This window comes from Oreochromis niloticus, unplaced genomic scaffold, assembly GCF_001858045.2.
Source record: "Oreochromis niloticus isolate F11D_XX unplaced genomic scaffold, O_niloticus_UMD_NMBU tig00007914_pilon, whole genome shotgun sequence".
Taxonomy (NCBI): Eukaryota; Metazoa; Chordata; class Actinopteri; order Cichliformes; family Cichlidae; genus Oreochromis; species Oreochromis niloticus.
Genome location: NW_020328842.1, coordinates 276,134 through 347,708, shown reverse-complemented (window position 1 = coordinate 347,708; position 71,575 = coordinate 276,134). Strand labels below are relative to the sequence as shown.

General features: G+C 40.2%; 5 protein-coding genes across 6 annotated transcripts in view; 2 read left to right on the top strand and 3 right to left on the bottom strand.

Moving 5' to 3' along the window:
• The window catches only part of LOC109199930 (kallikrein-8), a 4,469-nt gene extending 4,280 nt beyond the window's left edge, over positions 1 to 189 (bottom strand). The window contains exon 1 of the mRNA XM_019355275.1: positions 116 to 189. Coding sequence (XP_019210820.1) covers positions 116 to 164 — 49 coding nt within the window. The 5' untranslated portion in view covers positions 165 to 189. The remainder of the gene's footprint in view (positions 1 to 115) is intronic.
• A 20,795-nt stretch (positions 190 to 20,984) lies between these two features.
• On the bottom strand, positions 20,985 to 27,289 carry LOC109199928 (85/88 kDa calcium-independent phospholipase A2-like). The gene is made up of 8 exons (XM_019355272.2): positions 27,240 to 27,289; positions 26,067 to 26,221; positions 25,834 to 25,984; positions 23,659 to 23,795; positions 22,987 to 23,141; positions 22,831 to 22,882; positions 21,495 to 21,610; positions 20,985 to 21,289 (listed from the first exon to the last, which is right to left on the bottom strand). The coding sequence occupies exons 1-8, from the start codon at positions 27,272 to 27,274 to the stop codon at positions 21,176 to 21,178; spliced, it is 915 nt and encodes a 304-aa protein (XP_019210817.1). The 5' UTR covers positions 27,275 to 27,289; the 3' UTR covers positions 20,985 to 21,175.
• Positions 27,290 to 40,693: 13,404 nt separating this feature from the next.
• On the top strand, positions 40,694 to 44,070 carry LOC112845570 (uncharacterized protein YMR317W-like). The gene is made up of 3 exons (XM_025904984.1): positions 40,694 to 41,067; positions 42,467 to 43,606; positions 43,824 to 44,070. The coding sequence occupies exons 1-2, from the start codon at positions 41,016 to 41,018 to the stop codon at positions 43,366 to 43,368; spliced, it is 954 nt and encodes a 317-aa protein (XP_025760769.1). The 5' UTR covers positions 40,694 to 41,015; the 3' UTR covers positions 43,369 to 43,606; positions 43,824 to 44,070.
• A 4,147-nt stretch (positions 44,071 to 48,217) lies between these two features.
• Positions 48,218 to 55,472, bottom strand: LOC109199932 (kallikrein-8-like). Of its 2 annotated transcripts, XM_019355278.2 has the most exons (7): positions 55,294 to 55,472; positions 51,270 to 51,450; positions 50,918 to 51,109; positions 49,353 to 49,405; positions 48,935 to 49,092; positions 48,669 to 48,835; positions 48,218 to 48,251 (listed from the first exon to the last, which is right to left on the bottom strand). In XM_019355278.2, the coding sequence occupies exons 1-6, from the start codon at positions 55,340 to 55,342 to the stop codon at positions 48,680 to 48,682; spliced, it is 789 nt and encodes a 262-aa protein (XP_019210823.1). In that variant the 5' UTR covers positions 55,343 to 55,472; the 3' UTR covers positions 48,218 to 48,251; positions 48,669 to 48,679. The 2 variants fall into 2 exon arrangements, with proteins under 2 accessions (XP_019210823.1, XP_019210822.1); XM_019355277.2 differs by lacking the exon at positions 48,218 to 48,251 and having other exon boundaries at positions 48,578 to 48,835.
• A 13,157-nt stretch (positions 55,473 to 68,629) lies between these two features.
• Positions 68,630 to 71,362, top strand: LOC109199929 (optineurin-like). The gene is made up of 2 exons (XM_019355274.2): positions 68,630 to 69,825; positions 69,916 to 71,362. The coding sequence occupies exons 1-2, from the start codon at positions 69,600 to 69,602 to the stop codon at positions 70,914 to 70,916; spliced, it is 1,227 nt and encodes a 408-aa protein (XP_019210819.1). The 5' UTR covers positions 68,630 to 69,599; the 3' UTR covers positions 70,917 to 71,362.
• Positions 71,363 to 71,575: the final 213 nt, after the last annotated feature.

Here is a 71,575-nt window from a genome sequence, read left to right as displayed (position 1 = left end):
CAGTTTCTGAGAGGTTTGGCATAACTCGATGCATTTAATCATTTTCATATTATACAGACAGAATTATGCAGTAAGAACCAGCAGTTAAATATAGAAACTGATGTTGAATACTCACTGATACACAGAGGCAAGAGAAGAGGCACCAGACACAGTGTTCCTGCCATTCACCCTCTAACAACTGCCTTTCTGTCTGAATGGTGACCATTGTATAGTCACCGTGTCATTATGAAGCCTTATCATCTGAAAAGCTGCAACGCTGCACATTTATGCAAAGTTACTCATCAGCAGTTTTTGCTTTTGCCTTTCATAAAGTGGTTGGAGGGAAATGAAGCTGAGAAATGAAACTTTTACTATTGTGTAAACCGTTGATTTATTACCCTGAATATATATAGAAGATATACAGTATGAACTGACCATAAATGTACTTTGGTCAAGACCTGAATTAAGTTTCATCCAAAGGCTTGTGGCTCAAATTTGAGCCGGGCCTGAAAGCTTCAGCAGAAAGACGCTGAGGGTCCTGTCACTGTTGTTGATGTCTCTGTCCTGAAAGATCACAGACTGCCCTGTGATTTGTGGTGTTTCTTGTGGACTCGTAAAAGGATTTATTTATATGATATAGTCTTCACAGATATCAGATCTCAGGCCAGCGTGAAAGAATTGTGTTTCATCATATAATTACAGTTCCTGATAGTTGGACCAATCAAAGCCAAATGAACTGAAGCTGTTCTGGTGATGGCCCAACATCATCATCTGTACCTCAGCAAACTGTCTCTGTTCTCTGCACATAAACTAAAAATATGACTATATTGTCATGAAAATGTACTAAAGGAATTAACAGTGCCCTATGTCTCCATGTGACTATTATGTTATTTTACTATATTATTATATTATTTCAATGTCATTTTTATTTATACAGAAAAAGAATCACAACAACAGTTGTCTCAAGGCGCTTTATAAGGTAGACCTACAATAATACATACAGAGAAAAACCCAACAATCATATACCCCCTATGAGCAAGCACTGTGGCGACAGTGGGAAGGAAAAACTCCCTTTTAACAGGAAGAAACCTCCAGCAGAACCAGGCTCAGGGAGGGGCGGGGCCATCTGCTGCGACCGGTTGGGGTGAGAGAAGGAAGACAGGATAAAGACATGCTGTGGAAGAGAGACAGAGATTAATAACAGATATGATTCAGTGCACAGAGGTCTATTAACACATAGTGAGTGAGAAAGGTGACTGAAGAAGAAATACTCAGTGCATCATGGGAGTCCCCCAGCAGCCCACCCCATTGCAGCATGACTAAGGGAGGATTCAGGGTCACCTGGTGCAGCTCTAATTATATGCTAAGGAAAGTTTTAAGCCTAATCTTAAAAGTAGAGATAGTGTCTGTCTCCTGAATCCAAACTGGAAGCTGGTTCAATAGAAGAGGGGCCTGAAAATTGAAGGCTCTGCCTCCCATTCTACTTTTAAATACTCTAGGAACAGCAAGTAAGCCTGCAGTGCGAGAGCGAAGTGCTCTAATAGGGTGATATGGTACTACAAGGTCATTAAGATAAGATGGGGCCTGATTATTTAAGACCTTGTATGTGAGGAGCAGGATTTTGAATTCAATTCTGGATTTAACAGGAGCCAATGAAGGGAAGCCAAAACAGGAGAAATATGCTCTCTCTTTCTAGTCCCTGTCAGTACTCTTGCTGCAGCATTTTGGATTAACTGAAGGCTTTTCAGGGACTTTTTAGGACATCCTGATAATAATGAATTACAGTAGTCCAGCCTGGAAGTAATAAATGCAGCGTCACTCTGAGACGGGATATTTCTAATTTTAGAGATGTTGCTCAAATGGAAGAAAGCAGTCTTACATATTGGTTTAATATGTGCATTGAAGGACATATTCTGGTCAAAAATCACAGCGTTACTGGAGGCCAAGGTAATGCCATCCAGATTAAGAATCTGGTTAGACACCATATTTCTAAGATTTTCAGAGCCGAGTACAATACCTCAGTTTTATCTGAATTTAAAAGCAGAAATTAGAGGTCATCCAGGTGTTTATGGCTTTAAGACATTCATGTAGTTTAACTAATTGGTGTGTGTTATCTGGCTTAGCTAAGCTAAGGTAGCAAATTCCTAAAAATACAGTGAGTGAAAGAGAGTGTGCTTCAGATGAAGCAAGTGAAGATTAAACTATGAAATAAGAAGTTATCTATAAGTTTTTAATTATTTTGGCTATCCAGATAAGCTACACAAAAACACAACCATGTGTTGGAACAGGAAGTGATAGGAAGTGAGAACAATGACCTTAGGACAGGTGAGATTGGTCAATGGTAGAGCTATTTTCCTGAAATTACGCATGTTACGGTTGCCAACGTGCGTGTGCGTGCACGTGATAGAACTATATGAATGGAGGCCAGCGCAGCTTAATTTACAGTTAATTTATGATCATTTATAGTTACTGCCTTTGTCACCCTTTATGTGGGATGTATAATAACCATGTAGGCATGTAGGTATATCCAGAAATAAACATCGATATTAGAAAGCAGCAAGTCAGTAACTGAGATGTTTGCTTGAGTGAATAACATTAGCATATAGCTCATGCTAATATTACATCTTCACATTTTTCTTTTCAAAGGTAACAATAGCTTAGCGTTCTTGCTACTCACCATGCTGTAACACAGGTATATGTTAGCAATGAAAACGTTTAGCAAATGTTTTTTAATAAAGGCTATCGTGCTAATTAGCCTTAGGATTGGAGGTTGAGCTCTAGTGGTCTAAGTGAGCTTAGGTCTGTGCAAGCCTTTGGCACGAAAATCAGTCTTGTAAATCTCACTTTTTCCAGGTGAGCCTATAGCACATTTGTTAACTGTCAGTCCTGACTGTACAGCTTCTAATCAGAAATAATTACATTTTGTTCCTGTTTTTTTTTCTTTTGTTTGTTTTGTTTTTTGCTTGTTAATCTTTTCTGTCAACAGGATAGCTGGAAAAGTTTTAAATGACTCCTGTTAAAATGTTGTAGGGCTGTAGAGTGGGGTCATGTTAACAATCCATTAAAATTTGTGGTCTTCAAGGTCAACTTTATGATTTATTGGGTGAAAATTGACAAAAAGCTTTAGAACTTAGAAACTATATTCCTACAACTGTGCTGTGTATATGGCATAACATATAGCAGGAACCTATAAAGGTAACTGACCTTTGACCTCTCCTTCAAGAAGGTATTTGTAATGTCTACAGTGATTAGACATGCTTAATAAAAACAGTGTGGGGCACAGAATATTTTTGTGGGCCAGTGTTGAACATGTCAGTAACACTGAGGGTTACACACACTTTGCCAGGTACACCTGTTCACCTGCTCGTTAAACACAAATATCTAGTGAACCAATCAGATGTCAGCAAATTGAAGTATTTAAGCATACAGACATGTTCATGATGACCTGCTGAAGGTCAAACCAAGTATCAGAATGGGGGAAAGAGAACGCGTGGTTGTTGGTGCCAGATGGGTCTGAGTATTTCAGAAACTGTTCATCCAATGAGCTCACAACATTACCTCTACAGTTTACAGACTGTAGTGGCAATCCAACCAGCAAAAGGCCACCTGAGGGAAACTGAAGTATTTCCAACTCATCCTGGTGATGAGGTCAAATACGGCCACTACTTTTAACACTTTTTGTGGTAACTTGTTTTTAATTTTGCTGCATACAAGCTGAATGTAACTAAATCACATGACCTTTTATCGTCCTTGAACTTATTTCTAGTACAACATTTAATATAAACACTGTATTTTTATTTAAAAAATAATTATTAAAAAACTCCTTTTAATGTGTTAAAATCAGCCCAACTGTTATTTTAAAATGTAAATAACAGTTGGGTGTGCAACCATTATAACCTACAACACAGAACATCAATGTACTTCTCATACAACTAAAATAAACTACTGCATATAGTACTTATTTATAAAACATATAGTCATTTAAAAACACCATCTACTACTACAGTTGAAACCAGATGTTTACACTTAAAAAAACCCAAAACATTTTTTTCTTTACCGTCAAACATCAGATAAGAGTAAACTTTTTTTTTTTAGATTAATCAATGTCAACATATTCTTTGTATTCATGAATTATCAGATAAAGAGTGAAAACTATGTATTTCTTTTATTACTTTCATCAAAGTCAGAAGTATACATACACTAAGTTTACTGTGTCTTTAAACAAAAGGAAACTCAGATATTTCTATTTTTAGCTTAAAATGGTTCGATAGGTTAATTAAGTCCATTTGAGTTCATTTGTGCACACCTGTGGATGCATTGAAAACCACACCCCAAACACAGAGCCTCCTTCTTTGACATCATAGCAAATCGCGAGAAATCAACCAAGACATCAGGAACTTAATTGTAGACTCCACAAGTGTGGCTCATCGTTAGGTGCAATTTCCAGATGCCTGAAGGTCCACATTCATCCATTCAGACAATAATAGGTGAGATAAAAAGTACAGGAATGTACAACCATCATACCGCTCAGGAAGGAGACCTTCAAACCTGACCCAGTTACACCAGTTCTGTCAAGAGGAGTGGGCCAAGATTCCAGCAAACTATTGCAGAAAGCTTGTGGAAGGACACCTGAAGCGTTTGGCCCAAGTGGAACAGTTTCGGGGCAATTTTACCAGATAATAAGGACGTGTATGCATACTTCTGTCTTTGATGAAAGTTGAAAGAAACATAAAACAAACAAACAAAGTTCTCTCTCTTTATTTTGAATGTGTAAACAGATTCTCAAAAGATGTAAACACAAATCATCCAAGCAAAATAGTCAGTTCCTTTGGGCATGTCATGTTCTAGTAGGAAGATTACACTATGAATAACAAGTTATCTATAAGGTTATAATTAAACTGCTGCACAGATAAGCTACACAAAACACCACTATGTGTTGGAACAGGAAGTGATACTCTACCGCAGAGAGAGCGAACACCAACTGGATGGCGCTGTAGTCTGCACTATAGCTTTTATTATTTATTCACTATGAAAAGCACACATATTGCAGCTCTTCCTTTTTGCTTACTGGATCTAGAACACCATTTAGATCATAACAGCTCCTGATCAGGATGAATTTCATTTTCAAATCAATTTCATGTCCCAGTTTCACAATTTTGTAACATAATATTTCAAAGCTTGCTTATGGGCTTGTTTTGGAGCAGACCAATAGTCAGGCTCGTCTTCACCCTTACTGTCAGACTCTGAATTGATGGTTCTGCTATATCTCACCTGGCTGAGTGGGGACACAGAGTTCCCACTGCAGGAGCTTGGGTTTGAGTCTGCCCTCGACCATTTCCTGTGTGCCATACCGCTTCACTCTCTCCCACCTTCCTGTCTGCTGTCTGGCAAAAGGCCTCATGTTCTGAAATCTCTTCCTCTCCATCATCTTCCAAATCTCTTTGAGTTTCTTTGAGCAGAGATTCTTTTGCAGCTGTGACAAAATATAGAACGGTTTCTGCAACCAGGGGAGTAAAATGTGCTGCAGTGTGAGGGCGCACAGGTGTAGGTGCTGGAAAAGTAACAATGTTGGAACCGTGTGCAGGAATGACAGACGACAGAAGAACACACACATGCAGGCACACCTTCAGAGTACTCTCTAAGGAGACTCAAACTACTTATGCACCACTCAGCATACAGCTTTTAGTCTTTCTGAGAAAAAATCTCACTCTGTGAACATGACATTTGCTTCAGCCATGTTCATGAAGCCCATTCTCACCGTGACTCGGGTTGAACTGCATTTTCTGTCTTAGTTATTGCTAAGGAGGAAGGTGAAATGCACTGGCTGACGGTCGTAAAGTGACTGCCTCATTCAGTTAAAAAGTCTGGTCTGAACATGGACTGTTAATCAGTGGCCCTCCATTTTTACTTACAGCTATTCACAGAGGCAGAAAGATGAGAGAGCAAAGCAAAGAGCCTGCTGTGTTTGTATGAATTTCTGTTTTTGAACACTTTGTTTGCATTTCTGAATCAGAATTAAATGTCTAAAGAAACACAGCTTTTTAAAATAGCTTTGTGCAAAATATAACAAATTTCCAACTACATTGCCCATTGTGTTATTAAAACAGACACTGTGATAGCACTATCCCTGTACTTTGTTATACAGTACTTCTTACCACCAATTTGTCTTGAGGACTCAAATTTAAGTGCACAAAAGTAAAAAAAAGAACCTATGGTAATGGCACTTATTTAAAGTGATGGTTTTCCAAAGCTGCTGCTATGAGTAATGGCTCCAGAGATTCAGGTGCTTAGCTGTTTGTTAATTTGTGCACTCCCCGCAAAGGTATTAACAACTGATTAGTGTAATGGGAAATTTTAAGACTCTTTGTGAAGCTGACCTGACTCAGTGAAAGGCTCCATATTTTGTCATGTTTTGTCATTCTGTCTTCATGCACTCAGAAAATATTTATGCTGAATGCTGATTTTAATTTAATTCGTGTCAACTTTCTGTGTCTTTGTTTTTTTCAGTAAGTCCCGCGTAAAACATGAAGTTTAATGGAATCTGGCCAAATGAAATGTACTTGATTGGTATGTATTCACTTTATTCTGAGCATATCTTCCTAATAATTTGAATAAATAAACAGATTTTATTTATTTCAGTTGCATTAAAGTATTGTTTTGTGTTATGATGGCAAAGAATAATCTTTCAGGTATACCCCACGATCATGCATCAGTTATCTTTCGCACACAGTGTTCTGACCGTATTCTGTGATCGTGGCAGTGACGTGTAAATATTGGAGGTTAGCGTCCCGCTTTGTAAAAAAGTCCGTGGACCTGCTGGTAATTTGAACCAATGCAAAGTCAAATAAAAGTCACAGAGAAAACCTGATTTATTTCAGATTTCCACAACATTCGCTGCTCAGCTACGAGAGAGGATAATACAGGATGTGATTAAGCCGAGCATAACCATTATAATATAATGTATATATAAACATCTAAAATTGTTTCTGGAACTAGGGTTGGGGTTTGTATTGGTTAAGAGAGTTGCTAATACGTCGTGTCTGCAGGGTCCTCGAAATTCCGACAAAAACAGAAGGAAAAAAAAGAAACACGGGCGCGTGTGTGCGCGCGCGTGGGTATTGTAGGTGGAGGCTGTTCTTACAAACCCCCTCAGCTCACAGAGCTCTGAGACAGTCTCCGCTGTGCACGGCTCCGAGTGAGTCTGTTCTCAGCTGAAGTGCAGACCGGTGAAAAACAGTGAGCGGATAGTTGTAAGTATTTTTTTCCCTTCGTCATGTCTTTACTCTCTGTTTAAAGTGTGCAGGACAGCCTTTTTAATCCACGCTGCCGCTAACACGAGCCTGTGAAAATGAAGCGTCGTTAAGTTTGTCTTACTTAATAACATAAACTTGATGCCTTGTCCAAACAAAAGCAGCCATTGCCGTCAGCTGGCTGCATTTTCATTTGCATAATTCACCTGTGATAGCGGACAGCACACAGTCATAAACTCGTGCTTACATGTAAATACATCAGGTGAAGGTGGCTGGTGTCCGTGTTTAGGTTCACTTTAGCAGTCTGTGCTTTGTGTGTTGCTTCTGTTTTGTCCTAGTTGTTGCTGCGTATTGGTGGGATTTATTTTAATCTCTAATACTGTTTATTAATGTGAGATATATTTCGCGTCGTGTCTCTGGAGGTGCAGCAAGCCGAAAACATTATCAGTCATGGTGCTCATCTGTCTGCTGCTGATACAGAACTCCTGGAATTACTGTAAAAATTAGGATTTTTGTGTATGTGGCTTTTAAAAATGATACAGGTGGAAGTGGAGGCCTCGATTTGCTCTAAAGGGTCACACATACAAAAAAAGACACTGGAATAGAAACTGGATAAAGAAATTGAACTCAAACTAAAAACGAAAAATGCAGAATTAAGAGGAATAGGAGTCACAAGAGAAGAAATGAGGAGAGAGTGAGATGAAGAAGGGTGACATGCGGTGTAGGGGATAGAAGAGGAGATGAGGGGAAAACAACAACAGGGTAGAGAGGAAATAAAGATGAGGAAAGAAGAGGAAGGAATATGAAATCTGCTCCACTATCACTGATAAGGTTTAGAACACTGTTATTGAAGCCCTGCTGCTTGAATTAATGGACTGCCGTGAAACAGGTAAAAAAATAATTAACCTCTACGTGACCCTTTGTTTTCTCTTTCTTTCACTGTCCGAGGAAACAGAGCTTTTAATTTAATTGGTCACCCACTCTTTAGCTTTTAAAGCTTTTCATTCTTGTCTGTTCACCTGTGGTACGTTTTTTTTTTTTCATAAACTGCATGTGTCCTGCACGCTGTGTAGGAAGAGGATAAAAGTGTTGCTGATATTGGTTTCAGCAGAACTGTGGCAATGCACGTAAGCATTAATGCACCCCCCAAAAAATCCTGTATACCTTCCTAAAAATCTACCCTCCACAAGCAGTGTGACACTGTGGGTGCTGCACAGTCTCCTGTGTTTTTAACTTCAGTCACTCCCTTAGGGCCAAATGACTCATGTCTGCACACGAACACCTCCCTGTGTGTTTATCTATCCATAGATAAGTCCATCCATATGTGTCGACCATAACCGTTCTGTGACCATGTTTGCATTTGCAGATCTTTGATCCACATGACATGCTTGTAAGAGTATTGATCAGACTCTGTGCAATCTGTGAGCACTTGTCAGCTTTGTAATAAAAAGTGTGGAGGCAGGCAGCGGTGTGGAGGTGGCTGGGATGCAGATTGGATCCAGTCCAAATCTGTTAATTAGACAGCAACAGAGGAAGTAGATTCCTGAGGGAGTAGGACTAACGGATAGCCAATTAGCTGATGGTGTATCTCTGCTCAATCTATGCTCTCCTGCTTCGAGTGAAATTGCTTTAAAAAAAGAAAAGAACATTACTGTGTATTATTATTGTATGTCATAAACAGTGTACACACATCATAAACCCACTATTTTCCCAAAGAAATATCACAGATGAATGTTTATAGTGCAAATGTTTGCCTTGCTGAAAGCATATATGTGTTTTTGTGAAAATACAAGCTTAGGATCTTTGTACTTTGGGCTAAAGTAACTTACAAATGTTTACTGGTCTGTCTTGCAAAGATGGGGCTATTTTTAGTAACTGTAGATATTGAATAGGCTAAATTTAGTAAACCAAAAGTACAGTATTTCACACTGATAATATGATCACTATTTTAAACATTACCTAAAGTCAAACACTGTACATAAAATTTGGACCCAATCACAACAAGAGCACACACTCTTTTGTGGACTACTGCTTTGACGCTTCAAGGTTGGCATTTTGGCTGTCACCATGTTATTTCTTTGGGAGTAAACAATGGCCATATTTGGATGAGAGGATGTAGTATTAGCAGCTAGTTAGCAGCTAATGTGGTTTATCTTGATTAGCAACTTGCATACATAGACTGAAGCATATTCATACAGTATTACAATTTAAGTCACAGAGCTTTTTGTGACAGAAGACATATAATTTGCCAGATAAACCTGTTAAAATGGTCCGAAAGAGCACAAACATGTTCAGTGATTTTTAACTAGCTGAGGCGTTACGTAGCATTGCTAGCAGCTTTAGCTACCCTAACCCTGGAGACTGCTGCCAACCTAGAATGAACTAACTTTGGTAAGCTTTTTTAAAATGTTTGTGCCATTAGCATTATTGTTGTATTTTATTGGCATATAATGCAAATTCACAGATGCAGGAGTGTGTTTCAAGCTCCAGTCTCTAAATGTTTTGTCTACACGAAGTGTACATATACTTAGGTGTGTGCATGTCCAAGCTGAAAGCGTCGCAGCAAGGAATTCAAGTGGTGATTTGTGCAGCATCACCATCGTGTGATGATCAGTTGTATCCACAATTAGAACTAACATTATAAATCATATGAAATAAATGGACAGATGCACATAAATGTATACAATTTATGCTGCAATTCCTTGGCACCTTCTTAATGATGGCATGATAAGCAGGGCTCGCAAAATTTCAAAATCCCTGGTAGCCCTTCAGGCAGGGACTCTTCAGTTTTTGGTAGCCCAAAATAAATTTAAGTAGCCCGAATAAAAAATAGGGCAATTTTTTTATTGATGTTTTCTTTCCTGTTTTTTTTTCCTTTACAATATTATACATTAAAGTATAATATTGTAACGCAAACAAAACATGAATCAAAAAATTGTTGAAACACAAATTACAACATTGTATAAAAATTACAATCATCAACTCAAATACTTGGTTCTAATTGAACAGAAATTTCTATGAACTTGTAAAACTGTGTAGACCATGAATCAGTCTGTGTCAGGTCCTGAATTGAAATTTCCACTGAAGTCACGGGTAAGGGGTAAGTGGAACCAAGATCTAGGACATCTTTTTTTTTTGAAGTTTGCAAAGACTGCTAAATTTTGCCAATGGTAGGTCACTCTTTGCAACATAGTACGCTGTTCTAAACAGATGTTTCAGGTTTATTTTTAGTATGTTCTTTGGTGTTTGTTCTGGGAAAGATATTGCAGACTGAGCAATAATGCATTTCTTGCATTTCTCATGGGTTCTAATGGGGGTCTTTCTTAAAATTACTGGTCCCAGTAACAAAGGCGCTTGTCGACTCAGAAATCGAGGGAAAACCAACAACACACCCGGCAGAACATTATGTTATTTACAGGGTGCACATAAGTGGTCCGCAGGTGCGCATTCGCTGTCAAAATAAAAGACGCGCACCAGATAAGAAGTTGCAGCGCGTGTTTGCATACATATAAAAGGCACTGTTTTTGTCCGCTAGAGTGGGATTTTCACGGCATATTCTGCACCACATTTCTGTGCGTTCATCATTTGTTTGAAGCCAGCTCACCTCCTGCAACCACTTTTCCGAGAATACAAGCTTCTTTTGCGATTCGGACTCCTTCTGACGTTTCTTTGGAGGTGGAGGAACACCAAAGTAATTGCTTAAAGGAGCTTGCTTCGACATCTTTTAGAGTTCTAAACAAATGTCTGACCTCCTCCAGAAAATCTTATGTACGCAAATACGCGTGTTGCACATTCTTATCTGCTGCGCGTCTTTTATTTTGACAGCGAATGCGCACCTGCGGACCACTTATGTGCACCCCTGGTTATTTAGCTTGTCATATTCCAGCCACAGAAATTCTTTTGTCCATGAAACCATAAAGCTGCACTTTCTTTTTCCCCTCATAGTCTGATTTGTCATAAGTTTTCCGTTTTGTGGTCGGCTTTTCTTTGGCTGTCACTTCTTCACCCTGACCTGTCTTATTTGGCTCAGCAGAACTAAAATATATATCCTGCTGCTTTTACACACGCACTCACATAACGGTCAGCGATTCTCTGCGCAATCAACCTCTCACATGTTTAAGCTTGCTGTGGGAAATTTCACTTGTCACATTTGAATAGTAAGCTAATGAGTGATAAGACGATGCCAGAGGAATTGGTGCGCAATTAATCGTCACTCACCAATCAGTACTGCCGCTCTCTATACACAGTTCGCGCGATCGCAAAGTGAAAGCAAAAAACAGCAAATTCAAACGCGATTTCAATATGTCACATATTGACAGTAGCTCATCGATGCCAATGACATAATTACCCAGCTACATTTTCAAAAGAATGCAAAAGCATTGACATATATTTTCCCTTCCTATGATAGCCCGACGGGCAGGGCTGAGATAGATTCTGGTAGCCCGACTGGAAAAATCGCTAGCCCCGGGACGTCGGGCTAGCGATTTTGCGAGCCCTGATAAGTAAGGCTTTGAAATCTATTTGTGCAGTGAGTGATGGTTACTCTTCCCCATTTCCCATGACCCTTTATGACCCTTTATGACCCTCTGCAGCCTGATGGCCACACCACCAACAGTCTTTGCTTTTTCCTGTCCTATTTTTTATATGCTGGGAATAAGGGCGGCAAAAAAAGAAAAGACCAGACTGACATTAAAAGAAACAATAGAAATGCCCTAAAATGCACTTAGTGAATGTAACAATAATGAGCGGCCCTTTGGGCAATCAGCAGGCATTCACTTCCCCAACGAAGCAGTTGCCAGACAGGCGTTTGTGTTAATGGGGACCTTGTGGCCTCTAGATTGCATCAGCAGGTTGTTTGTTCCAAGCTGTGGATTGAACAATTACAAGGTATTACGCAGGCATCAACAGAGTTTTCAGTGAGGAGGAAACATGTATTTACCACCAGTATCAACCATGTAATCATCACCAGGCCTCTTATAAAGAGAGTCACCATTAATGTTAGTATAAATGCTTTCCAAAAATTCAACTATTGAAAGGACATCTCTTTGCCATCTCTTATGCGCTCTTTTGTCTTTATGAGAGGTTAATCACACCAGAAATATGAGAGGTTAAAGACAAATTGATGGTTGTACAAAACGTAATGGTGATGGGAAAAAAACCAAAACATAAAAAAACCAAACATGGAAACTGATGTTAAAAGTGTTTATTAAAGCATCGTGCACCAAACTGCTGTGAGCATGAATGTGGATTTTTGAAAGTTTTCAGCTTGTTCCTAAGACACAACAGCTGAAGCTCACAGCAGGTGCAAGCTATTTTCATTAGCAGAAACCATAACAATAGTATCCAGGGTTTTTATGTGCCAGGCAATTGTCGCTTCACCAGCTAATCTCTAAGTACAATACTGCTAGTGTCGCTTTGCAGTTACGAGCAAGCATCATTATGGAAATAACTGAATTTAGGATTCAGTGATGTTGTGGATGAACAGCTGGAATGATCGATATGGGAGTGTAGAAGTGTGTTGTCCTGCAGTGTCTGCCATGGCGTCCAGTTATGAGTACACACACCTTCAGTGAATTCCATCGAGGAACAATAACTGCTGAGGTGGTGCATGACTCAGTATAATAGTCTTTCCTCTGGAAAAGGCTCTCTGAAAATCTCAAGATGACATCTTGGCTTCAGCTAATTCAAAGGCTAACTGTAAAGCCTATGCTAAACTACACTGAGGCTTCAGTGAAAGTGGATTTTATTTTCTACTGATTCATGAGGAACAAAGTGACATGCATATGTTGGTAATCACAAACTGAGTTTGCAGCATTGAGTTTAGTCAGAGTTGTATTAGAGCAGTGAGAAAGTCTCTGACGTGAAAGCCTAAAGGTGTTCAAGCCAGCACAGGAAAACATCGGACTGATGAGATTAAGAAAAAATACATTGAACTGTAATGTGGTTAAAGTGTGTAGTGAAAAAGTGGATAGAAAGGACTGCTGCTTAGACCACCGACAGTTTGAAAGCGTTGCATAATTTCTGTAGGTTATGAACTGCTGCCTCAAATTATACTGTACAAATGGTAAATGGACTGATTCTTATATAGTGCTTTTCTACTCTCCCGGAGTACTCAAAGCACTCTATACAACATGCCACAATCACTGTCTCCAAGTGCTTTCTATTGACATTCACACTCTGATGGATGCATCAGAGAGCAAACTGGGTTAGTATCTTGCTCAAGGATACTTGACATGCAGACTGGAGGAGCCAGGGATCGAACCACCAACCTTCCGATCAGTAGGTGACCTGCTCTACCTCCGGAGCTACAGCCACCCCACCCGGGACTCTCATTGTACTGCCTCAGCAAATAGGTACAATTTCACCAGTTCATTTGTAAACCCTGTGCTGTCTCACTTAAACAGGGTTTTTTTCTAGACTTTTTTCAGTTTTTTAAATATATTTACATTCAATTTATTAACTTTAAAAAATAAAAAACTGTAAATTAAGATTTTAACTTTTTCATTCTGTCACTTTGAAAATTAATATATATTATATTTTTTTTATTCAGTCTCATATGTGGCATATGGCATTCACTTATTATTAATAGTTAAATTACTGTAAATCACAACCAGTAAGTTACCATTAAAGTTTAATGATCAGGCAAAATACATATTTCAGTTGCACATGAGATTTCTTTCTACATTTATTTTTTCAGCACAGCTTCAACGTCATTTAAGTTTTTTCCTGCTCGCACAGAACGATAAGGTTACAAAACCACAGAAGATTACCGTTTCACTCCCTCAATCCAGTCTTGAGTCTTTTCCAAATGGGTTTGATATTCAAATTTGTATGCTTGGCATTTGCTTTTCCCTGCTGCAGCCACCAAATGAGGTAAAAAGTGGGGAAAGTGAACCAGAACACTGAATTAGTAAGCCATATGACTGTATAACCTTGTTGCCAGAATGATAGAGTAATCCTTGAGACGTGAAATAATAAAAAAGTAAGTACCTTCCTATTTTTAACAAACTTTCAAGCTTCTGTTTCTCCGTGTGTCTGTATTAGGAGAGATCAGACTATGCAAAATTTGCCAAAAGCAGTAGCTCAATGTTATTTTGTGTTGAGCCAATTATTTTAAGATTTGCTTTGAACATATTCCATTCTATGCCACAAATGGCACATAAATATAGATATGTATAGCAAACAAGTGAACATTTAGAATTGTAATCATCACTTCAGCTAGCATCAGACTTTAAATAACATTATTTCCTTTTAAACTTGAAGCTTTGAAAATCTTTCTTTTTGCATTGGGACAGAAATTATTGTGACAAAGACTCTTTTAAAGATACATAGATACAAGATCATGTTATTCATCTGAAGAAACAGACAGACAGAATGAGTTTGATAAACGACAGTGTGTTGTTACACTGGTAATGCCAGGAGAGGCAGTATCGGTTCTGTAAGAAAGTGGAAGAAGAGAGCGTCCTGCAGGAGGCAGTGAACGGACACTGATGTTATGAACATGTGGCTAAGAGAAGGTTCAGAAAACAAGTAGCAACAATATTCCTGTGTGAGGCTCAGTCATTTCATTTTATTTTTGAAGATGCAACATCCTAAAGGTGTATATAGAAAACATGTTGATCCTGAAGCATTGATTGAAGCTTCTCGGGTAGATTTGGCCTTTCCATTGGGAATTTAACATCTCATACAAAGTTAAAGACTTTTATTTGAGTTTGGTAGAATTCTATTTCAAAGAAAAACAAGACTCTCTGCTAAGTGGATGACATCATGCTCCATTTGCACTCCATGACATCAAACTCCAGATCAAAGGATCAAAAGGAAATTGAGCAATAACATTCTCTCAAAAGTCCTTAAGTAGGACACCAGCATGCACTCAGTATGTCTCAGAACTGTGCAACTGTATAGGAACACACCACGAGCCATCCTCTAGACAAAGATTTGACACATTCAGTGTATGCAACAAAACACAAACCCAAACCCCGATCGAATAGAAAAAAATATCATTCGACACTGTAAGACCGAAGACAAGAGAAATGCAACATATGCAGCAAAATCTTGATCCCCAGGAAGGGACCTCGTCGGCCGCTGTTCACCCTAAGCAGCAAAACACAAACCAAAGAGGGAAAAACAAGGCACCAAATGAGGGGACTCCATCTGATGCTGCCAAACAAAAGGGTGCAAACAAGAAGAAGATGCAGAAAAATGCAAACCCAAACCCCAGAGCCAAAAACCCTGGACCCAATCGAGGGCCTTGGCCACATCAGCCCAGTGCCCACTTTAAACCCAATAATGGGCCTGGGCAACATTGGCAAAATCCACGGTTTTTGCCAAAACAAGGGCGTGTGCCACATCAGCCCCATCCTGACCATAACACCAACAATGGGCCATCTCAGCCACAGCCTCACTTAACACCAAATGATGGCAGTCGTCCATACAATGAGACTGATGAACTGGGTGCGCTGAGATTCCACCTGCAGGAGGCTCAGAACATGTGCAAAACCAATCTTTATAAAATGACAGCTGCAAACCACAAAGCTGCTGCAGCTAAAACTCAGAAAGATTGGCTTCGCTTTCAGCTACAGTGCTGCAGAGGAAACGCTCAAAAAACCATCCTTGAGCTCCAAACACAGCTGGAAGAGTCTCGTAGAAAGACACCCGAGGAGAACTTCACCCCTGAGGTGAGTGAGGCTCCTGTTGAAGACAGCAACACAGCTGTCACAGCTGCAGAGCTGAGTGTGGATGCTTCAACACAAACTGCAGAAGCTCCACACACAGACTCTACAGATGTGAAAACCGATCGAGAAGCTGAGTTGGAGATCCAGTGCAAAAAACAGCAAGAAGAGATCGAACAACTCCGTGAGCAGCTCCTCAAAACTCAAAAGACTCTAGAAGAGGAAGTTGCAAAGCGTGAAGATCAGGAACAAAGAGCCAACTGTGAGCTCGCTGAGCTGAAAGACAAACTCAGCACCAGTGAGGCTCTTTGTGAAAAAAATGATTTGAAGGCACAAAACTTAAAAGAAGAGCTGGAGAAAACCAAAGCTTCCCACCTGGAAATCGTGGAGAAGCAAAACCTGGGGGACACAACAATCTGCAACCAACTCGGGCAAACAGAAGAAGAAAAGATCTCACTTCTGGAGTTTTTGCAGTATCTGCAAGAGACAACCAAACCAGAAAGTCCAGAGGCCCGAGAAGACAAAGTGCCAAAAGAAAAACCAAAAAAGAAAACGAAGCGCAACTGGTTTTTGAGACTATTCACTTAAGTGACTTCCACTCCGTCTCCTATAAAATCACAGTAATATACAACTAAATATTAACAGTCACTTCCAGTGCCTAAACATCCATTTAAAAGCATATTTGCTTTAATATTTAGTTGTGTATAACTTTGTCATCGGTTCCACCATCCCCAACCGGTCGCGGCAGATGGCCGCCCCTCCCTGAGCCTGGTTCTGCCGGAGGTTTCTACCTTTTGAAAGGTAGTTTTTCCTCCCCACTGTCGCCAAGTGCTTGCTCATAGGGGATTGTTGGGTTTTTTCTTTAGTTCAGTTCAATTCAATTCATTGTATGTAAATACTGTTGGATTGAATTGAACTGAACTAAAGAAGATTTTTAGGAGACGGAGTAGTCACTGAGTGAACCAGGGTATTATAACATCTTACCCATAAAAAACTACAACCAATCAAATAAACAACTGGATTTAACAAAACATCTGAAGTGTGAACATTTTGTCTCATTTAAAACATGTGAAAATGTCCAATTATAACAACCTAACAGCAGAAATAAAAACGTTTACATCCTGGTTGAAAACATTGTTCTGTGAATGATATCCACTGTGTCTGTGTTGTTGATGCCTTTTGAAAAAAAAAGTCTAAAGTATTGTAGTTGAGTACAGCTCCAGGTTTTGTACAGAGTACTTTCCATTTGCTCTAACTTTACTCTGCTATCTCATCAATAAAAGGGAAGAGGTATACCTAGCTGTATGGTGCCCTGACAAAAATCTGCTCCTGAATACCTGAATAATATAGAATAGTCATTTGTCTGTGGAAAGAGATTTCTTTAAAGCTCTGGACCTGCACTCAACAATATTTATCAAAGTCTTGCAACTCTAGAAAGTGAGCAGAAAGACGTTGATCAAGTGGTAAGTATTAGTATATTAGTAATCTTTGGCATCATTTTGTTACGGTCCTAGCAGGGCCTCCTCCTGAAGTCGCCTGTGTAGGCATGTCCTACCGTCTCTCCTGCCTCAGGTGCCACCTTTTTCTTTTGTACAGCTGACTCCCATCAGCAGTTAAAGGTATTTAAGGCCAGAGAAAGGTGAGCTCTGGTGCCAGAGATCCATGTTGGTGGTTGCAGCTAGTGAGCTGTTTTTGTTTGGAGGTTGTTTACTGCTGCTCTGTGGAGTGTTTGCTGACTAAACTCTTTCTTACTTATTTTTCAGTTTACTGACCGGCGCCTAAGTTTTTTTGTTTGTTTGTTTCTTTAAATGGTAATAGCAGCTTGTCCGTCTCTTTTAGTTGAGCTATTACTAGAAACTGTAATAAAACTCTTTAATTTAAACATTTTGCCTCTGTCTCCTTTTTCTGACCCAGACACTTTTTGTTACTTCTCCTCATCCCTAGACCGTTTTAGGGGAACGTAACACATTTATATGAATCTTGCCGAAGTTTAATTCTACTTTAGACTAACCTGTTTTACTTTTCATTTGATTTGCACTTTTGCTTGGCAAAATTGTTTCTTTACTGATGTTTTCCTGTCTTCTGATCATCTGAAAGGTATATACACACCATGTAATTAAAATAAAATAACAAATTCATTTTACACAGAGAGAAGGCGTCCAGAATGAAAAGTTAATAGCTATGTTTGCATAACCCTATTTTAAAATACGCTTTCATGACATTATTGTTTGTCGGACGGTGGTCAGAGCTATCAGTGGCTGATGAGTGGGACATGAAATGTCACCTCTCGGGACACTGGGGAGGGAGCCTGAGTTAGTGTCTTGGGTTGAGAGATACTGACCTCAATAAACAGCTTGGGTATCTGCGGCTGTATGGTCTGGACACTCAGGTGAGGAGAGGAGCTGAGCTGGAGACATCTGACAGAGGCCCTGGTTCAGATCTTAAACTCCCAGTTTGAAGTGAAGACAGAGCTGAGTGTAAAAGCAAAGATCTCAATTTACTGTCTGAGCTACGCCCCTGTCTTCACCTATGGTCATAAGCTTGATTTAAAGATTGAAAGAACGAGATCACAGATACAAGCAGCAGAAATAAACTTCCCCTGTCAATCTTTTCTGTTCTGCGAGAGCAGACATTTTTTTTTAAGTAGAGCAAATATAACTGCTTTAAAGAATATGATTGTTTCCTTGCATGACACATGGAGATGAGTTCTCCGTCACAAATGGTGTGGTCACCTGCAGGTTGAAGGTCATTGCAACTCCAACCCACATCCAGTGCTACTGTACTAAGTTAGGACAACATTAAAGACTTTGTTCAGGTAATTGCATTTGGATCACCTAAATCATGCCTGGACTGACAAACAAATCATCATTATAGATGTTACAACATACCAAACTTCTGTTGTTGAATCCAGCAACCAGCAATGACACTGGAATGTCATTCCTACCGGAGAATTGCAGTCTGATTGCATTACCAGAAAGTAACCATTTCAAGCATTGAGGACAGCTATAGTACTGGTACCTTGGAATCACACAGGCAAATGGCAACCATGAAGAGGCCGCTTGGCAAGCTGCAACCACCAAACACCTGCAGAGAGTAAGGCGACTTCTGAGGAGTCAGCCAAATGGGGTGGACAAGATCCAGGGCAACATCTACACCCTGCTGTTGGTCAGATACTCTGCTGGGACAAGAAGTTGGCCAAAGGAAGCAATAGAAGCCACTGACATCAATACAAGAAAGCTCCTTATCATGCATAGAGGGTCAGTGCAGTCAGTCAGTGTGCTAAACTGACTGACTGCAGTGCAAACCTGTTATTTGGTGTTTTATGAGTTTCTAGCAGAAGTGAAACTACAGCATTTGGTCTCAGCTTCTCACGTGAGTACAGCGAAAAAGAGGAGATGCAACATAACCTCATGACCTTGTGACACTTTAGGGTCCTTTTTATCACACAACTTAACGGAAACACTGACATCAAAATTTACATGTATGAACTGATATCATATTTATAAACACAAACATCTATATATTTATAGATGCATGTCTTCCTGCCGTCCCCAAAATACAGATTCTTCCTAGATTCTTCACAGAGAAACTGAGAGAAATGAAAGACAAATGCACAAACGTGTCTGCAAATTAAAAAGCTCAAATTGTGCTGCAATGAAACTGTAAATTAGGTACATCAAGTGAAAAAAAAGGTTTCAATATTAGAACTAGAGTTTATTAAACAGTAAATTTCAGCTTTCAAAGATTAGTTTACAAGGCGATGGCACAACTCTATCTAATAGACTTCAACTTGCTTATGTAAACAGGGAGTCTTCTTCACACAATAAGGTTAAATATGGAGTTGCACAGGGTTCTCTGCAGGGACCAGTTCAATTTATATTCTACATGCTTCTCTTAGGCAGGCATATTATATATATTTCTATTGCTATTTAAATGATGTGCACCTTTATCTATCCATGAAGCTAAAAGACACAGCAGTTAGTTCCACAGTGCTTCTTTTACCTCGTCTTCCTCTCCTCACCCTCAACCACATATAGCCGCCCCTCTCCCTGAGCCTGGAGATTTCTTCCTGTTAAAAGGGAGTTTTTCTTCCCACTGTCACCAAGTTCTTGCTCATAGGGAGTCATCTGATTTGGGGGGTTTTCTCTCTCTTTCTTACTGTAAAGCAATTTACCTTATAATATAAAGTGCCTTGAGTTGGCTTGTGATTTGATGCTATATAAATAAAACTTAATTAAAACCAAACTGAACTAAAATGTCATAACTACATCCATGTAAAGTAATGTAGAATGTGACAAAACTGCAGTCATGTCATATATAGGTTGGTCATAACTGTCCTACTTCTAGATAACTGACATGCTGCAGATTTGATCACTGTGACAGTTCACATGTAATGCACGTGTGAATCATATCTATGTGGATGCAGTCATACTCCCTGTTAAAGCCAGAATCTAATTTTAAATCCTGCTCCTCACAAACGTCTTGAATAATCAGGTCCCATCTTACCTTAATGACCTCATAGACCAGTCTCACCCCATTAGAGCACTTCGCTCTCTGACTGCAGGCTTACTTGTAGCTTCTAGTGTTTAAAAGTAGAATAGGAGGCAGAGCCTTTCAGGCTCCTCTTCTGTGGAACCGGCTTCCAATTCGGACACGGGAGACAGACGCCATCTCTAGTCTTAAGATTAGGCTTAAAATGTAACTTTTTAATAAGGCATATAGTTAGGGTTGGAACAGGTGACCCTGAGTTTGCTGCCATAGGTGTAGGGTGCTGGGGGATTCCCATGATGCATTGAGTCTTTCTTCTTCAGTCACCATTTTCACCCACTATGTGTTTATACACCTCTCTGCATTTAATCAATAGTTATTAATAATCTCTGGCTCTCTTCCACAGCATGTCTTTGTCCTGTCTCGTCCACTCAGCCCCAACCGCTCACCGAAGATGGCCGCCCCTATATGAGCCCGATTCTGGTGCAGGTTTCTTCCTGCTGGCTCGCAGAGGGGTCATCTGATTGTTGGGCTTTTCTCTATTTTCTGTATTATTGTAGGGTCTTTACCTTACAATATAAAGTACCTTGAGATAACGGTTGTTGTGATTTGGCACCATTTAAATAAAACTGAATTAAATTGAAGTAAACACTCAGTCTTACAGGAACTCCTTTTAAACCACTGCAGATGAAGCGTCTGAGAATAAGAAACAACTACAAGCATTCTAAGATAAATGGATGAGAGCAAGTTGGTACAAATACAGAGAGGCTGAGAAAAGAGGATGCATTAAAAAAGAACCAAAACTAACACGTGTGTCGTTTCTGACCTGTGGTAAATGGTGTCGATCATTTCACACCACGCTCTGGCCCTGTCCACTGCACAGCCATCAGAGTCTGTACACTGTGCAGTAAGAGAGACATTTTTATAATGAGCAAGACAAACATGCTTTAACAAATGCTTTTGTTATTAGAACACCAATACATGCACAAATGTCAAATGGAATAAACACAAATACCAGATTAAATAAAAATAAATAATCAGGGCACATTACAGCAATGGCCAGAGTTAACCACTCACAAACATAAACTGAAAAAATGATACTCACACAGTCCACCAGCATTTTGCCCAGCTCTTTTGCTCCTACAAAGGTCTTGGCCAGCTCCAGTGGGTTGGAGGGTCGGAACACATCCACAGAGCTCACCACCACCTGAGGAGGTTTACCTGGAGACACACAGGAGCACATGTACAAAATGATAAAGGGGAGGGGGACTTCAATTAGAGACACTGAACTCAAGCTAGTTATTCACAATGTGCAATATGCAAATTACTGTTTGTTTGGGGTTTTTTGTTATCATTTACACAAACTGTCGAGTTGTCAGATAGCGTCTAAATATAGATTAAATGCCAAGACAACTGATATATACACCCACTGGCCACTTAATTAAGTACACCTGTTCAACTGCATGTTAACACAAATATCTAAATCAGTCAATCACATGGCAGCAATTCAGTGCATTTAGACATGATCAAGATGAACTGCTGAAAATCAAACTGAGGATCAGAATGAGGAAGAAACTTTATTTAAGTGACACAGATGTTGGTGCCAGACAGGCTGCTGAGTATTTCAGAAGCTGTTGATCTGCTGGGATTTTCCCACACAACCGTCTCTAAGGTTTACAAGAGAATGGTCAACTAAGTATCAACTAAGGTAACTAAGAGCATCTCTGAACATAAAACATGTCAAACACATGGGATAAAGCAGCAGAAGACCACAACAGGTGTCCTTCTATCAGTTAAGAACAGCACACTGAGGCTACATGTCACCAAAAACTGACAACAGAAGATTAGAAAAACAGTACCTGGTCTGATAAGTTTCAATTTCTGCTGCAACATTTAGAGTGTTGGGTCAAAATCTGGCATGAAAAACACAAACGTCTGCACTGCTACTGGTGGTGTAATGGTGTAGAGGATACTTTCCTGGCACTCTTGGGCCCCTTAGTGCTAAATGAAATCATTTAAACACCACAGTTACCTGACTATTGTTGCTATGTCTATATTGTATGCCTATGTGGTCCTTTATGATCCCACTGTACCAATCTTTTGAAGGCTGTGTCCAGCAGGACAATGTGCCATGTCTGGTTCCTTGAACATGACATCATTTATGTGGATCCAACCAATCTGCAGCAACTCTGTGATATCACGTCAATATGGACCCAAATCTCTGAGGAATCATTTCAGCACCTTGTTGAATTTGTGCCACACAGAATTAGGGCAGGTCTAAAAGCAAAACAGAGCCCAACCCAGTACTAGCGATATGTACCTAATAAAGTGGCCAGTGTGCGTATATATCAGTTTTCTTTGCATTAATGTATATTAAAGACACAGAAGAAGAGATATCACTCACATAATTTAACAATTTGACACAAAGTTACTTGGCTCACCTGTTCCAAGAGAGACCACTATACCCAGCTTCTTTGTGTCCTTCTCACGGCCCTAAGAGAGACACGTGCAGAGAAGAAGTCATGAACAAATCCATGTGGCTTAACGTCCATTAAGTGCATAAAGGAAGGAAAGTGAATAGAGTTCCAGTTGCTTACCTCTGCTTTTAAGGCCTTATTGTACTGATGGACTTCTGTCATGGCATCTAGTGTCGGGTTATTGGCCAGCAGCCCTCCATCCAGAAAGCACCCCATTGGTCGGAAGTAGGTGGGAGCAGCGCCGCTGGAGCGAGCAGCTCGCCATACAAGTTGTTCTGATATGAACACAAGGATATAAGTAAGACAGTAATGTATAGTCAATGCAATTACACTGCTTTGAGTTCATAATTATCACTTCCTGTCTGTCTAAAATCTGTTTTGTTTTATTTTTATTTTTCACGACTTTCCAGGACTTGGTCCTGTACGCATACACACACCTTCATCTGTCACCTTCCTTATCTTTCTGGGTGGCTCTTCTGTGTATCGTACTATCAACACATCCTCATCCTCCCGGCCTGTAACAACAACATGACTGGGACTCAAACAGCAGAGGACACGACTCCTTCATGAACAGCACACACAGTCTCAGTTTCAGTGTTGTGTTCATGCACAGGCGTAGTTTTCAGGTTTTATTGCCTCAGTGAAGTGAAAGTACATAACCCTCACATTAAAATATGAGTGCTGAAAATTCCTTTGGTGCCATCCAGTGGTATGTTCACTATCCCATTTAATACATTTGACACTTGAGGGCTGGTGCTGCAGCCCAACAAACACAGGTGATATCTGATGTACCTTGTGGGATGGTGAGAGGCTTGAATGTGGCAGTGGTGGTGTATGGGGCCTCTCTGGAGACGGATGGAGGGTCATAGTTCCTGAATATATGAAGCTCGCCTGGATGTCTGTCTGCCAGAACACTGGTCACCATTACCCTGTAAAGAAAGAAAGAAGGGAAAAGTCATGATGTCATAGTAAACTTCTGCCTGTTCTCCTTAAACACCTGAAAATTTGAACAGCATCATTTCAACCAAATTACAAAAATATTTTTAAAAATCTGGCTCCTGATGTATTATTTTAGAGTTTACAGAGCCATGCTACACATATCTAAGCCAGTCAGTACTTCTTTTTTAATTCTCAGGAAGTAAAAAATTAGGTGATCAGGATAAAACCAGCTCAAAGTTTCAAAAACTGACCAATCACAGCAAAAGAGTGGGATATTTAAAGCTTTTATATGACACTGTTAGCACCAGCAGAAACTAGGGCGACTAAATTCTTAGTTGACTAAATAACGAAAATCTTTGGGCTAATTGATTAGTATAAAACCTAAGAAACACTGAGGTCTGAAGTTAAATCTGAGGACTGTTTACTAGATAATTGTCAAAAACTGGCATTTGAAACCACTAATCACAAAAAACCCACTAAAAATAAACTGATGTTAAATATGATATGAAAATTTCTACAATAGATCTTCACATATTATAAAAATGCAGCAAATTAACAAAAAAAAAAAAAATGACTACAAAGTGTGGTGCATTGTGCCGTGAATAATCAACAATGCATACTGTTCTACACTTCATGACTTCATGACATCTCACCAAAAGATAGAATCTAAAAAACAATTAAAAAAACCAAAACAATAAATCATGGATCCATCCACTTTATTCAACCTGTTTGTGAGGAAAGAAGCCAAAGCAGAAAACCCCAGACCTCCTCTCCACTATGGAGGACCACAAGAGCCACGCGCATCGAAATAAACAACTCTGTGCTTAAATAATCAATTGTAGAATCAATTCTGCATTTGTAAATTCATTTTTGAATTCCAATTTAATAACCTTCATTTCAAAAACCTTTTTCAAATTGCACTTTAATAAAGTGACAGGTTTATTTGACAGGTCAAAAATTTATGAATGAATTATAATAAAACTTTGTAGGAGTGCTTTTCTATAGCAATATAAAAGCTGCAACGCCATCTTGTGGCAGATGGCTGCATAACATTTAGAACGCAACAATTTGTCGTTTTCTCCGTAAGCGTGACAGGTCGAAAAGTTATGAATGAATTATAGTAAAACTATGTAGGAGTGTAGAGTGGGTTCATGTTAATAATCCATTTGGCTTATATCCACTAAGGTGTTCAAGGCCAACCTAATGATTTATTAGTCGAAAATAGACAAATAGCCTTATAACTTAAAAACTGTGATTCTTACAAGTGTGCCATGTAACACATCAACATATATAAAGTATCGTAAAGATTTAAAAAATAATGTCACATATGACCTCTGACCTCTCCTTCAATGTAAAACTGAAGGTTAAAGTGATAATAATGCTATTTAGAGCTATTTAAAACTGTCTTTTGCTGCCATTGTTAGTATTGACAACATATAGTTATATAGGGAATGGTATATGGGGATTGTAAATATCATGTTACTGTTGATCTTTGACGTCTTCTTCAAGGTCAGATAGGTTCAAACTTTCATAAAATGTCATTTTTAAAAAAAATGGTGTTTAAAATTCTGCTGCCTTTGTTTGTATTGGCATTAATTAGTAAATGATGCTGCTATATGGGGATTCTAAATATCACTTTATAGTTAGCATTTAAACATCATGTCACATTTGACCTCTGACCTCACTTTTACGTATCGCATCTGCCTTTGTTTCACTTTGACTCCAAAACGTGTGCTGGCTTTAAAGAAAGTATTATAACGATAAAGAATGAGCTGCTAGTTGGTTAGAAATAAACTGTGTTATAATATTATATAATAAGCTCAAGTTATTTCAGTTATTTACAAATCAATACCTATTATCTATTACTTACTTGTACACAATGTTTATACAGAACATACAATACTTTTCGCTTAAAAGTAAATACTGCCCAGATGACGAGCAGCTTGGGCAGAGGTCTGCAATTCTTTTGAATTTTAGCTTTTTTTTCTTTTCTTTTTTTCCTACCTATTATCACATTCAGACATCTACCTGGGGAACTTTATGTCAGTCATCTTGGTGTTTTCTCCAAACTCTGTTTTGAGGAAGTCCTCTAGCGGTGCTGATTCATAGGGTCTTGATCCTTTGAACACCTGCTCCTTCATCCTAAAGTACAGGCAGCGCAGGTACTCCATGGATTTACCTACACATAGAAGAAGTGTCATTGTTGTTCTGATGCTATGTGATGAAAACCCTGAGCACTGGAAAAGAGAACACAGACACACCGTGGATTATAGCCAGAGCCAGGATGCCTCCCGTGCTCGTGCCAGCTACCCAGTCAAAGAGCTCTCTGGTGGGTCTGCCCGCCTCTTTCTCCAGAGCGATCAGCATCTGGATCAGCACCAGGCCTTTAATACCGCCACCATCAAGACACAGCACGCTTCCATTACATGTGTAATGACAATGACAAAGTTTAATCCTAATCCTATATCACAGAGGAAAGTACATTGTACTCAACAATATTTATCTGACTTTTTAAGCTTTTGGAAGCTTTACAGGTTTTTCTACTGCTCTTAGTTTGATATAGAATTATTTTTCAGGCACATATACATGATTAATTGGACTGTAGACTGAACTGCCCAACAGCACACATGTAGAGTTGTTAAAGTTAGGAAAACTTTACACACCTACATCTATAAAATGCTACTTCTGCTAAAAGTAAAAACAGGTGAGGCTGTTTTAATGTAACAATAACTGAAAAATGAAGACAGACCATCATTTTTATGTTTTCATGCTTTCTGTTGTTATAACATAAAGTTAAAATACTTTGATCATTTAAAAGAACAGGATCTAGGAAGAGATGTGTGACGGTGTAGTGTGGTTTAGTTTACCACAGTAAAATTGTAAATCTATTTCTGTAACATAATTTTTAAACATTTTAACTCAACTCAACTTTTTTTCCTTCAATCTGATTGTCTCCACTTTTCAGACAACTAAAGAAGACATTAAAAAGATGCTGAGAAAGAACGCCATCCTTTCTCGAATTCAAAATATTCTCAAACCTACAGAAGACCTGGAGAAACAAATCTGTGATCAGATTTTCATTGGTCACTCAGAATCCAGGTGCAGTGGACCGAGGGTGGCTGGTTAGAACTTGACAGCCTTTAGGGAAACACCCAGGGACAGCCTGCATCGACTTAATGAACGGGAATTCAGCCCAGCATCTTCACTGAGCTCTGATGGAAGTTCAATAACACCTCGAGAGTCACACTCCCGAGGAGCTCAGGGCTATCCTAATCAGTAGCCTAAAGCCCAACATGTTAGCTACTAATAATATCTTTGTATTGTTTTTGTTCGGACCGATGTTCACAGGCTTGCTCCTGTTTGTTGTTGTGAAAAATAATTTAAGCATCGAAACGAAACCGATTTCCTGAGATTGAAAGAAAGAAAGTTCAAACCTTTGCAAAGGGATCAACAGGGTTTGTACCAGCATTGACAAAAAGGCTAAATTATAGCAGCTCCTGTAGGTTCGTCGCGTGGATGCAGTCTTGTCTAATCAGTGGTTGGGAGTGAAATTCTCACCATCATGTAGGCACCAGTTTGGTAATGAAGTGTGTCATGGCCTTGAGCAAAGCTTACAGTTAGAGTGTATGAAGACTGAAAAACAACTACAACTTTGTACAAGAAAGTTACAAACACATATCAATAGTACACAGAGGTCAGAGGAGGTGAAACACACATTTTCCATCACATTTGTCATTCCCCTTCATCAAGACCAGGTATTTAAGGAGCGGCTGTGGCAGCAGTTCTCTTCCTGATCATTGTCTCCTCTACAGCATTAACTCATGCACGCATCCCTGTGCTGATTATCACTTTGTGAGTCTGACACAGAAAGCTAATAAGTTATTTTGTCCTGACTTAATGCCCCTTAAAACTCACCTATTTCAGACTTACAGTTTAATACAATATAGCAAATCTCCAACTGGACAGTGTTAAATAAACTGCTGATCATGTGTGTTTGTAGGTCCTCAGTCATCCAGGTCATGGTTGTCTAAGAAGCTTGGAAAGTGACTTCACTTCTATAAGGTTCTGGATGATGTTTAACTTCTGACCCAAGAAGCTTCTTCAATTGATGCGCTTGATGTTCCACCTCTGCACAGTTGTGTTTGATGACAATGCAGTGCAGATCTCTCAAACATACAACAGAGGGCGCTATGTACATTCACTGAAGTGTAGAAAAATACAAGTGGAGGAGGAAACAAACAGCAGCATCAAGAGAGAAAACTGAAGTGTTCAAAGCAAGTTACTTTAGTCTCTTATTGTAATAATAAACAACATCTAAACATCACGTTGATGCTTCATGTTTGAGTTCGGTGTCCTTTTACTGCTCAGTTGGAAAATATTGATGCAATTTAAAAGAAGAGGAGAAGAGGAATTTCTCTGTACTACTTCAAAAGGAATGTGAAAGCACTGCCTCATATGGAAAATTAATCATGATGAAATCCTGAAACAAATAGTGTTTATGAGCTTTGTGAATATAAAGAGTTTAGTTTTCACTTTGGTCTTAGAAGTATAAAAATGCAGGACTGAAGACAAGATGGAAATGACGTGTTATGAGATATAAAATACATATGTCACTGTGTACTATAATTTTATTTTGTTTATTTTTTGTTTTTGTAGGTTTTTTGTTTTGGGGTATTTTTTTTTGAAAGCACTGCTTTTAGTTTGAAAATTGGATTCAATGTTTAGAGTTCGGACAAAACAATGGACGGTTTCAAGAAATGTATTTTATCAACAAAACTTATTTTGATGGTTAGTGTATTTATTTTAATGCCCTCAGTGCAGTGATTAAAAAAAAGTTCATCTGACACCAATGAGCCAACAGCCTCCATGTAAACGTTTCCACCCTCAACAATCAGCTCAGATTTATAAAGTTTATCATGTTCAGGCCCTGCAGCTGATTGGTGGCATGTCTGATCAGAAAGCCTTTCTGCATCTTCACAGTGTGAGTCTGAGAGTTTCTGAACAACAGGATGAGCTGCTACACACCTGACACCACATTCAAACACACACAAGCTGCAAATCTAACACAATATTTTAGACCAAAGAAAAAAGGTCACAATTTGCAGTTAACATGAAGATATTGCAGAGCAGAAACAACACAGCACACAAGTTTCATGTAGAGATGATTGTTTATTCTGAATGTTATTTTCATTCAGTTATTTTCCATTACTTTTTTGGATTAATTTTCTGGTTTATCCATTTCATGTAAGGACAGACTTTTACAGTAACAACTGGTCCAGTACAGACACGTTTACCAGTGCTCTTGATTACACCATAAATCATGTTGTTGTATATCACTCCACCACCAGAATCACCCTGAGAGAGAAAAACATAGTTTGTGTTTAAGTTTGTTCCAAAATATCTAAAACATACACACATGATATACAGTAATGTTAGCAGTCAACTTACCTCACATACATCTACATTAGGTTCTTCCAGACACAGCCTGTTGTTATACGGCACATCTGAATCACATCGAGAGTTTCTGGTAAGCTTACAGTCAACAACATGCATGTTTGCACACTGGAGATGAGGTGGTTGGCCAGGGACTAGAGAAAAAAAAAAGAACAAAAGTCATTCATAACCTTTCAAAAACTAAAATCTTGAGGAGAATGATGTTTTGTCTTTTTTCTGGATGTTTCCAAATGATTTTTAAACAAGGAATCTGCCATACAGTATATCTACTATAGAATTAAAAAACAACAACTTTGTTTATATTAAAGTATTCAAATAAAACGTAAATGTAACTGTAAAACAGACACAGAAACCAAAATAAAGTCTAGCATAAACTGTGAAATAATTCATCAAAACATTTTCTTACGTGTGTGGCCGGTCGCATTTACCATATACCCACCAAGTCCTGCAACCTGAACGACGTCTCCTCTAGAAACAGACCAATAAATAATAATCAATTAATTTCAGGTCCATCCATGTGTTTTAAAGACCAAATAAGTTAATAAATCTCAAAATTTCGACTTTATTCTCAAAATGATCTATACTATATTTTTTCCTGGTCACCAAGTCGCTTCCACACAACTTTACTAAGAATCTTATAAACATGTTTGATTCACAAAGAAAATTCTGACACTTTCTGCTGCATTAACAACACACTGTCATTTACCTGCTACTGCCTCATGGCTTGGCTCCATTTGTATGGGCTCAAATTGTGGTCATAAATACTTTGCACTTGTAAATCAAATGTGTAGTTGTGAACTGAGTTTTGTAACCTTATAAACCAAAATATCTGAAAATGTTATGTTTGTGCATCTATAGATGAGAATTTTTGTGTGTGTAAAAAAGATTTACAAAAGATACAATTTTTTTGTCAAGGTCTGCTTATAATACAAGAATGAACAAATTGAGAGCTGTTTTTTTACAGTCTTGGGATTTGGTCATCTTGATAAGCAAACAGTTCTCAAGCAATGCAGAATCCTCTCAGCCACAGACTGTCAGCATTAGTCAGACAGAGCAAATTAGTATGATCGCAAAAATGGGTTGACGTCAGCAGAAACCCAGCAAACATCTACTCAAAATGGAAAAATACACTCAAAATAAAAGTTGAAGAGATGTTGCAGATCTTGCTACGATGTTGCTTTGAGTTATGTCTTTATGTCTAATGTGTTAAGTTGTGTTAAGCATATTAGATGGTGTTTAAAAAAACAAAACAAAGATACATGTGGTTACAGAGGCTCTTAACCTTCCTGCGGTTTTATTTTAAGCGTTCAAGTTGTTGCCTTCCCATCAACTCAAAGCGGGCTGGCCATTCTGATATCTGGCACTGACGAGGCATTTTCATCCAGAAAACTGCCACTCACTGGATATTTTACTTTTTCATCCCACTTTCTATATACCCTAGAGATGGTTGTGTGTGTGTGTGTGTGTGTGTGTGTGTGTGTGTGTGTGCTCACTGAGTTGACCTGGTACATCAAGTTTGGATTTCCCCAGTTGTCGGTAAAAATAAAAGATTTGAACTCAAAAGAGTTTGAGTTCATGCACACTGGAGAAAAAACATCTAAATTCTCTTTATCACAATCATTTGTATAAAACATGGCTATTTTACTGATCTATGTTTATTATTAAAGAGGAAGGAAAGAAGAAGAGGAAGCCTGAGCCCAGGTTCTGTCCATTTTCATAACAAGTGACAGCACAGACATCTGAGCTTTTTCGTCATAAAGATTGTGATGTGAAGCATCAGCAGGTAAAGTGTCGTTAAAGTGTCACTTCAATAATGCTGCTGGGAGAAAGAAGTGCTGACACGTACTAGTTTTGAATAGAAGGCTTAAAACACAAACACTCTAATATTGGGTGTTGCTTTTACGCTTAAAGAATATAATAAGTTCTAAGACAATTCATTTGACTTCTCACTGTCCAAGTTGTGTTGTGGTATTTACTTTATCATGAATGTATGCTACTTTGTTCTAGCGACTGTAAACTTTTTTTGTATTCATGAAATAAACTAGACTTTCACAGTCTGCATCTTCCACAGTTTTCATGCTTTTGTTCACTCCAAATTTGACACAAACCCACAGACAACCAGAGTTAACTAACTATGTGGAGCAAACACAGACACTGTAATAGCTGATTTTTCTAATAAACACAATCAGGTTAACATTAAGGTTTAACACTGAAGGAGATTTGTTCCATAGTCACAGTTATACTTGTATTTCCTTTACTTACATCCAACACTACTATGTTCTATTTCAATCCAGCTGCTGGCAGTTTATCCATTGTTGTTTTGGACAAATAAGCTTAAAGCTAAACCTTCATGTTTCTGATGGGACATTTTGTTAAACCATTGCTCAACTTATGTCTGCATGAGAGCAGATAATTATGATGTACTTGTAAAAAGACTTGATAAGCAGGTCACAGCTGAATCAAGGGGTAATAAAAATAAGACCACGCGGTCTCAGCGTGACTACACATGCAGTGGGTTATTGCACACATTTGAAACACTCATTGTGTAACTCAGGATGGACCCCTTATAAAGGAGACAGAGAGGTTCTGTTGTTCATTCAAGTAAAACCTGGTGAAAGCGTAATTCTAAGACTCTGGTCGTTGCTTAAGTGTATAGATAAAAATTCTTTCATACATTCTTTTCTTAATAAATTAGTATAATCGCCAAATCGATCATTTCATATTTATCTCCTGAAACAATCTACATTCACTTTTTTATCCCTAGAAATGTGTTTCCAGAGTCCAGGTTTAGTGACTTCCTGTCCACCATCACATTAGCTGAGTAGCTGTCAAATTTGAGGGGAGCAGAGAAGATCAGACACCAGTCAGCAGGTCAGAGGCCATCTCTCATTTCACAAATCAATCACTTGATTTATAAATGGAACAAACACACCATCAGACCAGGTAATGACCCATTATGAGACAACAGCCATCTGAGAGGAGATGTTCTGTATCACAAAACATGGGAATCAAACAAACTCTAGGCATTCTGAAATATATAAAGCTCAACAAAAAAACACAACCATATCAGATCCTGATGTAAGTCATTTTGTTGCTGTTTTTAAAAGTCATTTAAAAAGAGGTCTAGAAAAAGTGTCCAGTAAGAGATTCTACTATTTATGCAGCACTGCCCCCGTGTGGCCACAAAGACACTCAACAGCTTCATTTCTCAGCCTGTTGCCTTCTTTTTCCTTCATGATGTAAACAGTGAATGAACCGAAAGAAGTCAATCCATAAACTGTTAAACTGATAAAACAGTCCTGATGACTATGTAACAAGTTGTAGTTGACTAGAGGTCGTTTTGGTATACAATTTAAAAGCCATTTTCTTTTATAAATACACCATACACTTTGTTCTCCACCATTTCTTTTCCTCAAGTCCTTAATGGACAGTGGAGGAACACTACATCTAGCTGCTGTTTAACATTTATCCAGGCGCCCCCACACTGTACCTCTACAGAAACCAAGGGAGAGAGACGGACACACAAAGAGAGGGAGATGGAGAAAATTTAACACAAACTTTTATTTCCACTTGAATCTTGATCTCAAAATAGAAAAAGTTTGATCACAAAATAATTACAAGAGCACAAATAAAAACCAAAGACAAATGAAATAAAAAGGCAAGGCCCTGGGACTGAACACAGCACACCTTTAAAACAACATGATGACCAATGTTTGACCTTTCACCTCTAGCATAGTTTTCTCTGGATTTCAATCTGGCCACCCCTGAAATGACATTTATCAGTGTATGTACAGCATCCATTTTTGGCTTAGACAGTCTGACACAGACCGTCTCCATGGCAACCTCCGAGACTCTTCTTTTCCTAAAAAAAAAAGTCTCTATATGACCACCAACAAACCTGTTACACCATATTTTTTCACCAGCTCACCTTTGCTGAAGATGCTTTCTCATACAAATCTAAACATCTTTTGAGAAAGTCCACATCACTCTGATCTGTACTGAAAACAGAAAAACAAGGACAACACCAGCAGAGGCCTCCAAGATAAACCTGGCAACATAAATCTAGATAACTTTGCTTATTTATCTTTTAAAACATTTAACAAAGATTACATTTCTAACAAATATACCAATATAAATATATATTCCAGAAACAGGACATTCCAGTTAGATCCTCTCCGAACTGGGCAGCTCAGCCCATCATCCACTTTTACAAAACAGAAAGCCGCCTGATACAACAGCCCCAAAAGTGACAAAAATCCACCTCCAAAAAGCAAAACTTCTCATAATGGAAAAACAAAAAGATCGTCAATCCTATCAAACACTTTCTCTTAATCTAAAGAAATTATTCCAACATCAAACTGTACAATTTACAAATAACTACCAAGTCTCTCATGAGAAACACTCTTGTTCACATTAGAGCTGTGTGGTACACAGTACGACTGATCTCTGTGAGTGATTCATTTCACAAAGTGTTTCAGCCTGGTGGCCAGTACTTTTGAAGGAAGTTAGTAATCTGTGCATAACAGAGTCATGGGTCTCCAGGTCTACGCAGAGACAAATCTCTGTTTTTAAGGGAGAAGAGAGAGCCCCACATGATGACTCGATGCCAGTAACAGTCCTTTACAGAAGTCTGCAGGCAGCCCACCCTGTGCAGGAGCCAGCTGACCAGCAGCAGCACTAATCTCCTCCAAAGAAAAGTTAGCATCCAGGACAGCTCTGTCCTCAGAGCTCAGCTGAGGAAGCCCCTGCAGCAGCTTCTCCACACAAGCTTTATTACTTTACTCCATCCCTAACATGGTGGTGTAAAAGTCCACGGCATACTGACCTGCTCTGCATCCAGGAAAAACCACTAACACCACATAAACTACACTAACAACACCATACACAATTACACTAAATCATCAGCCTCACAACACACCACACATAAAAAAAACACAACTTTCAGCCAGACAAACCACACAGTCCACCAAACCTCCATCATTCACCAGAGAGAGGGAGAGATATAAAAAGAGAGAGTTTAGTGGATGTGTGTTTGTGAGTGTGATACACACAATTTATGAATATAATCTCCAATAAAGGTTATGTAGCTGATGAAAAGTGGGTTAGATTAAATGTCTACATTTCTTGTGCATGAAGTAAACTATAATATTTATATGTAAAATTCCACACCTACACCTGTGCGCCCTCACACTGCAGCACATTTTACTCCCCGGTTGCAGAAACCGTTCTATATTTTGTCACAGCTGCAAAAGAAGCTCCACTCAAAGAAACTCAAAGATGATGGAGAGGAAGAGATTTCAGAACATGAGGCCTTTTGCCAGACAGCAGACAGGAAGGTGGGGAGAGAGTGAAGCGGTATGGCACACAGGAAATGGTCGAGGGCAGACTCAAACCCAAGCTCCTGCAGTGGGAACTCTAACCTTTAGTACATGTGTCCCCACTCAGCCAGGTGAGATATAGCAGAACCATCAATTCAGAGTCTGACAGTAAGGGTGAAGACGAGCCTGACTGTTGGTCTGCTCCAAAACAAGCCCATAAGCAAGCTTTGAAATATTATGTTACAAAATTGTGAAACTGGGACATGAAATTTGATTTGAAAATGAAATTCATCCTGATCAGGAGCTGTTATGATCTAAATGGTGTTCTAGATCCAGTAAGCAAAAAGGAAGAGCTGCAATATGTGTGCTTTTTCATTAGTGAATAAATAATAAAAAGCTATAGTGCAGACTACAGCGCCATCCAGTTGGTGTTCGCTCTCTCTGCGGTAGAGTATCACTTCCTGTTCCAACACATAGTGGTGTTTTTGTGTAGCTTATCTGCGTAGCAGTTTAACTAAAAACGTAGAGATAACTTCTTATTTCATAGTGTAATCTTCCTACTAGAACAACACATGGCCAAAGGGAAGTGACTATTTTGCAATGGACGCTTTGTGTTTACATCTTTTTGTAGAATCTGTTTACACATTCAAAATAAAGAGAGAGAACTTTGTTTGTTTGTTTTTTGTTTCTTTTAACTGTCTTCGTAGTCTGAGTATACGTAAACTCGGGCCACATGCTTCAGGAATCCTTCCACAAGCTTTCTGCAATAGTTTGCTGGAATCTCGGCCCACTCCTCTTGACAGAACTGGTGTAACTGCCTCAGGTTTGTAGGTCTTCTTGCTCACACTTGCTTTTTCCGTCCCACCCACAATTTTTCTACAGGACTGAGATCAGGACTTTGTGATGGCCACTCCAAAACTTTGATTTATTATCCTTAAGCCACTTTGTAACTAATTTGGAGGTATGCTTGGGGTCATTGTCCATTTGGAAGACCCATTTGCGCCCAAGCTTCAGCTTCCTGGTTGATGTCTTCAGATACTCCACATAAATTTCTTTTCTCATGATGCCATCTATTCTGTGAGGTGCACCAGTCCCTTCTGCAACAGAACGGCCCCACAACATGAAGCTGCCACCCCCATACTTCACAGTTGGGATGGTGTTCTGAGGCTTCATAGCGTCCTCCTTTTTCCTCCAAATATATTGTTTATCATTATAGCCGAACATTTTTGTTTCATCAGACCACAGGACATGTCTCCAGAGATTAAGAGGAACCTTTTAGCTCATGATAGTACAGGACTCATTTTACAGTGGATAGTGACACTGTGTTACCAGTTTCAGCCAGCATCTTTATAAGGTCTCCTCCCTGAGCGGTATGATGGTTGTACATTCCCATAGTTTTTATACTTCCCACATAGCAGACAGACCTGGCCCGGATCTGGTGTCACGCTGGCACTGCTGGCTGACTTCTGGCATGGTAAATGACATGTAATCCAGATGTGGGCCAGGCCTGGTGTAGATGGCACTGTCTATGTGATGGCATGCCACATCTGGCCCGATTGTGGTTTGGTTTATGTGGCCCAGGCTCAAAGAAAACAGGTCTGGCCCGGATCCGGCATCAAGCTGGCACTTCTGACTGACTGGTGTCGTGGCAGGTTGTATATCAACCAGATGTGGGCCAGGTCTGGCAATGATGGCACTATTTGTGTTCCTATTTTCTTATTTCAGTTTGAAAACTCAAATGCTATGTTGCAATACTATACTGCTATGGTAGCCAACTTTTCAAATGCAGGTTTGACAAGTTTGAGAGTGTGCACTTTATCCAAAACCTAGTGAGAGTTTACTCATGTTTACCACCGGGTGGCTGTAGCTCAGGAGGTAGAGCAGCTCACCGGTTGATCGAAAGGTTAGTGGTTTGATCCCTGGCTCCTCCAGTCTGCATGAGAGAGGTCAAGGTGTATGAATGTAGTTAGGATGCACTCAGTTAGGTAAAAGTGTGTGAATGTGGCATGTATAATGCACTTTGGGTAATCGGGACAGTAGAAAAGCGCTGTATAAAATTTTGTCATGTTACTTCTGCAATATTATGTTCCGCCACATGTTGTTATTACATGGCTCGATTAAGGTACACATTAGGCTGACATCTGAGGCCAGAGCTGAAACTGTTCTGGGCCAGCACAGGGCCAGCAGTGTGTCTGCAACTGGCCTTGTGCTGGCTATGAGAAGCTTAAACTTAGTTTCAGAATAATTAAATCTGAAATTTGTTTTATTGTAAGGTTATTAAAGTTTCAAATTGTGTGACAAATAAATATAAACTTTAATTCTGAAAATATTTAAATATTATCAAATAACACCAGCTACAATATTGGATAATGTGTGTTTGTTCAGCAGAACAGTGTCCAGTATGTTGGCTGATATACTTTATTTACATGATATACTTTGTTTATATCCAACTCATGTCAGCTGTGGTTTGTGAGCCAAGATGTCGGCGGTGTGCATGGCTCACCGTCCACGGCTGTCAGATCCACTTTATCTCTTTTTTTTACTGGAAAGCACTTTCGTCAACCATGTTGCTTTTAAAGTGCTCTGTAAATAAAGTTGGATTGGATTTTAAGATAAAGGTTGAGCTGATTGTAACGTATTACAAGGAGTGTTTTTAGTTATTATTTTTTAAATAAACATACAGTGTTTATATTACATGCTGTACTAGAAATAAGCTCAAGGACGATAAAAGGTCATGTGATTTAGTTACATTCAACTTGTATGCAGTAAAATTAAAAATAAGTTACCACAAGTTGTTTTTTAATTTGGTAAATAATTGATAAAATGTTAAAAGTACTGGTTGTGTTTGACCTCATCACCAGGAGGAGTTGGAAATACTTCAGTTTCCCTCAGGTGGCCTTTTGCTGGTTGGATTGCCACTACAGTCTGTAAACTGTAGAGGTAATTTTGTGAGCTCATTGGATGAACAGTTTCTGAAATACTCAGACCCATCTGGCACCAACAACCACGCGTTCTCTTTCCCCCATTCTGATACTTGGTTTGACCTTCAGCAGGTCATCATGAACATGTCTGTATGCTTAAATACTTTAATTTGCTGACGTCTGATTGGTTCACTAGATATTTGTGTTTAACGAGCAGGTGAACAGGTGTACCTGGCAAAGTGTGTGTAACCCTCAGTGTTACTGACATGTTCCACACTGACACACAAAAATACTCTGTGCCCCACACTGTTTTACTAAGCATGTCTAATCACTGTAGACATTACATGTACCTTCTTGAAGGAGAGGTCAAAGGTCAGTTACCTTTATAGGTTCCTCCTATATGTTAAGACATATACACAGCACAGTTGTAGGAATCAAAGTTTGTAGGTTCTAAGACTTTTTGTCAATTTTCCACCCATAAATCATAAAGTTGACCTTGAAGACCACAAGTTTTAATGGATTGTTAACATGACCCCACTCTACAGCCCTACAACATTTTAACATGAGTTATTTAAGACTTTCAAACTATCCTGTTGACAGAAAAAGATTAACGAGCGCCAAAAAAAAGAAACAAAGTTGAATTATTTCTGATTAGAAGCTGTACAGTCCGGACTGACTTTAACAAATGTGCTATAGGCTCACCTGGAAAATAGTGAGCTTTACAAGACTGATTTTGTTCCAAAGGCTTGCACAGACCTCAACCAATCCTAAGGCTAATTAGCACGGCTAGAATTTTAAAAACATTTGTTAAATGTTGTCATTGCTAACATATACCTGTTTTAGAGCATGGTGAGTAGCGAGAATGCAAAGTTATTGTTACCTCTAAAAAGACAAATGTGAAGATGTGATATTAGCATGAGCTATATACTATCTCCAAAAGTTAATTCTGTTCATCTGGACTTAACGTTTTGTGGGGAAAACGTTTCGTCACTCATCCAATTGACTTCTTCAGTCTCAGCTGACTGCAGGTTTCCCCAATCTTATAAACAGTGCATGTACATGGTTACCTGCCCCCTTGCAAAACTTTGCTAGACCCGTCTCTGCACAGCTATCAGCTGTCGGCTACCTAAAAAAGGATCCTGATGTTATTTGTCTCTCAGAAACAGTTCATAACTTCTCTTCAACTCATCCATGTTACCTAAAAGGTAAACCTGTTTCTCCACCACCTGTTCAGCTCTGATGATTCAGTAAGGACATCTCTTGGTTTCATCTTCATGTTTCCCTCTCACCACATATCCAAACCGATATCATGACCAGCAGCTGTTACAACTGTGGCTCCAGCAAACATCAGCTGATACTAGAAAGTAAATAAATTCTAACAACAGCTGATCAAGCTTTAACGTGCTGCTGCTGTTTAGCGCGACATCCGCTGGTTTCTGGCTCGAAATGATCGATAAACAAACAAGAGCGAAAAGCCGATCAGCTGATCATTGATCAGTTTCATCATTTAACCTCTTAAGCCCCAAGGGGGTTTCTGAGCTTCCTGCTCGAAAATGTAATGCCCAAATTAAATTGATTATTTCTCTGCAATTACAAACTCTGTCCTTACAATCTTGGTATCAAAATGAAGCTAACACTTGGGAAATTTAATCAGAGGTGTAAATATTAAAGCAGATATTACTGTGTCAAAGTTACTGAGACTGGAACACAGAAAAAGTAAGTAGATTTTATTCTCGCCTAATTTTTTTTGGTAATTTTTAGCATATAACCCTTTTAAAAATATGCCTCAGCTCACATTTGGTTCCAGAAATCCAGTAACCAACCTATAAACATCATCTGTGCAAAGATTTATGTTTCTAAAGTAAAACAGTGAAAAACTACAGCCCTGTCAATACATGAATATCCAGACATTGTACAAAAATGTCCAATTTTGGCACACAATTGGACACCATGCCAGTTGATTTTTTTAGGTATTAAAGAGCAGAAAGTAATAAATTTTATTAACAGGCCTAAACATGCTTTTTTTAAAAATATATTTTGGAAGAATTAACCACACATTTACATGGTAATGGCGCTTTACTGCCGTGCTCATTGAGCGCTTCATTGGCCTCTGGCCCTTTAAACTCTGAGGGGCTGTAACTTTGGTTTCTTTTGGTCAATTTGCGTGATTGACACCTCTTCTTAATCGTTTTAGCCAATAGATTCAAAGTAACGATGCCACGTTCACGTCACTTCAACCAATCAGACATTGTAATGCCAAAACCCACATGTGTCCAAATTTATTGCATGTGGCCTGTCCAGTCACGTGTCTGTAGGTGGGTCTAAAATGGAGGTTGTTGACGGAAAACGGCTCTGATGCAACCTACCGGCAATCATGTGGTTACCGGCTACCACACGGTAAGCCAATTTCTGTCTTAGCGCATTTGCGCAGCTGTGTGTTTTTGTGGTCTTCTTTTGTGGCTAATTCAGTGAATTTTGGTCTGATCGTGGTGAAACTTGGTGTGTGGAGTCAGTGATAGCTCTGGAAGCTAACCAGCCTATCTTTCACCGGTTACATGAAGTCTGAAGAATTTCTGGTTCGGTTTTGTTTATTTAGCGGACTTCTGCGCATTTACGTAACTGCTCGTTTAATCACGGCTTGTTTTCGGTGTGTTTGGTGGTTGTAGAAATGGTTTATATGACATTTTAGCTGAGATTCTGAGGTTTCTGTGGATACCACACATGTCTGGACTTATATTTCTCAACCCGCGTTATAACCGATTAAACGTGATCTCCTTTTTGCCCCCAGTGCCGGGGGCGTGGGGCTTAGCAACAGGAGAGAGAGGGAGAGAGAATGGGAGACGAAGAGGCAGCTGACAGCATAAAGACACAGAATAACTCCAGCTTCATGTCTTTTTTTTCATTCAAGCTGAAGTCCGGGACAAATCGCGTTCCTTTTCAGCCCAATACAAAACGCGGCTGGCCCGGTGTCCACCACGGGTCTCTCCTCCTCCTCTTTCCCTCATCCACCTGCTGGCCTCTGTGGACGCTCCGCCATAGCCACCACCAAACATCAGTTATTTTTACACATCTGCCAGCATCTGGCCAATCCACCACCTTTCATTTTTTTATACCGTTACAACAACAAAAACAAAAAACCCCATCGGCCCATAAAAAACGAAAAATCACCATCGGCCCACGGTATCCCTGATGGCCAGTCCAGCTATGACTGTAAATGACCATAAATGAACTGTAAATTACATTGCGGTGAGCTCCATTCATATAGTTCTATCACGTGCACGTGTATACGCACGTTGACAACCGTAACCATAGCGTGCCGAGGGTATATAAACACTGCACAAGGTTCCAATCGTCCCTTTACACTTGCTCGTGGACTTGTTTCGACCTGCTCCAACCTCAGCCTGTGGAAAGCTAAGTTTTGGAAAACATTTTACTGTAAACGGATTTTACTTGAAAGCGACAACAAGTACTTCATCTGTGGATCGTTTGTACTTGTTTTTGTTTTTCAAGTTTGAAGATGGCTCGCCGTGGACCCCGACTCATCGACAGCCACCTGGACTTCGCTGCAGGTACGTTTGAAAATTTCTTTAAATTTAAATGACTGTAATAATTTAACAAGTTCCAGTGTGAATATCAAGTTTTAACGTGATCAAATATGTGTATTCCAAGATTTTTCCCGGTAAATTGTTTGTATGCTTTAAATTTTCCGGGAGAGGTGTAGAAATTATTAACGGCTGGTGTATGAATTTGAAAAAAAAGGTGTTACTTTGATTTGAAGGCTTAAAATTTGACACTTTTCTTTAAAATGAAATGGTTAAAAATAGCTTAATGGACTAAAATTTGTAAAATGCCTGTGGTAACGGCATCTTCAGGGTGTCATGGCGTCAGAACGCGCAGGTGTAAACACACAGATCCCGGTGACCGGTCCCCTCCTAACATCCTTTTCTTCTCCGGATCAAAGGCTTTATTCACATAAACTATCATTTTTTTCTCTGCTGCAAAACACAAAGATAAAAAAAAAAAAAATACAAATAAAATAATATCAAAAGAATATGAAAACAGTAGTAATAATGGTATCTTATGTTACGGTAATGCTTTTAATCTTTTTAGATAGCAGAGAGATATATTGTACACAGGGATATTTACACAGGGATAGCATGTTTACCACAGATTAGATGCATCTGTCCTTATGGCAGATACAGTCCTTGTGCACATTTCTAAAAATGTGGATTCTGAGTTAAGAGTTTCTGTTTGTTTGTTTATTTTTCACTTGACCAGCATTTTCAGACATACCTGCAGAGCTTTGTGTGTGTGCAATATTTACTCTTGCCAAGGAGGTTGTGTTTTTATTAAAAATATATATATATATATATATATATATATATATATATATATATATTTTTTACATTTAGGACATGAGATTGGTACATGTGGTCTAAATGTTACATTATGGTTTGCATCCACATATTTAACCTCTGAGCTTTTTTCAAAATGTGTGACATCGTGAATTGTAAATAAAACAGGAGAATGAGCTGCATGGTTAGTTATAAATTTACTGTAGTATATTTATATAATAAGTTACTCATGTCCGGCTATTTACAAATCAATACCTATTATCCATTACCTATTCCAACATAGTGTTTGCATAAAGGCTTACAAAGAACAAATAAAACAAATTGAATGTACACAAAATACAATAGTGTCACCTTAAAAGTACACAGAGTGAGCTGACTTGGTGGAGGTTTGGTGGTCTTCTATTAAAAATCTTCACTTAAAGATTTGAACTTAGTTAACTTAGTTGTTTTTTTTCTTGCATGAACAGGTAGAAGTGTCATTCAGTCTGACATAAATGTAGCCTAAAATGCTTTTCTCTCATCCTCTGCTCAAACTAACAGATGTAGGTCTGTTGCTTTAACACTGGGTGTCTATTACATTCCTAATGTGATTTTAAAAATTGTTTCCTCACAGGGCGTCTTGACTATGTGGTTGAACGCCCTGCAGAAGAAGGCCTTCCTGAAGTCATCAGGATCCTGGATGACACTGATACCCAGCGTATCAGTGAAGGTGAGTGTGGTGAGTATTTTTTCTCTCTCTCACTCTCCACCTCTTCTGGTGAAGCACAGGACACTGATACCCAGCGTATCAGTGAACGTGAGTATGGTGAGTATTTTTCCCCTCTCTCACCCTCACCCTCTTTCCATGAAGCACCATATGCTGATGACGGTGAACAGGAAGGTGAGTACCCCCCCTACCTACCTGTAGATGATGAAGAGGTGAGTGAACCGACTGACAATTCATCTGACTGGAACGACTCAGAAGAGTGGGGGGATTGGCTTAGCGATGACTCGGGGTACGACACCATGGATGAGAGAGATGATTCCCCTCTCATCCGGGAGCACCCTCCAGAGCCGTTTTGGCACGATTGGCAACCCCCTATTGCTCCAGGTGCTGCCCCCATCGGCCAGGCCAACGCCCCACTCTTCCCTCAAGTTGTTGTCCCAGTTGGTGATCCGCCAGCTGCTCCTCCCTCAGCTGCTTCCTCTGCTGCTCCTTCCTCAGCTGCTTCCTCTGCTGCTCCTTCCTCAGCTGCTTCCTCTGCTGCTCCTTCCTCAGCTGCTTCCTCTGCTGCTCCTTCCTCATCTGCTTCCTCTGCTGCTCCTTCCTCATCTGCTTCCTCATCTGCTCCCTCTGCTGCTCCTTCCTCAGGAAAGAGAAGCCGAGAAGACCTCTGCCCCGAAGAGGTAAGTGCAAAGAGGTGCAAGGTAAGTGACACGTTCGATGCCCCTTCAACATCCTCAGGTTCTTTTGGAGTCAGACGTTTCTGGGAGAGGCCTTTTGACTTTTCTCTTGATGACAGTGACTCTGATTAGTTTATGTTAGAACATGTTTTTAAACTTTGTAACTCTTATATTATTGTATTGTATTGTTTTTTTTGTTGATATGTGACATTAATATTACATTGTAACTGAAAGGTAGTTTTGTAGTTGTTATTATTGTTATTAGATGGAGCTAACACCCCACCCAGAAGACAGCCTTACCCCGACCAACCCGATGAGAAGGATGGATGACCAAGTGAAAAACTGGAGAGTGGTGCTGTGTTCCAACTATGTAAGTTATCACCTCACATTGACAACAAACTGTCTTGAAGACTAAACTCTTCCAATAGTTGGTATAAATCATTGTCCTATGTCAGCAGCACTGTAGGTTTAGCTTTATTTATATTTTTCATGTGTATACGTTGGGTTTAAAATTGCTTTTTAACAACATACTGTGAAAATGCTGTTTTGTGTTAAAATGACACCTTTCTTGTGTTATTGCTTTGCAGGGAAGCTGAGCGTGGACAGAGCTGCACAGAGGACCAAAGATCCACTCTCAGCACTTCATACCTGATTGGCCACAGCACCACCCCTCCTCACCTGGGTGAGGAGGGCCCTGACCCCACCTCCACAGAGGGAGTTGTGAACATGCACTTCTGTGTCGGTGGGTTTAGGAGCCTCCTCACACACACACGGATGAAGACTGTCACTGGAAGATGTCTCCATTGCATCAGCAGGACCTAACCATTTGTAAAATATTGCAGTTTGTGATGTTTTATACATGTTTTATTGCTTCATTTCAAACTAGGAGATATAAAATAAACCAATTTTCATAATATTTTCTGTATATTTAGTTGTTTTCTTAATGTTATTTGGAACATCATTGCAACCTGTCAGCTTTTTATTGAGGATTTAGAAAGTTGCCGGTGGCCCGAGTGTGTACAGTGGGGTGTTGTTTTGTCACATGGTGAAAGTGACCTGATGGGGAGCAAAAAGAACAACTGAACAATTTGGGGATTCACAGACTTTGGTAATCGTTAAAAAAAATGAAGAAAATTTGTTCTGTGTGAACTAAAAGCTCAAGTATAAACCATCCTGACACACTGACACAAATGATCTGCTATCTGTAAGCAGGACAGTGTTTTCATGAGCCTGGGTGAAGCTAATTTGCATGAGTTTAACCTCCTGGTCAAAAACTTGCATGACTCTGTTAGCACTGTAACTTTCTCCTGTTTATTTATTAATTTGCTAATTGTAGTAGATTAATACGTTCACCAACTGATTCTTACTCGGCCTGAATGTTTGAATGTTTGCAGTTTCAGGTCCTACTGATCAGTTTTAAGTACTGTAGAAAGTGAGCAGCAATTTAATCAAGTCCTGGGATGAAATGGGACAAAAGGGTAATGTGACAGCCACATTAGTTCCCTTCCCTCGTTTAACAATGTGTAAGCAGACCGCTTTAACCTGCAATTTACTGCATGTTATTAGGCTGCATGGTGCAACCACAGTCTGCTAACCACCCGTGGTGATCGAAGGTTTTGAGGTCTTGCTCGAGCTACTGATGAAGTTTTATCAAAGCTTGTTAAGTTTCCCAACCACATTTCATCCTGATGGTCCAAGGCTTACATCTTTATGCTCACAAACGTACTTCTGTAATTAATCAGTGACCGATTTTTAACTTTAAGTTACAGTGTGAGGGGCATTAATGAACATAAATCAGATTTAACTGGATTATGTGTTTAGGTCAAGAGACACAGACCTTCATCTTTCAGAGGCTCTTCTTGAATGTCTAATCACGATGTTTGTGTTTGTCTGCAGCATCACTGCAGCAGAGAGGGTGTAACACAAGGCCACAGTCATGTGGTATTCTTATTCTTATATATGAAAAGGGTTCACAACTGAAAGTAAAAAGTAATACAGTTAATGCACATTCATCTTAGTTGACATAAGCATAAAGACAATGTAAATAAGATATGAAAATAGTTTAAAAGTTATTATTTTTCATGTTGCATCAATGGTTGTCATTTTATTGAGGAGAACTGCGATCTGTACAATACTAATCTGTAAAATCTCTGTAAAATCAACAAATCCATTCTTTTCACATTTTTATTGGTTCACTCTTTCACATACTAAAGCCATGCAAGTACACTGGGCGGTTGCTTTTAACAGAATCATTTGATGATTCTGATGAAATGAAGTATTGTTTCAATGAGCTGTGAGCTGTGGCACCAATAAAACTGTCCACATCTGTAAGCTATGTGACACCAACAAAAATGAATACATGAAAATCTAAAAACTAACTAATAAAGGAAATAACTTCTCCACTTTTCTGTTGAGTGACTTTTGTTGTTGTCATTATGTTTGTTTAAACAGATTCTTGCTTTAGCAGTGAGAGGAGTCAGGTAGGGCTCCATCAGGAAGAGGGCCCCAGAGGTCCTATCCCCCCACCCACTTCCCTGGGGCTTGAACATCAGTGGATTTCCACTTAAGCAAAGCCTCATCAAGTTCCTGCAAACAGCACCACACACACACTATCATGTACGGAGCAGAGTGTGGATGCTGTGTCTAAGACCATGATCATTGTGTTTCTACCATCTGGTGCAAGCTTCATCTGTCTCACTGTGTTCTCCTCAAGGCCAAGACAGCAGGACAGTGAAATCAATCTCACTTATAGGTGCCAGAAATCAGTGGATATGAGATTAATGGTGGTAATCAGGTTATACAGTAGTTGTCTTCTCAGCAGGTGGGAAACATCTCTCTTTATTTGTTTATGTACATGTGTGTATCAGAAATCTATTTTCCTGTACAGCTCAGGTTTAAGGCACATTGTTGATCTAATCTAAAGAAGATCAGTGCCTTTTTAGAGTCAGTGAAAATACTGACATAGGTGACGTTAACCCTTGACTAAGAGTTTTTTAGTCAATTGTTAATGGGAAACACATTTCCACACCACCATCTTCTAAGTTGTGATCCTACATGTGCAGCAGCAAACGTCCAATTAGTACCGATCAGAAGGTCGGAGGTTTGATCGCTGCCTGATCCGGTCTGTATCTCAAAGTATCCTTGGACACGATACTGAACCCCAAACTGCTGAGTATGAGTGTTAGATAGAAAGAACTTAGGTACAGAAAAGTGCTTGTATGAATGGGTGAATGAGGTGTATAAACTGTTTGAGTAGAAAAGTGCTATTTAAGAACAGGGATGTGCAAGAATTTGCTAGACATGCTCTTCTTTTTCCAAAACTAAAAATGTTATTTCAAATTTGGCAGCCCGTGTGTCAAAGAGACTGAAGAGTAACTAAAGGGCAAAGTCCAGGAATACAGCCAAACTCAGGAGATCAGTTAGGAGCACAACTGAGCAAAGGTGATTCAAAAAAATGGAGAGAAACTCTGCCATGCAGTGACATGCTGAGCAGACTGGTTTACAGCCACAAGAGAGACTCAGCGTTCACAGGTCATAAAATCTTCAGGGAGCAAAGCTCTCAGAGAAACTATAATGCAATCCACAGATACAATACAGTCACTAAACTCCAAGTGAAATGTTAAACAGTAGGAGTGCATGGATAGCTTTTTGTACAGCTCTTTCTTCGTATCCTTTTTTCCCCCATTCTAAAGTCTCTTCAGAGGCTTTGCAATTTGTCAAACAGCAGCTGGTAAAAAGGCTTTTGCAGTGAGGCAGGGAGCCTGTTCAAACCAGATTATGCTTGATTTGATGACTGCAGAGAACTTGGGGCTGACAGCTCAGATTAGGATCGGTTCTCACTTGAAAAGGCATTAGTGTGTTCTGTCATGGCAGGATTTCTGTTCAATGTGCACAGACAGTTAGTTAGGGCACCAAAGACACCTTAACCTTTTTTTTTTTTTTAACCTGTCCCGTTTGGTTCTTTTGCCATCAGAATTATTGTCTAAAGGCGAAGAAAGATGCCCAACGGATTTACTTTACCAAATGGACCATCCCAGCCTTGCCGTAATGGTCCATCTGATTCACCTTTTATTGTTTATTTTATTTTCACTTGCTGAATACGGGACAGACTTGACTGGTGGAAAGAAAGGGGAGAAAGAAAGAGGGAAAGAAAAAAAATCCTGAGAAGAGGGACGGGGAAAAAGGGCAAAAAACAAAAACCAACAGAATAAGCAGACAAAAAAATACATATCGATCACCTGGATCACCTGTTGAGAAAGAAAAAAGAAAGCAAGCAGAAGAAGACGAGAGTAATAAACAAGATCACAATGATCTATGGGAATATGACAGTAAATACTAAATATTAAACATTATGGTGCAGCATGTGAGATCGACAGCGCACAGTGTGCTTTGAGGTAGGAGCCCAAAAGGGTGTAGTTTGTGTGTGTGATCACCCGTGTGTACACCTGTGAGCATGAACGCGCTTGTTTTTAAAAGGTTCCTTCATGTAATGATCTGCTAGAGGGTGTGGGAGGCCACTGCCCCGACCTCCAGGGCATGAAGCAGGTTTGGAGGAGATCAAAACTCCAGACATCCAGAGGCCCCCAGAACACAAGAGACCAAGGAAGACCAACAGAGGGCAGCCGCGCCACTATCCCAGAAAGAGCTGAGGAGAGTCCCAGATGAGGGGTCACTCAGCAGCCGCGGAGCAGAAGCCAGGGGGGGTTGCAGTGACGTGCCCGTGAGCTCCGCCGGCAGCCAGCTGTGCCTGAGTGACCGAGCCCCGGGCCGAGAGGCCGAGGGCACCCCATCCCCGAAGTGGCCCGAGCGAGCCCCAGGCTCCGTGCCCCGATAAGCAGCCGCCAAGGAGTGAGCCGGTGGGTACCCGGGCGCCCACCCCCGGACACAAAGAACCAAAGGGCACCAAAGACACCTTAACCTGAGGGATCATTACGTGACAGCCAAAGCATCTGAGCAGTCTTATTCCTTCATCTGAACCATATTACTCAGATTCACAGACGTCGTGCACAGCAGACCTGCAATACAACAATGAACAACAGGAGTTACGCCTGCGTTTGACAGGTCAAAATGTCACAGGGAGCATTTCAGTTAAGTTTCATTCCCCTCCAGAAGTCACTTCATGCATAATTAACAGGAACCTTTGAGTAATGAAAGCACTTAAATGAGCCTTTCCTTACCATATTCCACTTTGCCACCAAGTTTTAGGATGAGAAGGGTTTTTTCTACTTCTGTTGTGTTTTTTTTATATTGTTATTATTATTATTTCTGTTGTAATTTGTGTTTGTTTTTTGTTTGTTTTTTGTTCAGTTTTTCTGCTTTGTGGCATTTCTTTCTATTTCTATTGTGTTTTATTCAACTTCCGTTACGTTTTGCATGCTTTTGCAAAGCTAAACTCTAAAAGATTATTTATTTCAGCTTGTTTACATCCACACCTCACAGCTTTTTATGGGTTGATAGTTTTCCTGATCCAATCTGCATACTCAGGATCACAGAGGTCCATGAAGGCAGCCGGTGCTCTGCATACAAAGTCCGGATCTCCCACAAAAGAAGAGACCCCATAAATCCTGCCATTATGAACCACTCCTCCACCAGAGTCTCCCTGCAAGACAGAAATACAGTTTCCCAGTTTAATGAAATCTTTCTGTATTTTGAATGGTTAATAAATACAGCTGTGAGCTGAGGGATCATGCACACTCACTCGGCATATATCTTTCCCAGGACTTTGTCCACAGAACCAGTGTTGATAGCTCTTGACTCGGTGGACCTCGGGGAATTTTTTCTGTAAAATATCATTGAGCTCTGTACAGCTGACAACCTCAGTCTCTGCACAGTGAAGAGAGGGTGATTTACCAGGTTCTAGAAAAAAGGGACAAATTAGTTCCGCTTAAAGCACTTTTTTAAAAAATGATGCAGATTTGTATTTTATGCAGAAATGCAGCAGAAAGAAATAAAATGGTCTGAGCTCACAGGAAAAGCTTGTTTTTACTTTGAACACATTAGAAATGAAGCAAAATACAATTTCAGTACAAATATCTGCAACATCTCTTTACTAATAAAGTAACAGTTTGGGGGTTTGTTTTCTCTCAATACAACAAATTTGTTAAAAATCATCTTACTTCTTTTCTCATTAGCTAGTCCGGTGATGGCACCATAACCTGCGATCTCAACTCTGGAATGACACAAGAAGTGTTTGGATGCTTTTCTCTCCTTTTTTTTGTCAGTTACATACAAATACATATATACTGATTGTTTTGCACGTTAACTTTGAAATGTTGCCCTGAGGCCTGTACTATGAAGCAGGATCTCATCTCTTCAGGTAACTTCAGAGTTCTATATGAAGGATTTTGACTTCTTACCAGAGAAAATTGTAAGATTAACCCTGACCTGCTGTTATATTAGTTATGTCCTTTATACAGTTTTAGTCACCACTTTATCATCATGTGCCACACCTGGCTAGCATGCTTGCACTGTGCTTGCTCAACGCAGTGGGAAACCATTCAAGCTCACTGCAGCACATGCTACTTCCTGTTTTAAAGGGCCTTGTAGCAGCCCTTGTTACATGCGTGGGCACGGAGCATGAAGCAGAAAGCACAGCACGGCGGCGTGACACTGACTGGTGTTTTACGTTTTCTCAAGCCAGCTAACACAAAGTAAGCCAAGCCTTGTTGAATTTTCTTTGTACTATATCCCTCTGGTTAGGTTCAAGCTTAGAGATCATTTGTCCAGAAAAGCAGCATCACCATTCCTGGAAGATCCCTTGAAACTTTCAACTTTAGACCCTCCTACTGTACTACATGGACAGTGGGAGGGGCTAAAATTCTTCAATAGCATTTTTTCATAGATATTTTTCAGTTTGCAGCCTGTTTAAATTCTGTTGTTATATTAAGTTTTATTTTCTCTTACACTAATAAACAGCAGAAAGTTTATAGCTGACAGAATAAAAGCTGAAACTGTCTTTCAAACATTAATTAAATGAAATACTTGATTAATGATCCATCAGATTCTCCTGTGTAATGACAGGCCGTGATATCAGTCAGGATTTTTGCTGTTTTTCTTGCTTGTCTTCAAATGGGCTAGACTTTATTGATATAGATTTCATCCAGTCTTATTGAACAAAGGTTCTGAAGTTCTTGCACATTCATATAGCGCTTTTACTACTAAGCTACCCTACAGCAATTTTCCACTCACTCACACACACACACACACACACACACACACACACACACACACACACACACACACACACAACACTGATTTTTCTGCAGCAGCTGTTACCTTCAGTCTGTATTATGCATTTAAACCCTTCATATTTTTCTAATATTACAGTTTATCTTCCTTTTTAAAACCTGCATTGCCAGTATAGTTTAGCCACATCCATTAGGATTGAAAGCCCTGGTTAACTTGATAACCAGGGCTTTGAAGTGATAAGCAGCTTCCTGTGAGTACTTATCCGGATTCCCACTGTTGTGTTAAGATAAAGGAAAGATATTCCACATATGTTGAACTCACTTCACAGCACAGAGCTCAGGTCAAGAAGAAACTTTAAGAAAAAAACTTCAAAGCAAGAAACTTAGAGTCGCGGGAATATAAATGTATCATTTCAATCTGAAACTGAAGTTAGCACGACGGGTCAGTATCTGTCAGAACACATGAACCTGAAGCAGAAACATCCACAACTCGCCTTTTAGGAGGTTCATCACAGTCAGGTAGTTTTATAGGTTGGACATCAGAGCTGCTAGGTAGCTGCAGCAGCATGATGTCATGAACTCTGCCTGTGCTGGTGTCTTTGTCTGTATAGATCTCAGCTTCTGCTGTTATCTGCACTTCTTGCTCCGGACCCCCTTGATGCACACTTAGATTTGCAAACATGATCCTGCATGTGCACAGCAAACATAAAACTTGATTACTGATGGTCACCATATTCTATTTCTCATCTTGTCTGAATGTATTTTACTTTTTACTGAATAGCAAAAACATGGCTACTAGACATTCCTTGGGTTCACAAGTTTTAGTTGCTGCTCTGATCTCCTCACCCTCCTGGCTTCAGACAGTGAGCTGCAGTCAGAATCCAGCGGTCACTGATCAAAGAGCCTCCACACAAGCTGGAAGGTCCATGTGGATAAACTGCTCTGAGCTGTACATGATACTGTCGCTCACATTCATCACCTCCAATGATTCTCTTTTGCAGAGCCACCTCTGTGTTCACCGTCACACCTGAAAGAGGAATCCCCCGGGGTCTTAGTTTGGTCCCACCTTCACTGTTGTGATTGGTGTGGGGGTAGGGACAGGCTTAGGGCGTCGGGGGGTTCCCCGGGAGCATCTTCCTTGGGGGGCTCAACCCGGGGTAGCGGTCAAGGCCAATTAAGGGCTCTGTTGGCTCTTAGGTGACGGTTTCCTCGTGGCTGCGTGCAGCAGGGCTAGGGGAGGGTCTGTGCTGACGGACGTGTGATACTGACCTGGTAGCCTGGCTGCCCCTGGGTGGGTCCGGGATGGGCGTGAGGTTCTGGGGGCACTCCGTCTCTGGGCTGGGGCCCTGGCCAAGCCTCAGGGGCTTGGGTCCTGGTTGGTGTGTTGCCGGGGTTGTGGGCAGGTGGGTGTATGGGGGCCCAGTCCTGGCGCAGGGTGCCGCCTGTGCATCGAACCACCTGGGGGGCTCTTCAGCTGGTGGGGGAGGTTGTCACATCCTGCAGGAGCCTTCCTCTCTTCAGGAACTCTCTCTGCAGGAGGGGGAGATACAGGAGAGGTGGAGGAAGATCTCAGCCTGGGCGTCTATTGTCTTGTGTAGTCTGGAAGATGAGTGGATGATGGGGTGGGTGCAGTTTTCTCTGTGGTGGGGTCGGGTGGACTGTCCCGGGCTCTGTGGGGCCGGGCGGCGCTGCTGCACTGGGCCCCGGTCTGGATGGGCCTGGGCCCCCTTTCCCTGGCGGGTTGCAGAGTATGGGGGTGCCTACTGGGGTCAGCGGGGAGCTGACCCCAGGGAGGGGTCACTTGCCCCTCCCTTCCTTCCCTCCCCATCTCCAGCTGCCTCCCTCTTCCCGCTCCACCACAATCACCCACACATGCAGGGCCTTGGGGTAGGGGTGTGTCACCAGGGTGCAGAGGAGACATCCCCCCCTCTGTCCCCTTCTGGCTGCCTCTGCCTCAATTTTATCCCACAACTTAGACATTCACATTACTCACACTCTCATTACACATACATATAGGATCTTGGGGGTGGGCACGCTACACGGATTCCAATCACCATCAGGGTGTACACCTCACCCCTGGCGTCGTTGCCCACCTCTCAATTTTAAATACACGTAGACATTGAGGGCTAGCAGGAGGGGCTATACGCTTACCTGCTGCTCTGGCAGGTAGCTCCATGCCCTCCTGGGTTTTAAATGCACCTTAGAACACACATACATCAACACTACATATGAGCGGGTGGAGGGAGGTTTGGAGTCCTCTCACACCCCCGTTCTCTGCGGCCTGCTGGAGCGGGGGGGCTAGGAGGAGGAGCTGGCCGTCCGACTGGGGTCTGGAATGTGGGGCCTCCCTGCTGCTGCGGAGTCGGGGCGGTCTGCTTCTCCCCACCGCAGGGAAAAGGGTAACACCACCTGGGTCTGGGCGCAGTTTCCCCCTCCAGGGGCAAGGGTACCTAGACCCGGGGCTTAGAGTACGCTTGGGGAGTGTGATTGTGTGTACAGTGTCTCTCTATGTCTGTCTCCACGTTGGGTGAGTGTTGAGAGCATGAGGGTGGGAATAGATGTTTGTATCTGTGTGTGCCTGTTTGTCTGTGTCTATATGTCAGGTTGGGTATCAGACGCCACCTCTCTGGGGACATCTCAGGCCCTCCAAGGTATGGAGGCCTATCTCCCCCCACCACTTCCCCTGCCGGTGGCAGACGCCCTCAGACATCGGTGCGTTGGTGGTTCTTTGTGTCCGGGGGTGGGCGTCCAGGTACCCACCGGCTCACTCCTTGGCGGCTGCTTATCGGGGCACGGAGCCTGGGGCTCGCTCGGGCCACTTCGGGGATGGGGTGCCCTCGGCCTCTCGGCCCGGGGCTCAGTCACTCAAGCACAGCTGGCTGCCGGCGGAGCTCACGGGCACGTCACTGCAACCCCCCCTGGCTTCTGCTCCGCGGCTGCTGAGTGACCCCTCATCTGGGACTCTCCTCAGCTCTTTCTGGGATAGTGGCGCGGCTGCCCCTCTGTTGGTCTTCCTTGGTCTCTTGTGTTCTGGGGGCCTCTGGATGTCTGGAGTTTTGATCTCCTCCATACCTGCTTCATGCCCTGGAGGTCGGGGCAGTGGCCCCCCATACCCTCTAGCAGATCATTACATGAAGGAACCTTTTAAAAACAAGCGCGTTCATGCTCACAGGTGTACACACGGGTGATCACACACAAACTACACCCTTTTTGGCTCCTACCTCAAAGCACACTGTGCGCTGTCGATCTCACGTGCTGCACAATAATGTTTAATATTTAGTATTTACTGTCATATTCCCATAGATCATTGTGATCTTGTTTATTACTCTCGTCTTCTTCTGCTTGCTTTCTTTTTTCTTTCTCAACAGGTGATCCAGGTGATCGATATGTATTTTTTTGTCTGCTTATTCTGTTGGTTTTTGTTTTTTGCCCTTTTTCCCCGTCCCTCTTCTCAGGTTTTTTTTTTCTTTCCCTCTTTCTTTCTCCCCTTTCTTTCCACCAGTCAAGTCTGTCCCGTATTCAGCAAGTGAAAATAAAATAAACAATAAAAGGTGAATCAGATGGACCATTACGGCACGGCTGGGATGGTCCGTTTGGTAAAGTAAATCCGTTGGGCATCTTTCTTCGCCTTTAGACAATAATTCTGATGGCAAAAGAACCAAACGGGACAGGCAAAAAAAAAAAAAGAAAAAAAAAAAAAGAGGAATCCCCCGCCCCACCAGGTCACTGCCAGTTTTTCTTTGTACCTGTAAAATGTCTGCTCTCAGACGTAAGGCAGAACCACGCAGTAAGCACCAGAGCCATTAAATATAGATACTGTAGCTGAACACTCACTGATACACAGAGAAAAGAGAAGAGGCACCACACATAGTGTTGCTGCCATTCACTCTCTAATGACTGCCTTTCAGTTTGAATATTGGACACTGCATAGTCACATAGTGTCATTATGAAGCTTTATCAGCTGCAAATGCAAAGCTCCACACATTTATGCAAAGTTACTTATCGTCTCTTTTTGCTTTTGGCTTTCATAAAGTGACAGAAGGGAAATGAAGGTAAAATGTTTCTATAGAGAAAGTGCTTCAAAATAATAATCAATAAAAAATAAATACAAACATTAAAAGACTATAATAATATCCACTACCTAAAATCAAGCCTGTACAAATTAGTAGAGCTGCTCTTTAAAATGTTCAGACCGCAGAGATCAAATATAATATTAGTGCATTCCATAGATTAGGAGCCACAACCTTGAAGACACACTTAGTCTCTTTTCGTTTTCAGCCTAGAACGAGGAACCACCAGCAGGTTTCTGTCAGAAGACCTCAGTGACCTTATAGATGGAAGCAAATGAAGTTTGATCTCAGCTTCATGCTCGTTCTGCTCGTGCACTCACTGATTTGAATTACATGTTCTACATGCTTCAGTGTATCTCACTGTCAGTTTGTCAGTTTGTGACATTAATTCAGAGGAATATGGTGTAAACCAATGATTTATAAACCTAAAACAGGCCATGATCACTAACCAATGCTAACTTTGAGACGCAATGCAGAACATATTGTGCCCTCTGTGTGGCTAATGGAGCTCTTAAGAGTAGAAGAGCAAAACAAAAGAAAAAAACACTTCACTCATGAGACTCCGACTGAGTGCTGACAGAGAGCGAGTGGGTTACCTCTGTGTGACTTCAAGCTGCAGAGGGTAAGGCTCTGACTGTGCTCTGCGTATATGTGCCGAACAGCAATTCTGAATACCCACCGTGCACAGTTTCTGAGAGGTTTGGCATAACTCGATGCATTAAATCATTTTCATATTATACAGACAGAATTATGCAGTAAGAACCAGCAGTTAAATATAGAAACTGATGTTGAATACTCACTGATACACAGAGGCAAGAGAAGAGGCACCAGACACAGTGTTCCTGCCATTCACCCTCTAACAACTGCCTTTCTGTCTGAATGGTGACCATTGTATAGTCACCGGTGTCATTATGAAGCCTTATCATCTGACTCCACACATTTGTGCAAAGTTACTCATCAGCAGTTTTTGCTTTTGCCTTTCATAAAGTGGTTGGAGGGAAATGAAGCTGAGAAATGAAACTTTGAGTATTGTGTAAACCGTTGATTTATTACCCTGAATATATATAGAAGATATACAGTATGAACTGACCATAAATGTACTTTGGTCAAGACCTGAATTAAGTTTCATCCAAAGGCTTGTGGCTCAAATTTGAGCAGGGCCTGAAAGCTTCAGCAGAAAGACGCTGAGGGTCCTGTCACTGTTGTTGATGTCTCTGTCCTGAAAGATCACAGACTGCCCTGTGATTTGTGGTGTTTCTTGTGGACTCGTAAAAGGATTTATTTATATGATATAGTCTTCACAGATATCAGATCTCAGGCCAGCGTGAAAGAATTGTGTTTCATCATATAATTACAGTTCCTGATAGTTGGACCAATCAAAGCCAAATGAACTGAAGCTGTTCTGGTGATGGCCCAACATCAACATCTGTACCTCAGCAAACTGTCTCTGTTCTCTGCACATAAACTAAAAATATGACTATATTGTCATGAAAATGTACTAAAGGAATTAACAGTGCCCTATGTCTCCATGTGACTATTATGTTATTTTACTATATTATTATATTATTTCAATGTCATTTTTATTCATACAGAAAAAGAATCACAACAACAGTTGTCTCAAGACGTTTTATAAGGTAGACCTACAATAATACATACAGAGAAAAACCCAACAATCATATGACCCCCTATGAGCAAGCACTGTGGCGACAGTGGGAAGGAAAAACTCCCTTTTAACAGGAAGAAACCTCCAGCAGAACCAGGCTCAGGGAGGGGCGGGGCCATCTGCCGCGACCGGTTGGGGTGAGAGAAGGTAGACAGGATAAAGACATGCTGTGGAAGAGAGACAGAGATTAATAACAGATATGATTCAATGCAGAGAGGTCTATTAACACATAGTGAGTGAGAAAGGTGACTGAAGAAGAAATACTCAGTGCATCATGGGAGTCCCCCAGCAGCCCACCCCATTGCAGCATGACTAAGGGAGGATTCAGGGTCACCTGGTGCAGCTCTAATTATATGCTAAGGAAAGTTTTAAGCCTAATCTTGAAAGTAGAGATAGTGTCTGTCTCCTGAATCGAAACTGGAAGCTGGTTCAATAGAAGAGGGGCCTGAAAATTGAAGGCTCTGCCTCCCATTCTATTTTTAAATACTCCAGGAACAGCAAGTAGGCCTGCAGAGCGAGAGCGAAGTGCTCTAATAGGGTGATATGGTACTACAAGGTCATTAAGATAAGATGGGGCCTGATTATTTAAGACCTTGTATGTAGGGCTGTTCGATTATGGCAAAAATGATAATCACGATTATTTTCACTGAAATTGAGATCTCGATTATTTGACGATATTTATTTAACAATAACAATGTATTGAATAATGGCTTTAAAGATTGTCAAAAAATAATATAAAATAGTGTGCAAATACTGATTACAGTGCAAATGTTTGCAATATAAAAAATAAATGAAAAATGTAAACATCTATGTTTAGTGAACTTCAAAATACTGCATAATATTTGATCCACGTCTGACTCCGCAAACCCATAATGTTTCCACCAATGTTCCCTCTAATTTTTCATGTGTCTGAGCGAACACACTAACTCTCTGAGCGATCCCTTGGACCACCGTTAGCGACATCAGACGTGTGCACTGTGGTCACGCCAGCATCTAATCCATCCAAGTTACATGGTTTATTAAAGTAATCAAATTACAGCATTTACATTTATGTTAGACTACTTTTAATTAACTGCTTTAGCCCACTTACAATGAAAATTTAAAATATCCTGTTCATGACCTGTGTAGTATGTCAACACTATTGGAAGTAAAAATAACTTTAACTCCAATTTTGAAAACACAACTTTCTTTCTGTCTTTCTTTTTTCATAAAGCTCTGACTTGTATTATGAGTATGAGTCTGTGGTCTGGGAGAGAGTCCTATAACTCTCTGCAAAATATAGTATATAATGACCAATGTTGTGCAATTAATTAGTTACTTCTTCAAAAAAGTAACTCAGTTTGGCAAACAAAGTTTTTTGCAGCTATTTATTTTTTTTAATGCAGCCAAGGCGTTTTTAAATAAACATTTCAAACTATTTACAGAACAATCAGCTGTTCTGCATCAAATCTGATGCCACACAAATTATTTGTGCCACTCGAAAAAAATAATTTCTGTCCACTATGAGATAAAGGAGAACAACAGCCTGATACCTGCAGGCCTGACAACAGGAGATGTATCACTGCTGTAACACCTGTAACATTCAGCAGCCGCCTCACTGTTCTGACACACACAACAAAACTATTGACTACACTACACACTAACTACACACTAACTACACACTAACTACACAAGATTTGTGCTAAACGTCTCAAATCTCTCGCATCTCAGAACACCGCCGTCACTCCTAAAACTTCCCCCCGTTTCTTAACAACTAGATGCCACGTTGCCATATCATTTTTTGATTGGTCGACAGGGTACTTTTTTCGACCAATAGGAAAGGGTGGGGGGTTTGGTTTTGTTTTTGCTCACAGGCTGAGAGTGCTTTCCAGGTTTTCCTTATAAAACGCCGTTTTTACCGTTTCTTCCCGCAGTAAATATAAACTACCATAGTATTCAGGAAGAAAACCAAACATTGCAGATATTTTTATCATAACTCTGGTTTTACGTGGCCTATCAACACAATTTAAAAACTGGTATAAAGTCCACACATTTTCCGTCAATTGTTCCGTCTGTCCTGCTCACATCTCCAATGGTTGTACACGTTGTCATTAACTTGGCTTCACTCCACATCAGCCACGCCGCTTTGCTAGCTAAAACACCGGTGTCGGCACATAAGGACGCTGTCATAGCCTGTCAACGACGTTGATTGGCTGCGTATATACGAATGTGAATCGCATTATTGGCTGGACTATAGGATAAGGTGGCATCGTTGTAATCCCATACAGGAGCAGCCAGTCACTGACTAACACTGCAAAACAGAATTGTTAACGTTTTAATTTTAATTTCAATTCAGGTTAGATTTTTTTTGTGCGCAACGCAGATTTTCTGTGCGCAGAGACCGTGCCAGCAGTGCGCAATTGCGCACGTGCACAGCTTAGAGGGAACATTGGTTTCCACACCACTGAAGTCGTTTTACCTCTCTTTTCAAGCAACGGCATTCTTTCTTCAGCAGCCATTATCCTCTCCTCTCCAAATAACTTCTGCTTAGCTTTCCGAGCTTTCCGAGCTTCCCTCGGGTCCTCTTAATTGTTGTGACGCGTGTTCGAAACGCAGAGAGGTGCGCTCGATTTGCCACACGGAGCAGCGCGAGAGTAAAGCACGAGGGAGGTGCTAATAATCGGCTCAGTCATTTTTAATGATCGTTGAAAACCCAGATCGTAATCGAGATTAAAATTCGATTAATTGAGCAGCCCTACTTGTATGTGAGGAGCAGGATTTTGAATTCAATTCTGGATTTAACAGGGAGCTAATGAAGGGAAGCCAAAACAGGAGAAATATGCTCTCTCTTTCTAGTCCCTGTCAGTACTCTTGCTGCAGCATTTTGGATTAACTGGAGGCTTTTCAGGGACTTTTTAGGACATCCTGATAATAATGAATTACAGTAGTCCAGCCTGGAAGTAATAAATGCAGCGTCACTCTGAGACGGGATATTTCTAATTTTAGAGATGTTGCTCAAATGGAAGAAAGCAGTCTTATATATTTGTTTAATATGTGCATTGAAGGACATATTCTGGTCAAAAATCACAGCGTTACTGGAGGCCAAGGTAATGCCATCCAGCGTAAGAATCTGGTTAGACACCATATTTCTAAGATTTTCAGAGCCGAGTACAATAACCTCAGTTTTATCTGAATTTAAAAGCAGAAATTAGAGGTCATCCAGGTGTTTATGGCTTTAAGACATTCATGTAGTTTAACTAATTGGTCTGTGTTATCTGGCTTAGCTAAGCTAAGGTAGCAAATTCCTAAAAATACAGTGAGTGAAAGAGAGTGTGCTTCAGATGAAGCAAGTGAAGCTTAAACTATGAAATAAGAAGTTATCTATAAGTTTTTAATTATTTTGGCTATCCAGATAAGCTACACAAAAACACAACCATGTGTTGGAACAGGAAGTGATAGGAAGTGAGAACAATGACCTTAGGACAGGTGAGATTGGTCAATGGTAGAGCTATTTTTCTGAAATTACGCATGTTACGGTTGCCAACGTGCGTGTGCGTGCACGTGATAGATCTATATGAATGGAGGCCAGCGCAGCTTAATTTACAGTTAATTTATGATCATTTATAGTTACTGCCTTTGTCACCCTTTATGTGGGATGTATAATAACCATGTAGGCATGTAGGTATATCCAGAAATAAACATCGATATTAGAAAGCAGCAAGTCAGTAACTGAGATGTTTGCTTGAGTGAATAACATTAGCATATAGCTCATGCTAATATTACATCTTCACATTTTTCTTTTCAAAGGTAACAATAGCTTAGCGTTCTTGCTACTCACCATGCTGTAACACAGGTATATGTTAGCAATGAAAACGTTTAGCAAATGTTTTTTAATAAAGACTATCGTGCTAATTAGCCTTAGGATTTGCTGAGGTCTTGGTTCCAGCTCTAGTGGTCATAAGTGAGCTTAGGTCTGTGCAAGCCTTTGGCACGAAAATCAGTCTTGTAAATCTCACTTTTTTCCAGGTGAGCCTATAGCACATTTGTTAACTGTCAGTCCTGACTGTACAGCTTCTAATCAGAAATAATTACATTTTGTTCCTGTTTTTTTTTTTCTTTTGTTTGTTTTGTTTTTTGCTTGTTAATCTTTTTCTGTAACCAGGTTAGCTGGAAAAGTTTTAAATGACTCCTGTTAAAATGTTGTAGGGCTGTAGAGTGGGGTCATGTTAACAATCCATTAAAATTTGTGGTCTTCAAGGTCAACTTTATGATTTATTGGGTGAAAATTGACAAAAAGCTTTAGAACTTAGAAACTATTATTCCTACAACTGTGCTGTGTATATGGCATAACATATAGCAGGAACCTATAAAGGTAACTGACCTTTGACCTCTCCTTCAAGAAGGTATTTGTAATGTCTACAGTGATTAGACATACTTAGTAAAACAGTGTGGGGCACAGAATATTTTTGTGTGTCAGTGTTGAACATGTCAGTAACACTGAGGGTTACACCCACTTTGCCAGGTACATCTGTTCACCTGCTCGTTAAACACAAATATCTAGTGAACCAATCAGACGTCAGCAAATTAAAGTATTTAAGCATACAGACATGTTCATGATGACCTGCTGAAGGTCAAACCAAGTATCAGAATGGGGGAAAGAGAACGCGTGGTTGTTGGTGCCAGATGGGTCTGAGTATTTCAGAAACTGTTCATCCAATGAGCTCACAACATTACCTCTACAGTTTACAGACTGTAGTGGCAATCCAACCAGCAAAAGGCCACCTGAGGGAAACTGAAGTATTTCCAGCTCCTCCTGGTGATGAGGTCAAATACGGCCACTACTTTTAACACTTTTTGTGGTAACTTGTTTTTAATTTTGCTGCATACAAGTTGAATGTAACTAAATCACATGACCTTTTATCGTCCTTGAACTTATTTCTAGTACAACATTTAATATAAACACTGTATTTTTATTTAAAAAATAATTATTAAAAACACTCCTTTTAATGTGTTAAAATCAGCCCAACTGTTATTTTAAAATGTAAATAAAGTATATCAGCCAACATACTGGACACTGTTCTGCTGAACAACACACATATTACCAATATTGTAGCTGGTGTTATTTAATAATAAATATTATATAATATATTATAATAAATATTTTCAGAATTAAAGTTTATATTTTTATTTGTCACACTATCTAAAACTTTATTAACCTTACAATAAAACAAAGTCTCAGATTTAATTATTCTGAAACTAAGTTTAAGCTTCTCATAACTTTGTATTGCAAGTTACATTACTGATATAATAAATATAAAATGTTTTTATTGTTCATCCACAAGTGCAGTCTCTGGCTCAAATAACACAGAAGCTTGGTGTGTTCTAATATCTTTAAGGATGGTTTGTTTGTCAGTCCAGGCAGTGTTTGACTTTTTGTGGAAAAACTTGCGCTACATTGAGTATATTCAGTATATCGCACACTGTGAACCCCTGCAGTGTGAGCCGGAGGCCACCAGCTGATGGCTAACCAAGCCTGATAGAACTCCGCCTTCAGTTTAATGGCTTCCTTCTGGGAGATTGCCACCACGACAGGCACCAAGCACCTTGCTGCCACAGCTCCTTACAGCAGGCTCAGCTATGGAGGTGCAGAACATTGTCCATTCTGACTCAGTGTCCAAAGCCTCCCTCAGAATGCTGTCGAAGTGGCAGTTTAAGGGGTGTCCAGCATCCGCCCCCGCCACCTGACCCAACACACCATCAGGTAATCATCAGTTGATAGCTCAGCTCTGTTCTTCACCTGAGTGTCCATAAGATACAGTTGCAGATACCCAAGCTGTTTACTGAGGTCAGTATCTCTCAAGTAAAGTAAAAAGCAAGGAGAGAGAGGAAAACCAGCAAATTATTTAGAAGCTGATTTGATTCATAATGGGTGTGCAACCATTATAACCTACAACAGAACATCAATGTACTTCTCATACAACTAAAATAAACTACTGCATATAGTACTTATTTATAAAAAATATAGTCATTTAAAAACACCATCTACTACTACAGTTGAAACCAGATGTTTACACTTAAAAAAAAACCCCAAACATTTTTTTCTTTACCGTCAAACATCAGATAAGAGTAAACTTTTTTGTTTTAGATTAATCAATGTCAACATATTCTTTGTATTCATGAATTATCAGGATAAAGAGTGAAAACTATGTATTTTCTTTTATTACTTTCATCAAAGTCAGAAGTATACATACACTAAGTTTACTGTGTCTTTAAACAAAAGGAAAACTCCAGATATTTTCTATTTTTAGCTTAAAATGGTTCGATAGGTTAATTAAGTCCATTTGAGTTAATTTGTGGCACACCTGTGGATGCATTGAAAACCACACCCCAAACACAGAGCCTCCTTCTTTGACATCATAGGAAAATCACCAGAAATCAACCAAGACATCAGGAAATTAATTGTAGACTCCACAAGTGTGGCTCATCGTTAGGTGCAATTTCCAGATGCCTGAAGGTCCCACATTCATCCATTCAGACAATAATAGGTGAGAATAAAAAGTACAGGAATGTACAACCATCATACCGCTCAGGAAGGAGACCTTCAAACCTGACCCAGTTACACCAGTTCTGTCAAGAGGAGTGGGCCAAGATTCCAGCAAACTATTGCAGAAAGCTTGTGGAAGGACACCTGAAATGTTTGGCCCAAGTGGAACAGTTTCGGGGCAATTTTACCAAATAATAAGGAAGTGTATGCATACTTCTGACTTTGATGAAAGTTGAAAGAAACAAAAAACAAACAGACAAAGTTCTCTCTTTATTTTGAATGTGTAAACAGATTCTACAAAAAGATGTAAACACAAATCATCCAAAGCAAAATAGTCACTTCCCTTTGGGCATGTGATGTTCTAGTAGGAAGATTACACTATGAAATAACAAGTTATCTATAAGGTTATAATTAAACTGCTACGCAGATAAGCTACACAAAAACACCACTATGTGTTGGAACAGGAAGTGATACTCTACCGCAGAGAGAGCGAACACCAACTGGATGGCGCTGTAGTCTGCACTATAGCTTTTTATTATTTATTCACTAATGAAAAAGCACACACATTGCAGCTCTTCCTTTTTGCTTACTGGATCTAGAACACCATTTAGATCATAACAGCTCCTGATCAGGATGAATTTCATTTTCAAATCAAATTTCATGTCCCAGTTTCACAATTTTGTAACATAATATTTCAAAGCTTGCTTATGGGCTTGTTTTGGAGCAGACCAACAGTCAGGCTCGTCTTCACCCTTACTGTCAGACTCTGAATTGGTGGTTCTGCTACATCTCACCTGGCTGAGTGGGGACACATGTACTAAAGGTTAGAGTTCCCACTGCAGGAGCTTGGGTTTGAGTCTGGCCTCGACCATTTCCTGTGTGCCATACCGCTTCACTCTCTCCCCACCTTCCTGTCTGCTGTCTGGCAAAAAGCCTCATGTTCTGAAATCTCTTCCTCTCCATCATCTTCCAAATCTCTTTGAGTTTCTTTGAGCAGAGATTCTTTTGCAGCTGTGACAAAATATAGAACGGTTTCTGCAACCAGGGGAGTAAAATGTGCTGCAGTGTGAGGGCGCACAGGTGTAGGTGCTGGAAAAGTAACAATGTTGGAACCGTGTGCAGGAATGACAGACGACAGAAGAACACACACATGCAGGCACCGCTTCAGAGTACTCTCTAAGGAGACTCAAACTACTTATGCACCACTCAGCATACAGCTTTTAGTCTTTCTGAGAAAAAATCTCACTCTGTGAACATGACATTTGCTTCAGCCATGTTCATGAAGCCCATTCTCACTGTGACTCGGGTTGAACTGCATTTTCTGTCTTAGTTATTGCTAAGGAGGAAGGTGAAATACACTGGCTGACGGTTGTAAAGTGACTGCCTCATTCAGTTAAAAAGTCTGGTCTGAACATGGACTGTTAATCAGTGGCCCCTCCATTTTTACTTACAGCTATTCACAGAGGCAGAAAGATGAGAGAGCAAAGCAAAGAGCCTGCTGTGTTTGTATGAATTTCTGTTTTTGAACACTTTGTTTGCATTTCTGAATCAGAATTAAATGTCTAAAGAAACACAGCTTTTTAAAATCGCTTTGTGCAAAATATAACAAATTTCCAACTACATTGCCCATTGTGTTATTAAAACAGACACTGTGATAGCACTATCCCTGTACTTTGTTATACAGTACTTCTTACCACCAATTTGTCTTGAGGACTCAAATTTAAGTGCACAAAAAGTAAAAAAAATGAACCTATGGTAATGGCACTTATTTAAAGTGATGGTTTTCCAAAGCTGCTGCTATGAGTAATGGCTCCAGAGATTCAGGTGCTTAGCTGTTTGTTAATTTGTGCACTCCCCGCAAAGGTATTAACAACTGATTAGTGTAATGGGAAATTTTAAGACTCTTTGTGAAGCTGACCTGACTCAGTGAAAGGCTCCATATTTTGTCATGTTTTGTCATTCTGTCTTCATGCACTCAGAAAATATTTATGCTGAATGCTGATTTTAATTGAATTCGTGTCAACTTTCTGTGTCTTTGTTTTTTTCAGTAAGTCCCGCGTAAAACATGAAGTTTAATGGAATCTGGCCAAATGAAATGTACTTGATTGGTATGTATTCACTTTATTCTGAGCAAATCTTCCTAATAATTTGAATAAATAAACAGATTTTATTTATTTCAGTTGCATTAAAGTATTGTTTTGTGTTATGATGGCAAAGAATAATCTTTCAGGTATACCCCACGATCATGCATCAGTTATCTTTCGCACACAGTGTTCTGACCGTATTCTGTGATCGTGGCAGTGACGTGTAAATATTGGAGGTTAGCGTCCCGCTTTGTAAAAAAGCACGTGGACCTGCTGGTAATTTGAACCAATGCAAAGTCAAATAAAAGTCACAGAGAAAACCTGATTTATTTCAGATTTCCACAACATTCGCTGCTCAGCTACGAGAGAGGATAATACAGGATGTGATTAAGCAGTGGCGTGTCTAGAAAATTTTTGTTGGGGGGGCCAGGTAGGGGCACAGATTTGGAGAAGGGTGGCAGATGTAATTGGCAGATAATGTTAAAAAAAATTCTACCAACAGTTAACCATCATTCAATAACCCTGTAAACCTAATAACTGAATTTGCTTTTGACTCTTATTAGAATGAGGTTTTAACCACTACGGTGCAAAGTTTTTAGATACTGCGTTGGTGAAGTACAAGAGATACAATCAGTGCTTTGTCAGTGTTTACTCAGCATTCAAGGACAGCAATATTTGCATAGTATTTTTACTGACATATAGGGCACATATGTTTTGGGCAAAAACATTTTTGAATATTAAAATACGAACATTTTTAACATACAATTGGCAAATTAGCCAATGCAAAACTTTATCTGCCTATTAAAAAAAGAAGATAATCTTCTTACAAACTGGTGTTTGATTTTGAAACAGGAAAAAAGTGGGGAAACAAATGAAAAGACTAACATTTGAATGAAACCTGAAAGCAAGTAAATACTTTCTATGCTGCCTTATGGTAAACTTTGGTAATATTGATGTATAAAGAACAACACTGGCTGATGATGAAATACAGTCAGCTGGCATGGTGAAACTGCCAGTATTAACCTGCAGGGCTGGACTGGGACAAAAAATTGGGCATTTTGACTACAGACCGGCCCACCAGGTATTAAAGCCATAAAGCCTTTGAATGAAAACAAACGCTGTTGTGACAGTGATGTACACTGTCTTGTTGGTTTATGTATGATTTCTATCAATTTTACGTCAGATAAAAACTTTGTTCGCAAGATTCAGATAGTTATTTAATAAAAGCGAGATATTTTAAATGAGAATAAGTAAGAAAAGTATTTCCTTGTGGCCCCCTTTCCCTGTTAATGCCCTACCTGGCCCCCTGGCATAACTTTGCTAGACCTGCCCCTGCACAGTTACCAGCTGTCAGCTACATAAAAAAAAGGATCCTGGTGTTATTTGTCTCTCAGAAACAGTTCATAACTTCAACTCATTCATGTCACCTAAAAGGTAAACCTGTTTCTCCATCAGCTGTTCAGCTCTGATGATTCAGTAAGGACATCTCCTGGTTTCATCTGCATGTTTCCCTCTCACCACATATCCAAACCGACATCATGACCAGCAGCTTTTACAGCTGTGGCTCCAGCAAACATCAGCTGATACTAGAAATTAATATTAAATAAATTCTAACAACAGCTGATCAAGCTTAAACGTGCTGCTGTTGTTTAACGCGACATCCAGCAGTTTCCTCTTTCTGGTGCAAAGTGGGCGATAAACAAACAAGAGAGAAAAGCCGATCAGCTGATCATTGATCAGTTTCATGATAGAAGTAGCAACAGGAGAGAGAGGGGAGAGAATGAGAGAAGAAGAGGAAGCTGTGCCAGGTAAAGACACAGAATAACTCCAGCTTTGTGTCTTTTTCATTATAGTTAAAGTACGGGACAAACTGCGTCTCTTCTCAGCTCAATACAAAACCTGTAATATTTTCTCTGAATGAGGGACCATTCCATTTTTTAAGGAGCCGTTGGCAACTCTACAAACTAACCTTATGAATAAAATAAAGTTCACCATCAGTAACATCACAGCACCCACCCAGCTGTATAGAAACTCTGTCATGCTAGCTAGTACGCAGTACTAGTTATTGTAACTGAGTGTAAAAAGTCAGCACAACGAAAATAAACTCCACCTAAACTTGGTCTGACCCAGATAGACTCCAGGTCATAACTTCTTACCTGAAGTTCAGTTCACCTGACACTCGGACCAGCAGCCGCCTCGGGTCTCTCCTCCTCCTGCCTACCCTTCCCTCATCCACCTGCTAGCCGCCGTGGAAGCTCTGCCATGCTCGATGGCCAGTCCAGCTACGTTAAACTGTTAATCTTTCGCCGAAAAACTGTTTTCTGTGATGCTGTCTTTCGTGCTTGGCTCTCCTACCTTTGCTAACATGATGCTCATAGCGCAGAAGGCGATGCTGCATTCACTTACACTCGGATATCTGAGCTTCACTGTGAAAACATAATCGTACATTTGATATTTCATTGGATTTTATTGTTTTGGCTTCGGGGTGGCACCTGGGTGGCCAGTCTGGTTGGGGGGGTGGCCTGTGCCCCCCCAGGCCACCCCGCTGGACACGCCACAGTGATTAAGCCGAGCATAACCATTATAATATAATGTATATATAAAACATCTAAAATTGTTTCTGGAACTAGGGTTGGGGTTTGTATTGGTTAAGAGAGTTGCTAATACGTCGTGTCTGCAGGGTCCTCGAAATTCCGACAAAAACAGAAGGAAAGAAAAAAAAAGAAACACGGGCGCGTGTGTGCGCGCGCGTGGGTATTGTAGGTGGAGGCTGTTCTTACAAACCCCCTCAGCTCACAGAGCTCTGAGACAGTCTCCGCTGTGCACGGCTCCGAGTGAGTCTGTTCTCAGCTGAACTGCAGACCGGTGAAAAACAGTGAGCGGATAGTTGTAAGTATTTTTTTCCCTTCGTCATGTCTTTACTCTCTGTTTAAAGTGTGCAGGACAGCCTTTTTAATCCACGCTGCCGCTAACACGAGCCTGTGAAAATGAAGCGTCGTTAAGTTTGTCTTACTTAATAACATAAACTTGATGCCTTGTCCAAACAAAAGCAGCCATTGCCGTCAGCTGGCTGCATTTTTATTTGCATAATTCACCTGTGATAGCGGACAGCACACAGTCATAAACTCGTGCTTACATGTAAATACATCAGGTGAAGGTGGCTGGTGTCCGTGTTTAGGTTCACTTTAGCAGTCTGTGCTTTGTGTTGCTTCTGTTTTGTCCTAGTTGTTGCTGCGTACTGGTGGGCAATTTATTAACTTTAAAAAATAAAAAACTGTAAATTAAGATTTTAACTTTTTCATTCTGTCACTTTGAAAATTAATATATATTATATTTTTTTAATTCAGTCTCATATGTGGCATATGGCATTCACTTATTATTAATAGTTAAATTACTGTAAATCACAACCAGTAAGTTACCATTAAAGTTTAATGATCAGGCAAAATACATATTTCAGTTGCACATGAGATTTCTTTCTACATTTATTTTTTCAGCACAGCTTCAACGTCATTTAAGTTTTTTCCTGCTCGCACAGAACGATAAGGTTACGAAACCACAGAAGATTACCGTTTCACTCCCTCAATCCAGTCTTGAGTCTTTTCCAAATGGGTTTGATATTCAAATTTGTATGCTTGGCATTTGCTTTTCCCTGCTGCAGCCACAAAATGAGGTAAAAAGTGGGGAAAGTGAACCAGAACACTGAATTAGTAAGCCATATGACTGTATAACCTTGTTTGCCAGAATGATAGAGTAATCCTTGAGACGTGAAATAATAAAAAAGTAAGTACCTTCCTATTTTTAGCAAACTTTCAAGCTTCTGTTTCTCCGTGTGTCTGTATTAGGAGAGATCAGACTATGCAAAATTTGCCAAAAGCAGTAGCTCAATGTTATTTTGTGTTGAGCCTATTATTTTAAGATTTGCTTTGAAAACTATACATATTCCATTCTATGCCACAAATGGCACATAAATATAGATATGTATAGCAAACAAGTGAACATTTAGAATTGTAATCATCACTTCAGCTAGCATCAGACTTTAAATAACATTATTTCCTTTTAAACTTGAAGCTTTGAAAATCTTTCTTTTTGCATTGGGACAGAAATTATTATGACAAAGACTCTTTTAAAGATACATAGATACAAGATCATGTTATTCATCTGAAGAAACAGACAGAATGAGTTTGATAAACGACAGTGTGTTGTTACACTGGTAATGCCAGGAGAGGCAGTATCGGTTCTGTAAGAAAGTGGAAGAAGAGAGCGTCCTGCAGGAGGCAGTGAACGGACACTGATGTTATGAACATGTGGCTAAGAGAAGGTTCAGAAAACAAGTAGCAACAATATTCCTGTGTGAGGCTCAGTCATTTCATTTTTATTTTTTGAAGATGCAACATCCTAAAGGTGTATATAGAAAACATGTTGATCCTGAAGCATTGATTGAAGCTTCTCGGGTAGATTTGGCCTTTCCATTGGGAATTTAACATCTCATACAAAGTTAAAGACTTTTATTTGAGTTTGGTAGAATTCTATTTCAAAGAAAAACAAGACTCTCTGCTAAGTGGATGACATCATGCTCCATTTGCACTCCATGACATCAAACTCCAGATCAAAGGATCAAAAGGAAATTGAGCAATAACATTCTCTCAAAAGTCCTTAAGTAGGACACCAGCATGCACTCAGTATGTCTCAGAACTGTGCAACTGTATAGGAACACACCACGAGCCATCCTCTAGACAAAGATTTGACACATTCAGTGTATGCAACAAAACACAAACCCAAACCCCGATCGAATAGAAAAAAATATCATTCGACACTGTAAGACCGAAGACAAGAGAAATGCAACATATGCAGCAAAATCTTGATCCCCAGGAAGGGACCTCGCCGGCCGCTGTTCACCCTAAGCAGCAAAACCCAAACCAAAGAGGGAAAAACAAGGCACCAAATGAGGGGACTCCATCTGATGCTGCCAAACAAAAGGGTGCAAACAAGAAGAAGATGCAGAAAAATGCAAACCCAAACCCCAGAGCCAAAAACCCTGGACCCAATCGAGGGCCTTGGCCACATCAGCCCAATGCCCACTTTAAACCCAATAATGGGCCTGGGCAACATTGGCAAAATCCACGGTTTTTGCCAAAACAAGGGCCTTGGCCACATCAGCCCAATGCCCACTTTAAACCCAATAATGGGCCTGGGCAACATTGGCAAAATCCACATTTTTTGCCAAAACAAGGGCGTGTGCCACATCAGCCCCATCCTGACCATAACACCAACAATGGGCCATCTCAGCCACAGCCTCACTTAACACCAAATGATGGCAGTCGTCCATACAATGAGACTGATGAACTGGGTGCGCTGAGATTCCACCTGCAGGAGGCTCAGAATATGTGCAAAACCAATTTTTATAAAATGACAGCTGCAAACCACAAAGCTGCTGCAGCTAAAACTCAGAAAGATTGGCTTCGCTTTCAGCTACAGTGCTGCAGAGGAAATGCTCAAAAAACCATCCTTGAGCTCCAAACACAGCTGGAAGAGTCTCGTAGAAAGACACCCGAGGAGAACTTCACCCCTGAGGTGAGTGAGGCTCCTGTTGAAGACAGCAACACAGCTGTCACAGCTGCAGAGCTGAGTGTGGATGCTTCAACACAAACTGCAGAAGCTCCACACACAGACTCTACAGATGTGAAAACCGATCGAGAAGCTGAGTTGGAGATCCAGTGCAAAAAACAGCAAGAAGAGATCGAACAACTCCGTGAGCAGCTCCTCAAAACTCAAAAGACTCTAGAAGAGGAAGTTGCAAAGCGTGAAGATCAGGAACAAAGAGCCAACTGTGAGCTCGCTGAGCTGAAAGACAAACTCAGCACCAGTGAGGCTCTTTGTGAAAAAAATGATTTGAAGGCACAAAACTTAAAAGAAGAGCTGGAGAAAACCAAAGCTTCCCACCTGGAAATCGTGGAGAAGCAAAACCTGGGGGACACAACAATTTGCAACCAACTCGGGCAAACAGAAGAAGAAAAGATCTCACTTCTGGAATTTTTGCAGTATCTGCAAGAGACAACCAAACCAGAAAGTCCAGAGGCCCGAGAAGACAAAGTGCCAAAAGAAAAACCAAAAAAGAAAACGAAGCGCAACTGGTTTTTGAGACTATTCACTTAAGTGACTTCCACTCCGTCTCCTATAAAATCACAGTAATATACAACTAAATATTAACAGGCACTTCCAGTGCCTAAACATCCATTTAAAAGCATATTTGCTTTAATATTTAGTTGTGTATAACTTTGTCATCGGTTCCACCCCCCCCAACCGGTCGCGGCAGATGGCCGCCCCTCCCTGAGCCTGGTTCTGCCGGAGGTTTCTACCTTTTGAAAGGTAGTTTTTCCTCCCCACTGTCGCCAAGTGCTTGCTCATAGGGGATTGTTGGGTTTTGTCTTTAGTTCAGTTCAATTCAATTCATTTGTATGTAAATACTGTTGGATTGAATTGAACTGAACTAAAGAAGATTTTTAGGAGACGGAGTAGTCTCTGAGTGAACCAGGGTATTATAACATCTTACCCATAAAAAACTACAACCAATCAAATAAACAATTGGATTTAACAAAACATCTGAAGTGTGAACATTTTGTCTCATTTAAAACATGTGAAAATGTCCAATTATAACAACCTAACAGCAGAAATAAAAACGTTTACATCCTGGTTGAAAACATTGTTCTGTGAATGATATCCACTGTGTCTGTGTTGTTAATGCCTTTTGAAAAAAAAAGTCTAAAGTATTGTAGTTGAGTACAGCTCCAGGTTTTGTACAGAGTACTTTCCAT

Coding starts and splice junctions, on each gene's coding strand:
- LOC109199928 (XM_019355272.2), bottom strand. CDS start 27,274: ATGCTGGTACAAACCCTGTTGATCCCTTTGCAAAG. Junction 26,222..27,239: donor CTGTTGATCCCTTTGCAAAG/GTTTGAACTTTC, acceptor ATGTAATGGAAG/CGTGCTGTGTCTTGATGGTG. Junction 22,883..22,986: donor ATAAGGCCTTAAAAGCAGAG/GTAAGCAACTGG, acceptor TGTCTCTCTTAG/GGCCGTGAGAAGGACACAAA.
- LOC112845570 (XM_025904984.1), top strand. CDS start 41,016: ATGGCTCGCCGTGGACCCCGACTCATCGACAGCCACCTGGACTTCGCT. Junction 41,068..42,466: donor CCACCTGGACTTCGCTGCAG/GTACGTTTGAAA, acceptor GTTTCCTCACAG/GGCGTCTTGACTATGTGGTT.
- LOC109199932 (XM_019355278.2), bottom strand. CDS start 55,342: ATGGCAGGAACACTGTGTCTGGTGCCTCTTCTCTTGCCTCTGTGTATC. Junction 51,451..55,293: donor TCTCTTGCCTCTGTGTATCA/GTGAGTATTCAA, acceptor TTCCTCTTTCAG/GTGTGACGGTGAACACAGAG. Junction 51,110..51,269: donor CACTGTCTGAAGCCAGGAGG/GTGAGGAGATCA, acceptor GTGCACATGCAG/GATCATGTTTGCAAATCTAA.
- LOC109199929 (XM_019355274.2), top strand. CDS start 69,600: ATGCAACATATGCAGCAAAATCTTGATCCCCAGGAAGGGACCTCGCCG. Junction 69,826..69,915: donor CAATCGAGGGCCTTGGCCAC/ATCAGCCCAATG, acceptor GGCCTTGGCCAC/ATCAGCCCAATGCCCACTTT.